Consider the following 72,089-nt stretch of genomic DNA (forward strand, 5'->3'; position numbering starts at 1 on the left):
GGAGAAATATTGATGATGGGGTTTATTATGGTGCAAGTTTAATTGATCCTTAGTGGGCAACAGTTTGTTCTGGCCAATATTTAATCATTTCATGAATAGACAACAATATCAGTGCTCATTCAACGGGGAAATACTTCAATTTTATATTTTTGGTGACTGGCCCTTGTGTGGATTTTAGTGTGGTGTTCATTGATTGACGCTGTTCATTGATTGATGATTAATTGCCCAAATGTGTCTAGGAATGCCCATTTAAGCAAATTATTGCAGACTCCCTTTTTGTGCATGTATATAGATCTAGCACATCAAATTGTTAATTTAGTGTTCACTGATTGATGACATGATCACAATGTTGTTAAGGGATGCCCATTCCTGGCCCCCTTTTTGTATAAATATTGAATTGTTACTTCAGTGTTCACTGATTGATGACGTGATCACATTTTGTCAAGGGATGCCCATTTAAGCAAAATTGTTGCTGGCTCCCTTTTTGTATATACTGTATATTAAATTGTTATTTTGGTGCTCACTGATTGATGATGTGATCACATTTTGTTAGGAATGCCCATTCCTGGCCCCTTTTTGTATATATACTGAATTGTTATTTCAGTGTTCCTTGATTGATGACGTGATCACATTTTGTCCCTTTTTATATATAGAATTGTTATTTCTGTGTTCACTGATTGATGACGTGATCACATTTTGATAGGAATGCCCATTTGCTGGCTCCCTTTTTATGCCCCCGACATTGAAGATCCGGGGGGGGGGGTTGGGTTGGGGGGGGGGGGGGTTATTGTTTTTGTCATTCTCTCTGAAACTTTAACCTTGCTTATAACTTTTGAACAGTAAGTGCTAGAGCTTTGATATTTATGCCTCCCTTCAAAGATGAGGGGCATATTGGTTTGCAACTGTCGGTCGGTAGACCACATGTTGTCCACTCAGTATCTTGAGAACCATTCACTTGATGATTACGATATTTCATATGTGGGTTGGTTATGAGTAGAAGAGGACCCCTATTCTTTTTAATGGCAAGGGTCAATCTACTCTGGACATAGGAATATAATGTCCGCTCAATATCTTGAGAACCCTGTGCTTGACAGACATCAAACTTGGCACACTGGTACATCCTAAGGAGTAGATGAACCCTATTGATTTTGAGGTCATATGGTCAAGGGTCAAACTGGGCATATGAATATACCGACCATTCAATATCTAGAGAACCCTTTGCTTGACATACATCAAACTTGGTACACCAGTACATCTTCAGAAGAAGATGACCCCTATTGGTTTTGGGGTCACATGGTCAAACTGGACATAGGAATAGACTGTCCATTCAATATCTTGAGAATCCTTTGCTTGACAGACATCAAACTTAATACACTGGTATATCTTCAGTAGAAGAGGACTCCTATTGATTTTGAGGTCAGCTGGTTAAAGGTCAAGGGTCAAACTAGACATAAGAATATACTGTCCATTCAATATCTTGAGAACCCTTTGCTTGACAGACATCAAACATGGTACAGTGGTACATCTTCAGGAGAAGAGGACCCATATTGATTTTGAGGTCACATGTTTAAAGGTCAAGGGTCAAACTGGACATTGGAATATACTGTCCGCTCAATATCTTGAGAACTCTTTTCTTGACAGACATCAAACTTGTACACTGGTACATCTTCAGGAGAAGATTACCCCTATTGATTTTGAGGTCACATGGTCAAGGGTCAAACTGGACATAGGAATATACTGTCCGTTCAATATCTTGAGAACCGTTTGCTTGTCAGACATCAAACTTGTACACTGGTACATCTTCAGGAAAAGATGACCCCTATTGATTTTGAGGTCACATGTTTAAAGGTCAAGGGTCAACCTGGACATTGGAATATACTGTCTGCTCAATATCTTGAGAACCCTTTGCTTGACAGACATCAAACTTAGAACACTGGTGTATATTCAGGAGATGACTCCTATTGATTTTGTGGTCAAGGGTCAAATTGGACATAGTAATATACTGTCCACTCAATATCTTGATAACCCTTTGTTTGACAGACATCAAACTTAGTACACTGGTACATCTTCAGGAGAAGATGACCCTATTGATTTTGAGGTCACAGGTCAATAGTTGAATTGGACATAGTAATATATTGTCTCCTATATTTTAAGAATTATTTGCTTGATTGACACCAAACTTGGTACACTGGTACAGCATAAGGAGTAGATGACCCCTATTGATTTTTAGGTCACATGGTCAATCCACTCCTGACAAAAGAAGATATTGTCTGCTCAATTTTTGAATTGATGACACTACTATCCATTAAATGATGTGGGGTGTATACCCCTTTTCAATTTTGCACCATGGGGGGATATGTGTTTTACAAACATCTCTTGTTCACATGAGTATTCCTTATGGCAATACCTTTCCGTGGGTACCAACATTTTTTACCCTGTGACCTCGACTTTGGAGTTTGACCTACTTTAACCTTATCAATAACTTGTGAGCAGTAAGAGCTAGAGCTTTAATATTTCACATGAGTATCCCTTGTGTCAAACTATTAAATTGGTTGGGTTTTTTCCCCAGTGTTAACTGATTACAATGTGATCATATTTTGTTTAGGGATGCCCAATTAAGCAAAATTGTTGCTGGCTCCCTTTGTAACATATTGAGCATTAAATCCTTATTTGTAGTGTTCACTGTATGATGACGTGATCACTTTTATTAGGGATACCCATTTAAACAAATCGTTGCTGGCTCGTTGTATTTACACGGTGCATGTAATCAGCTCGTACTTGCTGTTCTTCTGGTGTTCACTGATCTTGTTTTGCTTAGGGCCATCCACGTGAGGCAATTGCACTGTAATTCCTTATTGCTGATTTACCTGGGGTGTTTACAGAAAGATGAGATTTTCGACGATTCTACAGTTTTACTATTATTCTTTGTGTGTGTTTGGAGATGATAGTTCCAACCTATTATGATGGTTTACCTTTTTGTATATGACTACCACTACTTGGGGAGGGTCGGCTCTACTGGTGGCGCAGTCTATGCAGTGGCTGCATAGTCTAGTGGCGGAGATTTAACTTGCCAGTAGAGCTCACCTGGATTTTTCATTCATTTAATTGATATTTCAAATATAAATAAACATTATCTTATTTTTCCCCGGGTGTACATCTGGTCCCAGGGTTCACTTCGGGTTATGGTTTTTCTCCTTGCACTAGTTATGAGCAGCCGTGATCATTATCGCCAACAAATTTAATAAGCTATAAGTCTGTCTATTTTGTTTTGTGTGTACCAGTTTGCTTGCCCATGTGTATACCATATTTTGCCTTTGATAAACAAAATGAAGATTTCATAGCCCTTAGGGCTTGTGATACACTTAACTAATACTCAGGGGACCGTTTTTTAAAATCGTTTATATACGCTTTACTAAATCTGAGAAACGACTTTTTAAATCGTTTATACGATTTTCTTAATCGCAGAAATGATATTTATTAATCCAAGAAGCAGCTATATGTAACTAAATTCTATATACGACTTTCTGAATTGTTTCTACGATTTAATAAATCGTAGAGATGATTTTTATGAATCATAAAATTGATTTTCGAATCACAGAAGCGACTTTCTAAATTGTATCGTACAAATGATTTCTTTAAATCGTAGAAACAACTTTTTAAATTGTTTCTTCCATTTACTAAATGTAGAAACGATTTATTTTTATTTTTCTACAAGGTTAGAGTGGGATGATTACGCCGTCATATGCGTATTATTAACCCAGAAAAGACAATAGAAAATTCATATGAAATAATTGAGAGTTTCTATCTTTTTCTAGATGTCGAAGTCACGCGAAATTCTTTAATGATCCGTTACATACATTAACATAATAACAATGTTGTATATAGTGTCATTTTCGCCGACAATAGCATAAATAGTTTTGTGGCAGGACAAATATTAAGGTGATGAGGCATATCTCTTGAGCCACGGTTTCATGAATATCATTCCCTGATTTCATCATCACTACTGAAATTAGCCCTCTGCTTAGACATGTAGAGTAGAGGAAATTAAAACTTGTGTCGTGTTTACATGTCAATATCACCGTTATACAAGACGTTGTTTATTTCAATTATTGGCACATAAATTAATATCGGCGCCATTATTCAGTAACAGTTGCACCGTGCTGTCATGTCCATTTTGACAAGCTATATATAGAGTACTGGTTCCATCATTCAAACATAAATTAATATCGGCGCCATTGTTCAGTAATAGTTGTACCATGCTGTCATGTCCATTTTGACAAGCTATAAATAGAGGACTGGCTCCATTCTCCTTACATAAAATTAATATCGGCACCATTGTTCAGTAATAGTTGTACCGTGCTGTCATGTCCATTTTGACAAGCTATAAATAGAGGACTGGTTCCATCATTCGTACATAATTTAATATCGGCGCCATTGTTCAGTAATAGTTGTACCGTGCTGTCATGTCCATTTTGACAAGCTATAAATAGAGGACTGGTTCCATCATTCATACATAAATTAATATCGGCGCCATTGTTCAGTAATAGTTGTACCGTGCTGTCATGTCCATTTTGACAAGCTATATGTAGAGGACTGGCTCCATCATTCATACATAAATTAATATCGGCGCCATTGTTCAGTAATAGTTGTACCATGCTGTCATGTCCATTTTGACAAGCTATAAATAGAGGACTGGCTCCATTCTCCTTACATAAATTAATATCGGCATCATTGTTCAGTAATAGTTGTACCGTGCTGTCATGTCCATTTTGACAAGCTATAAATAGAGGACTGGTTCCATCATTCGTACATAAATTAATATCGGCGCCATTGTTCAGTAACAGTTGTACCGTGCTGTCATGTCCATTTTGACAAGCTATATATAGAGTACTGGCTCCATTCTCCTTACATGAATTAATATCGGCGCCATTGTTCAGTAATAGTTGTACCGTGCTGTCATGTCCATTTTGACAAGCTATATGTAGAGGACTGGCTCCATCATTCATACATAAATTAATATCGGCGCCATTGTTCAGTAATAGTTGTACCATGCTGTCATGTCCATTTTGACAAGCTATAAATAGAGGACTGGCTCCATTCTCCTTACATAAATTAATATCGGCATCATTGTTCAGTAATAGTTGTACCGTGCTGTCATGTCCATTTTGACAAGCTATAAATAGAGGACTGGTTCCATCATTCGTACATAATTTAATATCGGCGCCATTGTTCAGTAATAGTTGTACCGTGCTGTCATGTCCATTTTGACAAGCTATATATAGAGGACTGGTTCCATCATTCGTACATAAATTAATATCGGCGCCATTGTTCAGTAACAGTTGTACCGTGCTGTCATGTCCATTTTGACAAGCTATATATAGAGTACTGGCTCCATTCTCCTTACATGAATTAATATCGGCACCATTGTTCAGTAATAGTTGTACCGTGCTGTCATGTCCATTTTGACAAGCTATAAATAGAGGACTGGCTCTATCATTCATACATAAATTAATATCGGCGTCATTCTTCAGTAACAGTTGTACCGTGCTGTCATGTCCATTCTGACAAGCTATATATAGAGGACTGGTTCCATCATTCGTACATAATTTGATATCGGCGCCATTGTTCAGTAATAGTTGTACCGTGTTGTCATGTCCATTTTGACAAGCTATAAATAGAGGACTGGTTCCATCATTCGTACATAATTTAATATCGGCGCCATTGTTCAGTAATAGTTGTACCGTGCTGTCATGTCCATTTTGACAAGCTATAAATAGAGGACTGGCTCTATCATTCATACATAAATTAATATCGGCGCCATTGTTCAGTAATAGTTGTACCGTGCTGTCATGTCCATTTTGACAAGCTATAAATAGAGGACTGGTTCCATCATTCGTACATAAAATAATATCGGCGTCATTCTTCAATAATAGTTGTACCGTGCTGTCATGTCCATTTTGACAAGCTATAAATAGAGTACTGGCTCCATCATTCAAACATAAATTAATATCGGCGCCATTGTTCAGTAATAGTTGTACCGTGCTGTCATGTCCATTTTGACAAGCTATAAATAGAGGACTGGTTCCATCATTCATACATAAATTAGTATCGGCGCCATTGTTCAGTAACAGTTGTACCGTGCTGTCATGTCCATTTTGACAAGCTATAAATAGAGGACTGGCTCCATCGTTGATACATAATTTAATATCGGCGCCATTGTTCAGTAACAGTTGTACCGTGCTGTCATGTCCATTTTGACAAGCTATATATAGAGGACTGGTTCCATCATTCAAACATAAATTAATATCGGCGCCATTGTTCAGTAATAGTTGTACCGTGCTGTCATGTCCATTTTGACAAGCTATATGTAGAGGACTGGTTCCATCATTCATACATAAATTAGTATCGGCGCCATTGTTCAGTAACAGTTGTACCGTGCTGTCATGTCCATTTTGACAAGCTATAAATAGAGGACTGGCTCCATCGTTGATACATAATTTAATATCGGCGCCATTGTTCAGTAACAGTTGTACCGTGCTGTCATGTCCATTTTGACAAGCTATATGTAGAGGACTGGCTCCATCATTCATACATAAATTAATATCGGCGCCATTGTTCAGTAACAGTTGTACCGTGCTGTCATGTCCATTTTGACAAGCTATAAATAGAGGACTGGTTCCATCATTCGTACATAATTTAATATCGGCGCCATTGTTCAGTAATAGTTGTACCGTGCTGTCATGTCCATTTTGACAAGCTATAAATAGAGGACTGGCTCCATCATTCATACATAAATTAGTATCGGCGCCATTGTTCAGTAACAGTTGTACCGTGCTGTCATGTCCATTTTGACAAGCTATAAATAGAGGACTGGCTCCATCGTTGATACATAATTTAATATCGGCGCCATTGTTCAGTAACAGTTGTACCGTGCTGTCATGTCCATTTTGACAAGCTATATGTAGAGGACTGGCTCCATCATTCATACATAAATTAATATCGGCGCCATTGTTCAGTAACAGTTGTACCGTGCTGTCATGTCCATTTTGACAAGCTATAAATAGAGGACTGGTTCCATCATTCGTACATAATTTAATATCGGCGCCATTGTTCAGTAATAGTTGTACCGTGCTGTTATGTCCATTATCACAAGCTATGTGTAGAGGACTGATTCCTGATTTATAACATAAATTAATATCAGCGCCATGGTTCAGTAAACACTGGACTGTTTCTCGGGGATCTCTTACAGTAAATGAATGGGCTTCTTCACCATTCAATAGAGCACACATCAATGGTGTTAAACCGTGATCATCAAACATATTTATGTTCTCAGTATGACTGATAATTGTTTGAATAATTTCAACGTTATGGAACAATGATACTATGTGTAAGGCATAAAATCCTCCCCACATCACATTAGAGAATTTAATAGTATACTTTTGTGGATAAACATTATATAATGTTGTATTTCCATTGGCACATATGGAAGCAAATGTTGAAAATTCATCAGACAGTGCAAAATTATTTAAGTAGGATACGGCTATCTCGTCGTGACAAAATATAATCAGAGCACTTAGTGGAGTTACTTCGTCCTGAGCTAAAAAGAAGCGAAGTCTTGACATAGTGTGGATTTTCTTTGATTTTTCTAATTCATATTTATCGACTTTCATGCATGTCCGTTTCAAATCGAGGTAAATATCACTTTGCTTTGCTAAATTTTTCGTGAAGGAATTGATAACCCTCTTGTTTCGCAGACATGGATTGAGGACCACATCCAGAAGACGTTCACTCTGTATATCCAACAGTAACCTTTGCACAAGATCATCTATGTACCTGTCAGGCAAGTAAACAGTGAAAGGATCACGATCTTGTTTGTCATCTTCTATTTTCACTCTTCGTCGTAGGAAGCCACTATCTGCGTATCTGATCGTTTGTTTCGGAAATTGAACCCCAACAACGAATGTGGTTACTTCAAGGACAAAATCATGTATGAATTTGTAGGAATTACCCACACATTTAACAAAGGACCCTTTCAGTAATTCGAAACCTTTAGTCACGCTTGTGATTGGCGTATTGTCTGATATTCCACTCATTCTTAGAATGTCTTTGTATTTCTCAGATGGAAAATCTGAGTTAGGATACTCTTCTAAGTCGACTAATTTTACATTGTTGTTGAAAACCACAAGAAAAATCAGCGCACTGTACTTTAATTTATCGTTTTCTCTTTCACTGTTCTTATACATTTCAATTTCGTCTCTTACTAATTCAAACGGTTTCTTAAAGAAACTAACTCCTCTCTCCCTATATCTTGTTTCACTGGAAAACATTTTGCAAAGCAATGGAAAGTAAGCATCTGATTTTATTATTTCCTCCTTCTCTTCTTGTGTAAACTTAATATTATTTGTGTATTGCTGCAGCATCTCCCGTTTTTCGTCGTTGGAGAGCTTTAATGCATCATCATCTATTCTTATTGCATCATTGGTCTCCTTTATTATTCCTTTCAATCTTTCATCGTGAAAGACACACAATCTACACGACAAAAGAAGTTTCACTTCTTTTAAACATGTTTTTAACGTACTCTCATAACTTTTCCAATATTCATATCTGATATCACTGAGAGATTCTTTTCCAACCGGATCGTGGAACACAAACATTTTCTTAGAAAGTCCATTAGAACAGGCTTCTTTTATTTCCTTGGCGTCATCGACAGGAATAACGTCCCATCCCTGCTGCTTGTATTTCATGGCAATGTGTTGTATAATGGCTGACTTTCCGGATCCAGAATTTCCCACGACTGTGACGAAGTTTTGTTTTTTTATTTTATTTTCTACGGTTTCACTGGCTTTGGTGGGCACAAACAAGCTGTCGTCTGTATACCAATCCTCAAAAATGGAATCCTTCAGACTGTGATCTAAAAAATGTTTAAGATAGATAAATGTTCGTATTTTACAATCTCATTACGGTCAATTAATTTTCAAGGCCAGATATCATATACATGTGTACGTATTTAATGTAAATGCACATACTCTCTACAAAGTATGGACATTTTAATCAAAAAGCTTTCAGCTTTCCCAAAATTGCACCTTAACAAATATTCTTACGGTGTGAAACAGTTACCATGAATTGGTAACATCAGATAAAATTAATGCACTTGCATTGAGCTATTTCATAGTCATGCATGTATCTAAGTGGTAATTGACCAAGATACGACATTGCATCATTATTATTTTTTTGTAGTGCATCGCATATTTACATGTAGTATACCTTTTTTTTTTTCAAATGAAAAATTTCGCTTTATATTTCTTTTCATTGTTGTGTTTTAAATAATATATTTTTTGTTATTTGAATATATTTCATATAGACAATCCATTTATAGCTAATGTAGGAAGACGATAAAATATAGAAAAGGATAGCTACAAGTTGAAGTGATTGGTCGTTGTCATCACTTTTTCATGAAATTGGCATTTACTATCCGATAGACCCGGATGATCTGAATACTTACGATTATCATGCGATTCTCCACTACCCTTTACTTCTTCATTACCTACAAATATGGAGATAGAATACACGTATATGATACTAATAGAAACATCAACGTTGGTCAATAGACTATCACGTATTGAACATCAACACAACAGAAAATATTCCCCTCGATATCACAACACGTCACAGTGTCTACAGTAATGGTTCTGACAGTTTTTCCCCTTTCATCAAATAACCTAATTTTGTGGCTATTACTTTCTTTCTAAATGATGCATTTCTTGTGAATTGACAAGTAGCTCAGCGGTAGAGCGTTAGCTTGTTAACCGCAGGGTCGTGAGTTCGAGTTCCGCTCATGCCATGGCCGCACGAAATTTAAGGTTAACATATAAAAAGATTGGTCCTTTCCCAAACACGCCACATTTAGAAGGAAGAACCACGGATTTTTCAAAATGACCTTAAAAACGGAGGTCCCGTGCCGTGACAGGCGTTGGCACGTTAAATACCCCACACTGCTAGGGTCCAGAGCGTTAAGTATAGGTCTGATTTGTGATATCTCACCTACAGCTGGTGACGTCTCAATATGGGTGAAAAATTCTCGACGGGATGTAGAATAAGGAAAGAAAATACATGATACTGTAGTAAAATATGATCGACAATTCAATTTGTTGTATCATATTGTATAAGTTATAAGTGTAAATAAAATCATAAATGAATTTCCCCTTATGAAAAAGGACACTTTTTTCTACGTTACAGAAATAAAAATACTAATGAGATAGCAAAATCCTGGAATAAGAAAAGAAAATGCGTGATACTAGAGTAAAACTATGCATTTATATGATCGACAATCAATTTGTTGTACCATATTGATATGATATCGTATAATTTATAAGTGTAAATAAAGTCGTACATGAATTTCCCGTTAAGAAAAAGGACATTTTTTTCTAAGTTACAGAAATACCAATACTTAGATAGCAAAATCCTGTACATACAATGTATATATGAAAGTAAAGTTTGAACTCAGATTACTTTTATAAGTATGAGAAAACGCACATTCAAAACTTTAATACATTTCCACTAGTGTCTGGAACTTTTGAGTTTTAGGAAAACTGACTACTCTATAAAAACTCGCCTGCATGTGGTGGTCTGTTGCTGACAGGAATCAGACGGGTGCCCTCCATTTCATCTATAAAAAGGAATAGTGGAATATAACAAGAAATTGATATTACCTGTTAAACCGGGATGTTTGCTTGAATTGCAATTTTCGTTTAAAGTCAGCATTTCGTAAATTCCATGTTCGTGACAATGATCTAATTTGCAAATACAAACCGTCATTAGGATTATACATCACATTATCCGATCATAACCAGTTGAAATTTCTGTATGAATTGTTCAAATATGATAGTAGTTTTGTAAAAAGATTACATGAATCTGTGTCTAACAATGACTGTAAATAGCAAACAAGAAAATATATTGCAATTGTTTTCTTAGAAGAAATATCAATTTAACTGACATTTTCAAGATTGAATCCAAAAGAACCGGTATTTTGAAATACTTTTGAGAACGGTAATGGCGTGTTTTTTTTTCAAATTTTATTTTCAACTGTTTTATTAGCCTTCGTGCGCATAACAGGATGTCGTCCTCATTCCATTTCATACAATTTATTCAACTGGATAGGGTCCAGTAATATATGTGCAATGTGTTTGCATGAATGGGATCAGTACTAACCACTAAATACTTAGTACATAGCATCCTGCGCAGTTGTGCTTAAAAGTTCAGGAGCCAACTTCCTTAAATGTACATGTTTTATAATCTCATTACAGTCAATTGATTTTCAATGCCAGAATTCATGTATACGTATTCAAGCTCAATGAACTCCCTCTAAAATCTATGTACATTTCAATTTAAAATAGTGCTTTCCGAAAATAGTACCTTAACACATATTCTTACCATGTGAAACAAGTGATGTGAATTACTAACATAAGGCACATTTAACGCACATACAATTAACTATTGCATACCGATCTGCAGGTATTTAAGTAGTAATTGACCAAGTGACATTAATGAATCATTTTGTTTTGTTTCACCAATACACGGTGCATTTTATACACAGTATATCTTATTTCATATCAAAGAAATCGCTTTTTATGCGTTTGATCGTTGTTTTAAATAAAATATTTTTTGTTATTTGAATATATTTCGTATAGACTATAGCTAATACAGGAAGATGATAAAATATAGAAAAAAGATGGCTGCAAGTTGAAGTGATTGGTCGTTGTCATCACTTTTTCATGAAACTGACATTTACCATCCGATAGACCCGGATGATCTGAATGCTTACGATTATCATGCGATTCTCCTCTACCCTCTAATTCTTCATTACCTACAAATATGGAGATAGAATACACGTATACGATACTAATAGAAACATCAACGTTGGTCAATAGACTATCACGTATTGAACATCAACACAACAGAAAATATTCCCTTCGATATTACAACACGTCACAGTGTCTACAGTAATGGGTCTGGCAGAGTTTTTTCCCTTTTCATGAAATAAATTAATTTTGTGGCTATTGCTTTGTTTGTAAATGATGCATTTCTTGTAAATTGACAAGTAGCTCAGCGGTAGAGTGTTAGCTTGTTAATCGCAGGGTCGTGTGTTCGAGTCCCACTCGTGCCACTGCTGCACGAAACGAAACGTTAACATACAAAAAGGTTGCTTCTTCCCCAAAGACGCCACATTTAGAAGAAAGTGCCACGGATTTTTCAATATGACCTTAAAAACGGAGGTCCTGTGTCGTGACAGGCGTTGACACATTAAAGACCCCACCCTGCTACGGTCCTGAGCGCTAAACATAGGTCTGATTTCTGATATCTCACCTACAGCTGGTGACGTCTCGATACGGGTGAAAAATTCTAGACGGGATGTAGAATAAGGAAAGAAAATACATGATACTAGAGTAAATTATGTATTTATATGATCGACAACCAATTTCTTGTATCATATTGATATGATATCGTATAATTTATAAGTGTAAATAAAGTCGTACATGAATATTCTTTTATGAAAAAGAACACTTTTTTCTACGTTACAGAAATACCAATACTAATGAGATAGGAACATCCTGTACATACAATGTATACATGAAAGTAAAGTTTGAATTCAGATTACTTTTATAAGTACGAAATAACGCACATTTAAAACTTTGATATATTTACACTGGTGTCCCGAACTTTTGAGTTTTAGGAAAACTGACTACTCTATAAAAACTCGCCTGCATGTGGTGGTTTGTTGTTGACAGGAATCAGAGGGGTGATCTCCATTTCATCTATAAAAAGGAATGGTGGAATATAACAAGAAATTGATATTACCTGTTAAACCGGGATGTTTGCTTGAATTGCATTTCTCGTTTAAAGTCAGCATTTCGTAAATCCCATGATCGTTGTAATGATTTAATTTGCAAATACAATATGCCGTGAGGATTTTACATCACTTTATCCGATCATAATCAGTTGAAATTTCTGTATGAAGTGTTCAGTTATAATGGTAGTTTTGTAAACAGGTTACATGAATCTGTATCTGTCAATGACTTCATGAGTATCAATCAAAAGAATATATTGCAATTATTTTTCTAGAGGAAATATTATTTTGACTGAGATTTCGGAGGATGAAATTAACCGGTGTTTGAAAATATTTGGAGGATGTAGGAAGTGCTAGTTACTCCAATGAGTTCGTAGATGAAAATGTGAAAAGTTTTGGGAATGTTTTTGAAATTGTTTCTGAGCAGAGAATGCGCTAGCCACTCTTTCGGTTTTAAAATGGAGAATGACGGAGTTTGTGAGACTGTAATCTGATTGGCTGACACTGGGGCTACATAAGGGTAACTTTCCTAGTCAGTTATGCAATCAGCTTACGCAAAATATGTTAATTTAGATTATAAAACGACAATACGAGAGAGATAGAAATATCCAACTTTTCCACATTTAGAATTGATTTAGTGTATCGCTACATAGAAACAGCCAGCTATTTATAGTAACATTTCAGTGAAGGTAAATATCATCAAAATACTCACTGTTGCTTCGATCTTGTTCGGAGCTCCGATGTGATCTCGACATCCTTCGCCGATGTTCTTTGATGATGATGATGATGATGATCAATACTGCGAAACACAGCACAGCAATGGATGTCATCACTAGTGCAGCTATCCATCCCCACCCACCATCATCAGGAGTTGTTTCGGGTGTACTGTCAAAAGATTGTTTCCGTAATCAGATATATGTGTTTCTCAGTGTAGAGCAATTTCAATTGTAGGCCTTGTAAAACTGATTCATTCAATGCCGTCATTTAAGCCTAATTCAACAGATATAATTTTTCTACCATACTAATGATATTCTAGCCCACGCTCCAGGGGCCCGTTTTACAAAAGGTCGTAAGTCTTAAAATTAGTCGTAAGACATAACTTACGATGTGAGACCGTTTTACAAAGATTTAGGATTTACGAGTTACGATGAAATTCGGCCTTAAGTCTACGACCGCCCGGGGGCGACCCTATGCCCCAAGATTTCGGACCTGTCAATTAAAATTTCACATCAATTATACGCTACTTACTTCCTCATATTTTAATAATGTTCTTCGTGTAGACGTTACACGACTTATTTTTCCTCAGCAGCATCAACTGTTGACAAGAGCTGCCGTTTTAATGAATACACTAAATACCCGAAATGTCTAAAACTTTAAAGAAGGGGAAAATGGGTAATAATAATCTAAATGAAATAGAATAAACAAAAACAAAAAATTAAAAAAGCCAAGAAATAATGTTCAATTTCCTTCTCTAAGTGCAATATCACAAGAATAATGTTTTGATAAGTTTTAAGGTATTTGAGATTTTAAGTTTATCGGGTATTTAGTGCTTTCATTAAAACGGCAGCTCTTGTCAACAGTTGATGCTGCTGAGGAAAAATAAGTCGTGTAACGTCTACACGAAGAACATTATTAAAATATGAGGAAGTAAGTAGCGTATAATTGATGTGAAATTTTAATTGACAGGTCCGAAATCTTCCATACTAGTCTGAATTTCGTTGCTGTCATAGGCGAGAAACGACTCCGTGACCTGGACCGGTAAATGTACTAGTAAAAATATACAAGTGAAATCGAGAGAACGATGACGTATATCTTTGTTATTTTAAGAACCAGTGACTTGAAATTTGGCATGCAAGTAGTTAAAACATTAATCTATGCAAGGAAAACGACAATTTACGCATAGCTTACCTAGTTTAAGATTTTTTAGGCATTTGAAGCGAGTGGTTAGTTTTTTATCTGTGTCAGAGTTAGACCCCTTCCTATATTTATGGTATCACAGAGTTCGGGCCCAAAACGGGCTTAGCCCCTGTGAATGAGACTCATAAAAAACGTGCGTTGCGGGTGTTTCGCGATAGAAATAATCCGTTGGACTACCTCAATGATGTTGAGGTAGTCGAGAGGTATCATTTGCCCAGACGGTATCTCTACGAGTTAACAGATTTAGTGCGGGGAGACGTAGAGCAACCTACAAACCGAAGCAAGGCTGTACCAGCTGTTATTCAAGTACATACCATGATTCATTATTGTCTGCACACATAAAGGCCTCTCCTCCCTCCTTTGTTTACTTCCTCTGATGACTTCGTCACACAAAATGTGGTTACGTACTCGTATATTTCTGTCAGTGAGCGGATCAAACAAATGTAGCAAGTGTGTGCCATAGGACCCATTGCAATGTTTTTACAATGTTTGTATATTCCCGCATAGACCATACTTTTTCCAATGATCATGATGATGTTGACTACTTCAAGCATTTTTAAAAAGAATGTATGCATGTCATATCAGATCTTATTTCGACACAGTGACACCCATCCACACGTAGGCCTAGTTATGTACACCTATATTATACATGTATGCACGTACTAGTACATCATTTATATGCACAGTGTTATCCAATACCATGGTAGATTTATACCAATTATTAGTATGTATGAGAAAGACACTGTATTGGGGAAAAATTGTGAGTGAATTAATCCCTAGTTCCCTTTTCCACGTCCGCCCCCATCCATTAAATTATTAGTATGTTTGTAATGTATTTCAAATGGGAAAAGAAATTGTGAGTGAATTAATTAATTAATAACTACACCCCCCCCCCCATTATACCAGTTATTAGTATTTATGAAAAATAGACAGTGTTGCATTTTTTTTTTTAAAAATGTGATTGAATGCCCACCCCCACCCCCCACTCCCCACCCCCAACAAGTACCATATCATCCATCATATTGCTTGTTATATAGCCATTAACGAACTGCAAAGATTCACCTTTCCGTCCTATATTAGACCACTTGATACAGCCACGTACCTGTAAAATTATGATTTTATATCGCCTAGTATATCATGTATATTATAATACACAAGAATAACTCTTATTTAAAATCTAACTTTAAAAAAATCAAGTTAATTTCCTTGATATTGGAAATCTGTAATAATATGCATGTATTAGCACAGCTAACTTATAATTAGCAATCCGACCCCCCCCCCCCCCCCCCCCCCCCCACCCACACACACACCTTAGTCTTGTAACTCGAATATAAATGCATGTGCATTTGTATATACAATGTATGTACAAACAAAATGCTTGCTCATAACATACTATGCAGTAATTAAGAATTGTTTATATGTACATGTATTGATCAGCTTCAAATGGTTAACATTCAATCAGCAGGTTTTGGCTACAGTCAGGTGCCTAACTACACCCCCCCCCCTTGATTTATTTTGGCGATATTTTCTTCAAAATGTGTGGATTCCCTGTCTATCCCATGCCAATTTAGGTAATCGTTTCACGTTAGGGATTGGCCTTCTTCCGGTAAAATAAATCTAGCGTCCAAAAAAAAAAAAAAATCAGACAGAAGGGGGGGGGGAGTAGTAATTAATGTCCATACTTCAGGTGCCTGTGATTACAATGATGGATCATCAATATGTTTGTACATTTAATGGGTGAGAAGAAATGGTTCAACAATACTTATGTGAAGCTTCTTAATTTGGGAAGGGGGGGGGTACAGTATAGTATCAGAAAGGTAAACATAGACATTAAATTCTCGTATCTTTAATAATAGAAAGAACAATGAATATTACACAACTATTTGAAATTTCCAACTGCGAAAGTAGTACGCTCTAAATTAACAAAGCTAAAAATATCTGCCCACCCTTTATAAATTGAAACTGGCAGATATTCAAAACCATGTATTTCAAAATGAAATCGTATTTTGTCAGTTTTGTAAAACTACTTTTGCAAATTAGTTACATTTAGCTACTGTTATATGCAATACTAAATTGTATACATACAGTTTAATGTCACAGATACATGTCAAATATATATACTTGTATATGAACTGTTAGTATGAATTAGTAGTTTATTAATTAATGTATCAATTAAGATTGTATGCCAACATGTTTGGTAAATCAATAGATTTAATTGAATAAATTTACTTCACTTAATTAGCAATGAAAATATATAATTCAAAGTTAATTAAATTTGCTCCAATTTTCTTTCCTCCCCGGTGTCTGCGCGTCAAAGCGTCGGGTTTCGCGCGGTATCTATGTTCAATTCTACAACTTCATGCGCTGAAGAGTTCCATATACGACTTGCGACAAAAGAATTTACGATATACGATTACGATACGTTTTGTAAAACGGTCCTACGATCTGTCGTAAGTTCTTCAAATTTATGACTTAGGACTTAAGATTTACGACTTTTTGTAAAACGGGCCCCAGTTCTTTGGTTCATGAAAAGAAGATCACCTGTCATTCTGTCGGTATTTAATTAATGTTGTGGGTTTTATTTAACGGAAGTAATATTAAGGAAATGTTTTATAAATTTGAAAGTTTTCTTTACTTATTGAACGAAAGGATGCAAGACCATTTTTCTACCTGGTGCATACTTTTTATTTGCATTGTGTATAGTTTTAATTCAACAGGCAATAGTATGTTAAGTTTTACTTTTTCGTCATTTGTGATTTGGATCAATGACTTATCTGTTTTTACGGAGGAGTTATTCCATTTATTGGTTGGACGCAGACATAAAGGGGTATTACATGTATTTGACAATGAGAGAAAAATACTTTTTCACTTCAAAAACCGTAATTGCTGATCCAATCAAACAATCATGTCTATCATGACTTTCATTTCTATTCAAGTTATTGCAATATGCTTTTCGGTGTGACTTTAGACTTTCAATCCGTCTATTAATTTAACACGGGAAACATAACGCAGTTGACGTAAACAGTGCATTGCGACCTCATATTACCTGTAGCTGTAATGTTTTTTTCTTCTTTCAAGCCAAGCAATTATTATGTGTATCATAGATGATGAGAAAGGCGGTGACGCGATTCCACCCTATGCGGTACATGTATTCATGATTACATGCAACAAAATGAAATATAATTTACTAATATCTATATACATGTAACAATAAAGGATCCCCACTGCTACGAGCGCTATGCATGAATCAAAATTTGTGGCACTTCAGCTAACGACGTCTCTATTGGAAGTAAAACAACAGAGAAATAGTTATTTACTTACCTAGTAATCGATGTACAGTTGGGGTCCATTAGATAACATTTCTTTTGTCTGTCTATGTCAATGCAAGCCGGATCTATCAAATATAGAAAACGATTAATTCATTGATATGCATAGTTGTCCCTATGAGTTCTAACAAACTTTCTTCCCAAAGAGAGCATAAAAGTAAATCATATAAATATCAGGCATGACTTTGAATTGGAGAGATCAATGGAGTAGTCCATTCCTGTATTAACAGAATTAATCTTTTATATGTATGCAAGATCTCCCATGGTTTGTGATTTGATATGATGTACATGTATATTCAACGAGTTGTCTTTTTTATCCCCGGTCCTTGGCGAGGGGATAGAAAACACACAACGAGTTGGACATAAATCATATCAAATCACAAACCATGGGAGGTTATTTTTATCACATGTTAACACCCCTTCCCAGTTATTCATTTACGTTACAGTATTGTTAAGAATTTTGTTTCCTGACTTTTTGTAAACAAACTATGTAATATTGATATTTACATTTGTTTTTGACGCCACAAACGGCGTAGAAAAACCCACACACAGATATATATATATATATATATATATATATATATATATATAATTTAATTCTTATTGTATCCATGTCTCTGATTGGTCAAATTCCAATTGAGGAACGCAAGTTATTTTTGTATAACCTGGTTTGGTATGGGGACACACACCCTTGACAACCAGATGTCGGAACTATTTTTTTCTCTCTCTCTAAATTTACATCGCAGCACTGTTTTCAGCCTTCTATGGAATAGAAAGTCAACGTGCACAATAAGATACTTCGGTTTGATACACATGTTGTTTACTCGTTGTCAATATTAGCATCTACTTGTACGCAAATCACTGTTGTAAAACATCTTTCTCTGTATGTATGGTCAAATAATAGATTAAAAGAAAGATATTATATTCGAATTAATGATTTGCCAAGTAAGCATTACCCTGTTCATTTTGAAATACATTTCTCACTGGGGAAAAGGTGGGGTGCATTGTTTCATTGCCTGATCCGTCTTTCAACAAAGCAAACAAAAATTTATACGTCACATTTTATCACATGACGTCAGACACATTGACATGTGTATCGCGATTTGTTACTTGCTTACATATTTTCTTGTGTCGGATTTACTATTAGCGACAACATTGCATACAAGGGTAAGTTTTCATTTAGTAGAAGTTTTCACAGAGTTGAAAGCTGTAAATTATTCCATTTTCTGATATTTGAAGATTTATTTTGGGTAGGCCTAAACAATGCAATTTCCCGTATTTTCTCAATCTGTCGGAGATGAGCGACTTCAAAGTCGATCTCTATCTCTAAAAGGCAGCGAAATACGCATTGCATGGATAGTCTACACATGTTTTCTATCATGATAAACTTCACTTTCGATAGGTTACAATATTTTGATAAATGGCTAGACTCCGTAGAACTAAGATTAAAGATGGCGACCTTCGCCTTCACAGCTAGACGCTTCGTGTCGCTGTTCCTAAGTGAATCATTGCGCGGCTTAGTTGACTTGTATTTTTCCGAGTTTATGTATATTTTGATAAACGAAGGTTAGCATCTTTGTCAATTGTATTAAATTAAAAGGAATGCCTTTAATTCTGGGGCAAGTTATACGAGTATAACCTGCTTTGGGTCAGTTTACGCTTTTTTATAATCCGCTTCGCGGATTATAAAGCGTAAACTGACCCAAACCAGGTTATACTCGTATAACTTGCCCCAGAATTAAAGGCATTCCTTAAATATATAAAAGCACGAAAACCCAACAACACCCTACTTTCTTAAAGTGTCGGATCTGAGAAGATACAAGGCCAGCAAAGAAATTTATAAAAGCACTGAAAAGGTCACGACAATGTTGGTTGTTTAAAACCAAAATTTTCGACGCAACCCGCGTCTTTATCAAGAGACATATATTACATAAACAAATAACACACACCACGAAAAACGACAAGTATCAATAAACTACATGTAGTCGAAAATTTGAGTTTTAAATAACCAACAGTGTCGTGGCCTTTTCAGTATATATATATATATATATCACAGAAAATTTCCTTTTATTTGAATACCCACTTTCGCCCCTACCCGGGGTTGAACTCACGACCTGCCGCTGCGGAACCAAATCTCCTAGCAGCATGTTATCAGCGTGCTAGACCGCTCGACCATCTAGGCAAGTCTTGAAACTTTCTGTGCTTTTTCACTTAGGGCAGTTATGTTCATTGCTATTTCCGTGCTTTATATATATATATATATATATATATATATATATATATATATATAAAAGCACTGGCTTTTCAGTGCTTTTATAAATTTCTTTACTGGCCTTGTATCTTCTCAGATCCGACACTTTAAGAAAGTAGGGTGTTGTTGGGTTTTTGTGCTTTTATATATATATATATATATATATATATCATAAGCTTTGAAAAGGCCATGACCACCTCATTTAAACCGCAAATTTTCGACGCAACCCGCGTGTTTATCAAGAGACAAACTATGTAAAATTCACAAACGGTGTAGGAATATATATATATATATATATGTGTGTGTGTGTGTGTGTGTGTGTGTGTGTGTGTGTGTGTGATATGCACTGAAATGGCGCCGACCACGACATTCATTGATGTTTATTGACGTATGAATGGAACTCTCACATAGAATACACTACGGTAACGGATACTTACAGTTGTACATTTCCTTCGCTAGGTACGGTTTGTTGGGACAACCTTTTGTAAAGTACTTGCACGGGTGGTTGTTCAGAGTAAGGGTATGGAGTACCATACAATTCCCTGGAAATAATTAAACTTGTAGTAAGATTTTGCCATCTGTTGAGTTATATCGATCGCTCTCACTAAAGTTATTTGATAGCACAACAACTATACAACAACTATCTGAACATAATTTACGTCGACGTATCGAACGCTAAATGATATACAGAAGCCGCACGCCTTTGAATATCTGATGTAATCACAAAGTATAACATGCAATATGAGCTATATAGAAAAAAATAATATGACGAACAAAGATAAATCTCATAAATCCTAGAAAAAATACAAAATAGAGAGTTTGGCAAACACGAGTCCTGGAAACAACAAAGATGGGATCGGGTGCTTAGGAGGAGTAAGCATCCCCCGTCGACCGACCACACCTTACTGTGAGTCCTATATCCCGACCAGTCAAACGGTGTTTAAGAGGAGTGAGCATCCCCTTTCAGCATGGTACACATAGTTTGTTATTTAAGATAAGATTAGAAAACTACACAGAAATTACTGGAAACGATTGGAAATTGATTCAACTCCTTTTCATAAAGCTTTATCTTACATTGTTGAGTTAATTTTCAAAAATTCTTTAAAAGTGATCAGCCTCATAAATAAAATGGATCGAAAACTATTACGTATGCCCATGACCGTAATGCATGAAAGGTTAAGACATAGAACAGTGATCAATCTTATAACTCCTATAAGCAATACAAATAGAGAGTTGGGCAAACACGGACCTCTGGACACACCAGAGGTGGGATCAGGGGCCTAGGAGCAGCACGCATCCTCTGTCGACCGGCCACACCCGCTGTGAGCCCTATATCTTGATCAGGTAAACGGAGTTATCCGTGGTCAAAATCAGTGTTCCAAGAACGGTTTAACAAGTTGGGAACACTTCCCCTATAGCGAGATATTCTCGTTAAAACGAGAATAAATATATCGCGTACAACAGAGAAAAACACCCGCGGAGTACATCTTTTCGTGATTCACGTGAAAAGAAGAAAAAGTGCTAAAATGTTTGATACTTCTGCAAATATATGAATCAAAACAAAAACACTCACGATGTGTATTGAATTTCAGACTGTTTCCCTCTTACGCAGCAACTTTGATATGCAATTTCATTACTATGTTGTCAATTTCATAGACACAATTCGCATCATGTTGAGTGCGTGTCGCACTTATTCAGCGTTGCACGGGATTTGCCATTATTTTCAATAAAGACGCCAAAACTCCTGTTTATGGTAATGTTTATTTCTCGCTAAAGAGGAATAATCGCGTTTTAGCGAGAATATCTCGCTATAGGGGAAGTGTTCCCAACCTGTTTAACGGTATGAAACAAGTTGGACAGCATTTGACCCAACAATAGATTGTATTGACAAACTAGATCGTTATAACGACCATAGAATTTGAAATACTGACTTTAAACGAGACTGTTGAAAACCCTCCACCAACTTGTTTTTCAGTAACCTGCCTCGATATTTAAAAACTGATAATACGCAGAACAAGCTCTTGCGTATCGAATCCGTTGAGAGATATAAACACCATATGCGGGTGATTATGGAATATTGCTACATAAATATGGGAAACTGACGATGGAGAAGCTGAAATCATCCCGTTTGGCATAATGTTATACTTCTGTAATGTATACTGTTCTTGGCACGCTGATTTTGACTATGGATAACTCCGTTTATCTGATCAAGATATAGGGCTCACAACGGGTGTGACCGGTTGACAGGGGACATATCTATGCATAAATAAAACTAAAGGACTACCCTGTGATATAAACATATTGAGATAGTCATGCATAAATAAAACTGAAACGGGACAGTATACACTCCACAATATACTATTTTCTGTTGAATCCTTCGTGTTGCCATAGAAACAAAAACGACCAACACAAACAGCAGATTTATGACATTATAAGGAAAATTAGTTCCGATTAATATTCATATCAACCAGCAAATCATAATACATATAATTGTATCGGTGTGAAAATCTTACTTCGGACAAGAAAAAGACTACGCTTTTGTTTCCCTTTAAAGAGACACTACAGCTCATTTTCCACATTTTAATAAAGTCTTTTTAAAATCATGTATTGATAAAATGATAAATTTCATATCGATACTGACAATTTTGAACAATTGGGATGCATCAATTTACTCTCAACTGCGCTTTGAAGATCGTTCGGAATTCAAAGGTTTCTTCATGCTGACTCGGACTTTTGAATGCTTATTTACATCACGTGGTTTTGAATGACAGCAAAGGTGTTCTGTAGGAAATTATTTAAATTCCCCTTCAAGGGGGTCCACACTCACCTTTCAAGTATAAGATTATTCCCTGCTCCTTATAATAAGTAATTATAAATCATTATTTCAACAGAAACCTTCCATGTTCCCACTGACCGATGTTTTTACAACTAATACGTGTCGTGTTCAGATAAAAATAGCACTTACTTTTAAACGTGGTGTCTTCGCAGCTAGTCTCAATGGCAGATTTAGGGGGCCAGGATCCCCCTCCCTTTTTAGCCCACAGATTGTGAATGAAAATCCAAATTTTGCACCAGAATGGCCGATTACTTTGGCTAATCTTTGACTTTCACACCCCTCTTCGGAAATCCTAGATCCGCCACTGAGTTACATGTGTTTCTCCGAGCTCTTTGTTTTCCAACGGTCAAACTGATACCAAGGTAAATTTTATTTCACGTATGAGTTTTATCTCATTCTAATTTTACCTCCTTTCTCACAGAATCTGTCAAAATTCTATAGATCTATCAACTACACTTTCTCTCTCTGGACGACATGCTGCACTGTTTACTGTCTATGCGCATGCGTCTGAAGACTGAAAGGAGGAGACTCGGTATTTTGTGTATAGGCCATCAAAAAGTATTAATTTTTACGTTAAAACGATAATTTTTAACTTTAGATAAGTGTTATTTTCGCAAAGTTCATACTTTCAACAATGCAACAAAAATTGAGAAAGCGCTGGGAAAATTGTCATTTCATGATTTTTGCGCAAAATGAGCTGTAGTGTCTCTTTAATGATAGTGATATTGTGTCATATCAAAAAATAAGATGGTGTTCTTTGTCAGTATTTCTTACTTAAAAGTTCAGCTCGCGCATTCGTTTAGAATTATAAATATCAAACGACCTCACACAAAACTCTCATTATTGATTGGTATCGTGCTTTTCAGCACACTAAATTCCATCATTATGCTATTGGTAGATAATCCTAATATATAAAATATCGCATTTAAGTCTATTTCTATTTCCTTATAAAGTTAACATTGTTTGCACATATTTCTTGGAGATTTCAACACCATGCATTTTAATAAATTTCACATAAGTTTGATTACCCGGTTCGATCCACCCACTGATTGCATCGTAGCAGAATTCGACAAGATGAGAGAGATCAAAGCGCGGGAGACAATGGTAGACATATTCGAACTCCTCAATCCCAGAACAATTGAGTCTGCGAGAGGCTGCCTCGACTTCAGACAGGTTTCTAGGACAGGTATCAACCGGGAAAACATGCAATCCGGACCGTGGTAATCTCATCTGTAAAAACATGGAAAGATATAAATTATTACTTAGAACCTTTCTTGTTTCACAATACCATGGTGTACTGTATAAATAATAATTACCGTAACAGAATATTATGTTTTCTTTTCTATTTCTGTGAATGTGTTTATGTCAATATATTTATATGTAAACAAGAATAGAAAATATTGTACACAGTCTCAATTTAATTTAATGGTAGGTTGGATTATGTTTTAATAAACATAGTTACAAAGAGGGATTTGTTAGCAGTAGTGAAGGTTTACAAGCTCCGAACGCCATTATCGCAATTCACCTTTGAATTAGAACGCTTTACCCGATATAGTATTGCGTTGTGTGACGACACAATTGAACGAGACGATTGAACAATTTGAATGACATGTTTGATGTAATACAGCAAGAGTTTTCATTGGCCGATTACAGCCCGCCCACTTTCTCGAGCAGATTCAGTGTAGCTGGAGAACTGTACATAAATAGCTCTCTGAAAAGATCCACCTCTTATAAAAACCTTTGATTTACTGGTCACAAAAAGCTGCGGACGGTTGAGGCCTGAAATCGGTGTATTCTTGTGTTGCTGTCTCATAAACTCAATATAAAAAAATCTTATTTAACATATTTTCCTACTATATACTTGCGTTCAAACATACCTTCAAATATTCATTAAAGCCACACACCACCCGAAAATGATTTCGTTTGTTGACGTAGCCATGTTAGGTAGCCGGTCAATTCGAACTCTTGCTATTGGTATCTATTCATAAAATCGGTTGTAAGTTATGTATTCGCTCTTCATTTATTATCAACACGAATAATTAATAGAAATTAAAACATTTTTGTACCAGTTTTTGTAAAGGTAAAATAAGCTCTAGGTGAACGAAAATGCTACATAAGGACATTAGACTGTTGGATGGAGACCGGCCGGCGCGGCCGCCCATGACTAATGAAAGCCGCACTGCCGTGAGTTTAGCTATTTGAATTTTATCATTTAATAGGACTGGGGTTGTATATTATTTAAACAATTTAGCTAAAATATTTGTGGGGTATTAGTACACATCTAGACGTTAAATATGTGCCAATATGGAAATGAACCGGGATTCGAATTGACTGGCTACCTAACATGGCTACGTCTACGAACGAAATCATCAAAAGCTGTGATCGAGTTTTTGGGTCGTATGGGGCTTTAATAAATATTTGAAGGTATGTTTGGACACAAGTATAGTAGGAAAATATGTTACAGTAGGATTTTTTTTATATTAAATTTATGAGACAACAACACAAGAATACAACTTTTTCTCTTTCTTCCTTTGAAGTTTTTTTTTTTCATTTAGCATCTGGCCGTCATGTTTTCAAATGCTGACTACTCCCGTATAAGGGAATTGGGGCGGACTTATACATATGGACCAATGAGAGTTTCTGTTGCATTTCGCAATTGTATTACAAACAGATTCAATTGTGTTGTCACGCAATACTATATCGGCCAAAGCGTTCTAATTCAAAGGTGAATTGCGATAATATAAATCTATGAATAACAAAGTTATATGCTTAAGTTTGATCAAGTAACAAATATTGAAAACTAACAGTGGCACAATCCATAGCAACACAGCTTTACAATCCATAGCAACAGAGGTGCAAACGATACCAAAGGTACGCCGACGGATTTTAAATTTAAAACAATAAATGCATTGTTCAGGAAGTTATGGAATTCATTGATTTAAGTTAAGATGGGATTTTAAATCTTTCATTAACCAAACCATGCATGTCATGCAACACAATAGAAATTTTAGAAATATTTATGTCAATGATAATAACGTAGCTTCTGGATACGATCAGCTACCAGTAGATTTGTTTGCCGTCGACCCAACATATTTTGAAAATTGCATTATGCAAAATATGCCATAGTACTGAGATTCCAAGAAAACGGCCTGACGGTAATATTTATTATTGAACTACAATGGACAATATATAAGTTGATTTTACCATAGAGAGAAATAACTCCAACATCTTAATGAAAGGTGAAGATAACGAATAGTGATCAATCTCATAACTCCTATAAGCAATACAAAATAGATAGTTGTGCAAACATGGACCCCTGGACACACCAGAGGTGGGATCAGGTGCCTAGGAGAAGTAAGCATCCCCTGTCGACCGGTCACACCCGCCGTGAGCCCTATATCCTGATCGGGTAAACGGAGTTATACGTAGTCAAAATCAGTGTGCCAAGAACGGCCTAACTATCGGTATGAAACATGTCAGACAGCATTTGACCCAACTTTGTATTGACGAACTAGATCGTTATAACGACCATAGAATTTGCGAAATGCTGACTTCAATCTAGGGAAGATGACGATGGAGAAGCTGAAATCATCCCGTTTGTCATACAGTTGATTTGTCAGTTCACTGTTACTGTCTATTTTCAATAAAATATCTAAGCATGAAGCCGAAGTGCACGACTCTGTGGTGTCTTTTATTTCGAGCTACAATCGACATATGAATAAAAGTTATTATTGTTAATAGACAAAACATCGTCGACATATCGAAATGTCGAATTGAAGGCCACAACAAGAGATTTTTTCTTCTCACGGAGAAGTTTTTGAATAAATTCTGCTTCATATGGATATAGAAACAGGTCACCTAACAAAGGAACACAATTCGTGCCCATGGGAATCCCAACAGACTGTTGGAAGACCTGATCACCAAAGACCACGAAGATATTGTCAATGAGATACTCTAGCATATTTTTTTTATTTCAACTTCAGAGTACTTGTGCGTGGAATCAGAGTGGTGTTTAACAAAGTAAGATTTTGGATGACTGATCACTAGATATGAATATTTCCTTTTTCCATTTTTGTTGTAGAAGCAACTGTCTATGATGTCAAATAGTCTAGTCGTTAATTTATCGTGAGGAATAGTCGTGTATAGTGTTGAAAAGTCATAGGTTTTGATGTTATTGATTTAGGAAAAGTTTTGCGATTTCAAGTTTACTAAAACTTCTTTAGAATTTTTTAGAATCCACATCTGATTAACACCACTTCTGGCATATGTAGTCGCAAGGTAAGTTAGAAGTTTTTCCTTCACAGTTGTTGATATTTTCGTGAGGAGCAAAGATAAGGGTTAAAAAACAAGACACTTACACAATTGTGTTGTATCGGTAAATGAAACACCATCCAAATAATTGTATAAACTGCAAGATGATAGACAAATGAATCCATTGTTCTTGACATCATCGAACTTATAAGAAAAATCACAGATGATAACTATTCCTCAAACATGTTAATATGTTATAATTTCAAAATATCTCTCGAAAAGACGGTATAATAAGATTTCCATAACTACGCTATAAAAGGAACAGCATTCCTAAAGTGGACAAAACCTGACAGTAATTACTGCTTTACGGTCTGTTCAATGCTTTCAAACGAAGCTCTTTAAATGTATTTCGATTACAAAAATTATGGCATGTCAGCCAAGGTAGAGACGACATGTAATTCAACAGAAAAATCATTAATACACATAACTCATCGAAACGACCAGCTACCTATAGAATTCTTAACAACAGATCCCAGCCTTCCAGCAGACATTTAAAAATTTAATTTTCCAACGTATGCCAGATATAAAGAATGGTCTGAACGTTGCATTGTCAATGTTCCGATAAAGTGACCTTTTGCAACAATTAGAGAAATATGGTCAAGTCATACCTGTGCAAAGCACTATAATAAACAAGAATTTGATCAATAGAATCACCTCTAGAACAGAAGTTGATGCAGATTGATAAAAAAAAAAAAAAAAAAAAAACAAGCAGTGCAAAAACAAACTAACGACTGAATTCAGCTTTGCATAAATGACACCAAAACGACAGAATTGATGACGTAGTCTTGCTATGTGATGAAAATTGACCCTTATGATATACTTACGAGCGATACCGCGGATAATTCAAGTTATGAAATAGATAGGTAAATGCTCTTATTACACATGCTCATTTAAGTACAATTCATATTTATATATTTTATGACTGAATTCAGTGATGACCCATGACAAGCGATTTTGTCACAAAAACATTAAATGTTCATTACCCACAGTAATGAACATTATAAGAACACTCAAGAAAAATTGTATTGCATTACATATTAATTAAAAGCACCACAATTTTGTTTTACGTACCAATATATATAATTTAAAGGTATACACCCATTTTATCGCAATTTGAAAAGGATTCAACGATTTCAAAGATACCCTTTTGCAATAATAATGAATTTTTGTTGTTGTTGTATTTTTCACGCCTGATAGTGAAAACTACCATTCTATATTGATGAATTACTGGAAAAATAGCTATATATCAGTGTTTTTACAGAAGTGATACATAGTATTTAATTTTGTTGGTATGTACACGTATATCCCCTATAAAACAATAGTAATGAATATTTGAAATAATGGTAACGGACATTTATTTTCAGAATGGAACCATTTAACAGAAAAGCCTGGGAAAATCCCTATCTGAGATTCAAAAGTCATCCATAGAAGGATTAAAGGGAAAAGACAGTGAGGCATATCTTGCAAAATTGATATCGGGTCCAAAATACTGAAATGTCCGTGACCATTGGCCTTTGTTGTAATATCTCAATGTAGATAAATTTGATACTCTTCTTGGGACTTGAAATTATTATTTTCTGGTTCAAGAAGTTCTACAGTATCGAAATAAACATTGACATATGATTTCATGAGTAACATCAAAGTTGATTTTTCGATATTTCATTATGCCATTTGGACCTACTTACTGAGACAGACTGAGTGCTCTTTGTCTCTTCCCAAGTTTTGTCAATTTTTCTCAAATTTGTTGTTAACCCTCTCCGCCAGGTTTTTTTCCTTTGGCCTTCCATGCTTTTAATGTCTTTGGTGATTCCACCCCAGAGCTTGCTTCGTGATGTTGGAATTCACTCTCCTCAGTGTGTGACCTATCCAGTTCCATCTGCGTATTCCGATGCTCCCTACAAGTTGTTGTTAAGTTCTTCTCCATAAGTCTGGATTACTGATTATATCTGGTCACTTTATCCCCAAGATGTTTGTCAGGCACTTGTTAACCTGTTTCAAGGATGGTGTTGTTTTCCTTCAGATCCATAGAGAAGTACTGACATTGAGTTTGGTATTTGTTCTTAGTGTTTTGCTCCTCCAGATTGGTCTTAACATGGCAAATGTTTGCTGTACTTTCCTGTTCCTTGACATGATACATTCGTATGTGCCCCTATATGATGTGCTAACTATGCTTCCCAACTATAGGTGTACATATACGTGTACTTCCATTTTGATTATTTTAATGCTGTCTGCTTGATTGGCGTTGAGCCTTATCACTTTAGTCTTCTATGTATTGGTGTAGAGGACAGTATGATTCGCTGTTGTTTCGCGTCTGGTGGTTTGATGTTGAGAATCTTGCAGATGATGAGATGGAGTGCAGATGTCATCGACGAAGTCTCGGTCTACACGTGATGTCATTGTTCACTGTATGGTAGTTGAGATGTTGTACGCCGTTCTGCTGACACACTCTATCACAAGAAGAAACAGGTGCAGAGAAAGTAAAATATATTCGTTACTGTTCATGTATTCTTGACGCGTGAATCCGTCATATAGTTGCTGTATGATGGATATAATTGTGTGAGGAACCTCATAACGTCTAACATCTATGTCATCTGATGGTTTACACTGTCAAATGCCTTTTGAAAGTCTATACAATTTAAGTATAGTGATGTCTGCCACTGTATTGTATGTTCAATGATAACTCTTAAGTTGGTAATCTGGTCAACACAGGAGCACCCTTGTCTAAATCCCGCTTATTCAGTTTGCAGTCTTTTGCCAAACTCCCTATTTATCCTCAACAGTATTGGGGATCGATAACAGCGTAATTCCTCTCCATTTTTTACACAGGGAAATATCTACTTTTTGGTATTTTTGATAATGATTCCTTTGTGCCAGTCTTTTGATATGCATTCTTCCTTCCATATCCTGTTTAGTATATGATGTAAATAGGATACCGAGACGTTGTCCATGAACTTTAAGACTTCCAGAGGTATGTTGTCAATCCCTCCACCCTACCCATTTTAGGTGTTTTATTGCTTTTGATGACTTCTGTTTCTGTAATGTCTCCAATGTCGATATTCAATGTTGGCTGTCTTCTAAGTTTGGTGGATCTATTGGAATGAGTCGATATAACACCTCCTCAAAGTGTTCTTTCCATCTTCTGACTTAGTCTTCTGATTGTGATAAAAGTCACACCAGTTTTGTCTTTTACGGAAGTGTTGTTTGATGGTTTGCCTCCGAGTTGTCTTGTGGTATTATATAGGGGTTTGATATAATCTTTTCCACGTGCACTTTCTGTTTCTTGTGCCATCTGTTCAACGTAATTTCTTGTGTCCTGTTTGCGTCTCTTCTTTGTCTCTTTTCACATACCGCTCTGTTATCTGTCTGTTAAGTATTCTTTCTTTATCTTGTCGCATATTGTTTCCCATGTCGTTCCTCATAATCAGATACACTGCTTTCGATGTTGTTCGATAATTTCAAAAGGTTTCCTCACATGTTTCTAGAATCCCATCTCTTGTTTATGTCATCTTCATCTCCATTTAGATGTTGTATTGCACTGAATCTGTCCTGAAGTGATAGCTGGAATTCATCCACAGTGTTTGAGTCTTTGAGTCCTCCTCCATTGAATTTTTTTCTCCTCTTTGCCTCAGTTCTTCTTTGCGCCAAGAGTTTAAAATCTTTGCCACAAGCAGATGGTGATCTGGGGGCTATATCGGCTCCTCTCTTTGTTCTTACGTCTTGAAAGCCGCGTCAAACCTAAGACGTTAAAATGGGTAGTGATTGCTCCTTCGTCAAACGCTCGGCATTTAGAAGTGAGAATCACGGGTCTTTCGGATATAACCTTAGAAATGGAAGTCCCGTGTCGCGGCATGCGTTGTTACGTTAAAGAACCCTCACTGCTACGATCCTGAGCGCTAAGCATATAGGTCTAAATTGGTAGTACTTTGCCTACATGTACAATTGGTGACGTCTCATTATGAGTGAACATTTTCGGCTTGACGTAAAACAAGCATTGAGCCGTTCTTTACACTCTGATGATAATTACGGATTACTCCGTTTATCTGATCAAGATACAGGTTTCTCAACAGATGTGACTGGTCAACAGGGGATCTTTACTCCTCCTGGGCACCTTGTCTCACTTGCAACTCTTGTGTTTCTAAGGGTTCATGTTTGCCCTACTCTCAATTTTGTGATCCATATTTATGACATTGATCATTGAAATGTCGAATTAAGTCTTCTAAGCCATAGATGAAAGGTGAAAATAACGAACTGTGATCAATGTTATAACTCCTATAAGCAATACAAAATAGAGAGTTGGGCAAACACGGTGGGATCAGGTGTCTAGGAGGAGTAAGCATCCCCTGTCCACCGGTCACACCCACCGTGAGTCCTATATCTTGATCGGGTAAATGGAGTTATCCATAGTCAAAATCAGTGTGCCAAGAACGGCCTGACAATCAATATGAAACAAGTCAGACAACATTTGACTCAGTGGTAGGTTGGCGCCCAGGTCGTGACACTTGGTGGATTACTGGAAGCACATAACATACTACATGGTAGCTGCAGATCCGTAGCTCTCTGGGAGAAAATCGGGACATACCAGGGAGCTATAGATCTACCCCTTATGAAAACTTTACATACCAGCGAGCTACAGATCCACCCCTTATGAATATCTTACATTCCAGTGATCCATAGCCTTCGTAACGTAGTGTAGTAGGCTGTGACGTCATAGCTAAATCATCGACGAGACGTAAAACAAACAAAATCTTTATCGATCGCTATGACACGGTTACGGTGGGTAGCGCATTCTTTATCGATCGCTATGGCACGGTTACGGTGGGTAGCGCATTCGCTTGTTAACCGAGAGGTCGTGAATGGGGGTCGTGGGGAGATGGATAATCATTAAATAAAAAAGGTTGAGGTTAATTTTATTTCAAAAGCAATTACATATGTTACATGTATATGGGGTGTCCTATACAACCTGAGAAAAAGCAAGTGAGGAAGATCCGATTAAATTTCAAAACCCATATATATTAAATATAATTTTGATAATTATTTCACCCCCACCCCAGTAAACAACTGGTAAATGGAATTCCTGTTCACTGCGATTTAACTACGAAAAGTCAACGCACTTTGTAATCTCTTCAAAAACGTCTGATAGATTTCTTATTATTAATTTTTTTTAATTTATTTATTTTTGTTTATGGTGAAGTGACATACATTTCACAATCCAATGTTTCCACGGTCGTCCGCGTTAGATCGTATCCTCCCTTTTCATTTGGGACGCCCAGTACACGTGTATTCTGACTGTCTCACTCCAATCGGATCACGCGCTCGTCTTTTCGCGTTAGGTTCAGCCACCCATGGATGGATGTCATTGCATACATTGATTACATGTTGCACCTTATTCAATTAAAAACATTTCATAGAGGGCGAAGCCCTCTCACGGCCCGAAGGGCCGTAAGAGCGGAGCTCTCCCTATAGGCAACACGTATATACATGTTTAAAAGAAAAATAATGAAAAATTAAACCATACCTATGGAACTTGAAAAGTTTGGTACCAATGGCGTCGATTCGAATATTAACGCGTGGACATGTATTCCTCCATTTTAAATCTCGTCTACCCTAGTTCACGTCGTTCTGAGATGTTACATAAAATCCGTAAAAACCTGTAAATCTGATTTTCTTAATCATATAAAATCACTCCACGATTAACGCCATGTTTTTTGTTGTGGTTCAAACGCTGTTTGTAAATTTGCTAAATAACGACGCTGAATATGACGTCACAATATACTGTTTACATCGATTGCGTTATATTTCCCGCGTTCAATATATAGGCGGATCAAATGTCCAAAATTGGGATGCTTTGATACAACTCAGTCCTCGTGCTAACTTCGAGTTATTTTTGTCCTGTTTTGGATATAGATACTAATGCCAAAACTTTTTTGCTTCGCCCTCAAACACGGTCACGCCGTAAAACATATTATTGTTTTTAATTTCAATCACAATTACGCATCAATAAGTAATCTTCATTTTATGAAGTCTTGTTGAACATTGAAGAAATAAAAATTTATAGCGAGCACAGCGAGCCAGTGCGGAGCGCTTGCTCGTACTGCGAGCTCTAATGACTAGAGCGCGGGAAATAATCCGAGCTAAATCTCAACCTCTAACAAGATTTTTTTTTTTTTACGCCAATCCCAGAAGTCCCTCGTACAAAATGGCGGAAGGTTCGATACGTAAAATAATAATTTTAAAAAAAATTTGAAGTATTACAAACCTTTCTTATTTGAAAGGAAAGGATGAAAATCATATTCTTCCCCCTTTCTTTTTCTTTTTAAAATATTGTCTAAAGAAATGTAAACAGTCACGTCACAACTACCAGGCTACGTCAAAACACGCTCGCTGCATTTCCCGCTAAACTGGTTCCTACATTGGCGAGAAGAGCAAAACAGTAATCCTACGTATTGACAGTGAACCAGATCAGTTTTCCTTGTTTTCAATATACATTTTTTGAAAATGTATTCAGATATGCTGCGCTCGCCCCAACGGTCACACCGTAATCATAATATGATTACGGTGTGACCGTTGGGGCGAGCGCAGCATATCTGAATACATTTTCAAAAAAATTATATTGAAAACGAATCTCACTATTCGCAACTTTAGGACTAGGCTATTGCGCATGCGCTATTTCTGACCTTCACCTTCTACATCCAACATGGCGCAAAGTTTGACAGTGTTTTTCGTAAGTAATGTTTATCTTTTAGTTACTGGTGTTTTTTTCACTGAAAGTGCATTTTTGAACAAACGGATCATGAACGTCCCTTTAGTGATGGATATTCTACAACACATGTTACGTAAAACACTGCTTTTAAATGCTGTTTCATAGAACAAGCATAAGAATGGTTTTAATGAATGCTGGAATTTTATAAGCCGGTTAGTTCAAAACATAAATTGGTGGTATTAATAGGTTAAATGTGTCAGAATAATTTAATTTCCATGTAATTTATTCAGATGCCTTATTACAAGTACTCAATATATGTATTGCATTCATCGCATAAACATACGTGTGTATTAGCATTTATCAGGTTGGGAACACTTCCCCTATAGCGAGATATTCTCGCTAAAACGCGATATTTCCCTCTTTAGCGAGAAATAAACATTACCATAAACAGGAGTTTTGGCGTCTTTATTGAAAATAATGGCAAATCCCGTGCAACGCTGAATAAGTGCGACACACACTCAACATGATGCGAATTGTTTCTATGAAATTGACAACATAGTAATGAAATTGCATATCAAAGTTGCTGCGTAAGAGGGAAGCAGTCTGAAATCCAATACACATCATGAGTGTTTTTATTTTGATTCATATATTTGCAGAAGTATCAAACATTTCAGCACTTTTTCTTCTTTTCACGTGAATCACGAAAAGATGTACTCCGCGGGTGTTTTTCTCTGTTGTACGCGATATATTTATTCTCGCTAGAGAGGGATAATCGCGTTTTAGCGAGAATATCTCGCTATAGGGGAAGTGTTCCCAACCTGTTTATATATATGCATTTCCATGCAACCCAACTGTAATTTATCTAAGCTATATAACTTTATTAATGAGTCAGTGATGATCATGAAAATAATGGAATGCTTCAATGCACACAGGATAGGCTAAGTGGACAGTTCACAACACGAAAGGAGGTCTCTCATCTTGAAAATTCATATAACAGTATTGTTATGAACTCTAATGTTAGAATAGTATTGTGGTTATGTAGTTCAACTTAGTATTTAAATTTAATACATGTTAAAAATTATTACGCAACTTTTTAGCTATGCCATTACACTAAGAAATCCAATCTAATTTAGTCTAAATTAGCTTAAAGTTGTCTATTGTCATAAATTACTTTAAAAAATGATGGAACACTGATCATTTATTATGTTGAATCTTATAGAAAGATATCTCAGTCAGTTCATGAATGTGTCTATTTTTTGTAGGTTGTAGTGCTCTTTACTATAGTCTTTGGGATGAAAGATGGCAGTGCCCAGTTCTCAGTTCCTGTAAGAATATATACAATATGGATGTTACTTTAAAATTAGAATGCTGGAGTTGGTTGGCTGAAATACAGTTTGTATACAAGTATATGTACGCACATACATATACAACAAGCCACTCCACACAAAAATTACAGAGTTTGATATTTTCAATGATACCAGTTAGAATTCAAAATGATGGCCTATTACAAAGAGTAAATTCTCTCTCTCTCTCTCTCTCTCTCTCTCTCTCTCTCTCTCTCTGTATTTTTTTTAAATTTGTTTCGTCACCAATCAAGGGCCCTCGAGGGGCATATACATGTACATACAATTTTAACAATATATGTATTTTCGTGTCTGTATTTTATATTTTTGTATGTTTGAATATGGTATTGCATGTGTACATGTATTACATTCTTTTGTCACTGTGGTTCATAATTTTTAATTTAGATGACTGGAGATATTCCGTTATTGGAGTTGCTTCCTGAGATACCAGTAAGTTATATATATACTAAGAAATATCACAAAGCCGATAGAATATATACTCAACTGATTTCTTCAGGAGTAAACTGTATTATATGAATACCCATATGTGTGTGCAAGACATCTAGTTTCAATTTCCATTGAATATATTTACATTAGGAGTATTCTGTCAAAGATATGCAAGTGGAAAAATTTAAATTTATTATGGTCTTATCATGCTTATTGTAGAGAACAGTGGATGCCTACCCTCAACAGTTTTCTTTGGATTCAACTGATGTAAGTATAAGTAAATCCTACATCTGAGCCATGGTTTCAAGTAAGTTGTTGAATAAGAAATTTGTATCACATATATTTACAGTCATCATTTCTTAGCTTGCATTATTTAATCTGAGATTCCTCTGACCATTTACTTCCACTTTTATATATACATGACTGAATCTATCACTTGTTTATATATATATATAAAACTACAAGTAAGAGTTAGAGGAATGTCAGATTAGCCTGAGCTGAAGACTTATGAAAATCATTTATCATTGACTGCTTTTTGAATTTCTACTTCCTCTCCAAAATCAAGAAGCCAAGTTGAAAACCAAACTTACCATATTAAAATAAAAGTACATAAAGGGGATGAAAGGTCTACACAAAAAAGGAGTATTAAGAAGAAATATTGAACATTATATTATCAGCATTGAATAAATGGCCATGACCATTAGTCATTCCAATGTTCATTAACTGTGGTGGATACTGATAATTTACACAAATTTGTTAGATTTCTAACACAATAGATTTTACACTAGTGTCAGTCTATTGTCTAATATTAATGCATGGTCTTTAACATGAATACTACATTTTTGTAGATTTCAGAGACTGTCTTAGTAATTGATAGAGTCATAAATAATGAGGTCCATTTACAAATGTTAGATGATTCTGAACTTGAACGTACCCGTCAGGATCAATATTTGACATTATATGGACTTCACAGACAACCAATAGTAGGGGATGGGAATTGTCTCTTTAGGTCTGTTAGTCTTGCCCTCTATGGAAACCAAAATCATCACCAAGAGCTACGAAATGCAGCATTACATGAAATTGAACAAAATTTGGATATTTTTCATATGTTTTTCTATCATTCTAATGGTAACCAAATGACTTATCCAGAAATTCAACAAGAACTGAATAATCTTAGGCAGTTAGGCACTTTTGCAGGGCAGGAATCAATTTTGGCAATGTCTAGGTATTTTGGAATCAACTTATTAGTAACTGTTGGTGGTGATCAGGATAATCCAGAAGTTGTGACGCTTGAACATGACTTTGGAAATTCAAATTCTAGAATTCATTTGATTTGGACAAGGGCAGGGGGTGGACATTATGAAACAGTGACTGAAACATCACCGCCAGACAATCAGAGAGAACCAATATCATTAGCATTCAAAAGTAATTATTGCTGGAATTTTGATCATTCTGCATGTAGGAAATTTAACTTGGATACATTGAACTCATTGAAGACTACAAACAGACGAGAGACAATTGATATACTAGAAAATCCTCCCATGACAAAATCTACAGACTACATACAGACAATACATTCATATGATCAAGTTACAAATGTAGAACGTGGTATCTATCAGAAAAATCAGTGTTCAGTTTGCATGAAAATTTTCCATGATAAAGCAAATTTGAATAGGCACAAGAAATCTGTACATGAGAAAGAAAATGGTAAAAGAATGTCATGTATTGTTCCATCATGCGACTTAGATTTTTATCATGTTGAAATTCTTGTGAGTCATTTGATAAATAATCATGATACAGACATTAGGGTGGAAGATTTGAACTTTGAAAATCTTGATTCTTTTGAGAAATATTTGACAGAAGAGTCTATAAACAAAAACACAAGATATGTTTTGCATAGACCAAAAACTGTAAACAAGGATGGTTCTGAGAGATACACACTGGTTTGTCATAGGGATGGGGAGAAGCGAATTGCATGTGATACAAAAGAGAGAAAGAGGAGGGAGGAAAAAAAAGGGTTCATGTAAATTAGATGGTTTATGCTTATCAAGATTTTCAGTTTTGGTAGAGAAGGATGGAACAGTTAAAGCAAAATACATACAATCACACACACACTCAACAACTTTTGAAGATAGTAAATTTTTACCTATTCCAGATCATTTGAAGTCAGACATAAAAACTATGTTAGCATCAAAAATTCCTATAAATACAATTTTAGACAAAGTTAGAGACAAATTTAGTGACAGAAACAATCGAGATGACTTGACAGACCTGAAACATTATCATTTGATTGACAGAAAGACAATACACAATCTAAAGCAAAAGATTATTGACTCATCTGTTATTAGACACAGTGATGATGCAACATCGACATTTCTTCGAGTAGATGCTTTAAGGAAAGAAATATTTGATCCCATTCTGATTTTTAAACAACAAAATGTAGATGACAGCAAGATTGGACTGGCTAAGGAAGACTTTATGTTGGCAATAATGACGAAACAACAGCTAGACATGTATGAAAAATATGCACCCATAATTCTTTGCATGGATTCCACCCACAAAACAAACTTATATTCATTTAAGTTGATAACCCTTCTAGTTCCAGATGAATTTAGACGTGGTTATCCTGTTGCATTTTGTATTTCCAATAAAGAAAATGAACAAGCTATTTCTGTTTTTTTAAATGCTGTTAAAAGCAAATCTCCACAAACAAAAGTAAATATTTTAATGACAGATGATGACAATGCTGGTTGGAATGCAGCAAAGAATGTATATGGATCAAACTTAGAACATTTCCTATGTATTTGGCATGTACACAAAAACTGGCGATTAAAAATTCAGCAGCATGTTAAAGACACAGAGCAGCAAGCCGAAATTTATTGTTTATTATGTGCTGCAATGGATGCTAAGACTGAAACATTATTGAATACATATTGTGATATTCTGGTTCAAAGATTGTCTGACATTAATCCAAATTTACTGACATACTTCAATAATTATTACTTGTTGAGAAAAGAGAAGTGGGCAATGTGTTTCAGGAAAGGTGAATATTCCAATGTTAATACAAATATGTTTTTGGAAAGCTTTCACAATCAATTAAAAACAATTTACTTTGAAGGAAAAAGAAATCGTAGAATAGACATTCTGCTGGAAACCCTGCTACAGATTGAAAATAATTTGTATTTCAAACATTTGGCTGCTAAAAAGTTCAATATTCCTTCAGGGGAAATTATGAAGACTTTGGATCGACATCAGAGTAGTTTCGAGATTCAAAATTCCTCAGTCTGTCAGGTTAATGAAAACACATTCACCCTTAAATCACAGAAAAATTTATATACAGTAGTGACGCATTGTCAGAAATGTCCTGAAACACATTGTTACATGAAATGTAAAAAAGTACCCTGTATAGATCTGTGTAGACATCTCCTTACTTGCAACTGTAAAACTTGTAAAAACATACATGTAGTGAAAATGTATATTTGAAACCAGGAAGGTATCAGGGAATTTCCTTGACAATTTTGGTGTCTCAGTTTGATCTCTTCTCTGACTGATGAGGCCCAGGGAGACAAACTGACATACATAGTCATCAGATTCATTTACCAGGAAACTTGGTAGGGATGTATAACATTGTGATTTTCATACAGACTCACTTCTCAATTATGATAGACAGTAGAAAACCACAAGATTTTATAACATAACTTGTATACATTGCAGAGTTGATCAATTCTGTAGGCCAACAATAGCTATTTAAGATGACTCACTACACCCAGAAATAGTTTCTCAAATCAGTACGAATTGATTTAATTATAAAATATATGATGATATACAATAAGTATATATTCCAAAGAGGCAAAAAATATACAAATTTGGATAAAAACATGATTTTCAAAAAAAAATATTTCACATGAATATTCATATGAATAAAAGACTGGGGGATTTGAACTCAAGATCTGCGTTCACTAGCCCAATACTTTAACCACTGAGCTACAATGATAGACAAACAAATAGATCGATGCAAATAATTTGACAAAACATTTAAATTGCCATCTTGTGACGTGGTGTCATACAGAGTATAAGCTTTAGTGTAGTGAGCTACCTTAAACAACTTGAAAAGGTAATTTACTTAAAACACCTTATTAAAATGTAATTAAATTTATTTATGCCAATGAAGTTCTCATAAAGATTAGCTCTACCATGCACTTGGATTTTACACTATTTGCAGATTTACTTTTATTGTTATGATGAACTATGAATTTGTAAAAATGAAATTTGTACACAAAATTAGCATTATCAAATTTCCTTTACAGGGGTAAAGTACCTGAAAAGACGATATGTGTACCAAATTGATGCATCAACTCCTGCAAGGAAATTTGTTGGTTTTTGTGAAATAAAAGAGTTTATATTTTCTCAAGATTAATGGATGTTTTGAGAAGACTTAAAACATGTATTGATTATACAGATTTAATAAACAGTTGTTATCATTGCATACCAGTCAGCATGGACAGGGTTAAAGGGACGGGTTCACGATTGTTGAATGAAATATTTTTCATTTTTTATGTTAACCATTAAAAACATAACTCATTTAATGTTGACATCCAAAATTTTGACCTTCTGAATGCAAGAATAAAAGAAATATTTTAGCCTTAGATATGTGTTATGTAAACAAAGACTTGAGTCTTTTAATGAATACAAACAAACCTATGAATTATTAATTTTGTAAGAATGCTTAAAATGTGAAAGATATAATAAACTTATATCTATATCCATTTCTTTTGAAAATTTCATAAACTGTTAACAGCAACATACCACCAACTTTTTTTTTACAAAAAAAAAAAAAAAATAATAGACTCTCTAAAATGAGCTTCTTTTATAATGTATTAAACTTTAATTTCTAAGTAAAATCTTTTAAACACATTAGACAGTAGATTTTGATCATTGAAAGTGAGAAACAAAATTTTGGAGAAAGTAATGAATCACTCCCTTTAAAGGTTACACATCTTCAGTAGAAAATACATCAAGGAGAATACATTTGGCAGAAATGACTTCTTTAAATAATATTATATAACATAAACTATTTATTTTCATGCATATTTATCGGTATAGAAATCAAAGTAATTTATAGGTCCCCATCATATGGCAGGTGCCCTAGAGTAATCATTCTGTCTGCACGTCCATCCATCAATACTGTCTTTCTGCCTTCGTCGTTGCGGAGTTAAGGGACTTTAAACTTTTTAGGTCACCTGAATCATTCAGGAGACCTATTGCTATCTGTTTTTATCAGTCAGTTATAAACAATAGAACATTTGAAGCTTCTTTTGAACAGCTGAACCAGTTCTAACAAAATTTGGTATAAAGTATCTATGGGTTAAGGGGAACAAAAAATGTGAATTTCATTGACCCTACCTCCCTTGGGCAAGATTAAAATAAGCAATGAGCCCTCTACTAAAACTGTGAAATTTATAAACCCTGGGTTTAGGACCCAGAGTGGAGTTAAATTAGTCATATATTGAAAATATGTTTTATCACCGAAAACCTTTTTCACTTCTAGAGAGCAAGGAGGCAAACTGTTTGCATTATTATAATGAGTCATATGCTATAGTTGTGAAATTTATGACTTTTGGGTTCAGGCTCCATTATGTTTACATGTCGGAGTAAGTAAGCATGGAGTTTTCTACTGCATATAGATTAGACGTTTTAAACCCTATGGCTAATTACTTGCAAACAATGTTGGTGTATTAATGATTTTTAATATATAGATGTGTGTGTATACACCTTTATGTATAGGTGTGTATGTTTGTGTGTTATTTAGCTTGAAGATCAGCTCCAATCGTTTACTTGAAATATAACCATAAGAGGTGCAGTGACTCCTCCTTCCTTCTTGTCCAATGTAATTTTTGTCCTGTTTCAATTCTGTCTTTTGGTGTGCCCCCCCCCCCCCCTTATGTATGTAACATCTCCTTATGCCCTGTTGGGGCTCTGAATTAGAAATAAATCTATTGCATTCTATGGCATCTTAGAACTTGTAATAGTAAGAAACATAATTTTTAAAAATTTACTCAGAAGGTTTGCTTTAAATCCATAGAATACTGAAACAGAATATGCGAGATGTGGCTCACTATAAAGAAATCATAAATACGTCTATAAATAAGCGGTCTCGAATTCTTGGGGTACAAGACTGCCAGTCTAATGGACTTGGCACAGGCACCATCCCTGGGTACCCTCTGTGTTCATGACAACATTTTATAATATTGTTTTACTTTACTACCCATATAGCACACTTGTTGTACAGTGCATTTTCAATCAGCATTATGATGAGCCAATTCAAGACTAATGTCAATTGTAGAAACTCTAGCATGTGTATATGGTATACATGTGTATATTGTATCATGTAGTTATATTGTTCAATTGTTAAAATTGTATATGCTCCCACCCCCTGGAGGGCTCTTGATTGGTGAATAAATAAAAATATTGAAATATTTATTATGCGTGATTGTGCAGTAACTCATTGTTGAACAGGTAAGTATAAAACTGTAGGTAAAGTTTACAGGCTATTGAGATCTCTATAAAGAATGGTGTATGTACGAGTAGTGTGTCATTGTGATGCACTTTTCTCTATACACTTGTTACACATGTAGACTCCTGTAGTATTGAGATTCGGGTACCACATAATAACTGAAATAGGAGGGGGGGGGGGGTAGTAGTGCCCCCCTTGGCACTGCACCGAACCTCCCTATCACTATTTAAACGTTGTAAAATATTTGTACTAGCATCTTTAATGGTTTTTATCCATATATAAACATTATGTGTGTCCGTAATACATCAAGAAATTATATGCTTATCATTAGGTGTTGGTGTAAATTTATTCTCAATAACCTTACGAGTGTTGTAAGTTGTAATGTATTTATAAAGCAAATCGTTTTTTGTGTGTAATACGTACTGATACTGTGACACATGTCGATTGGTCTTTTGTTTACAAAAACTGAACAAATTCGAGCTAGATTTGTTGTCAATATTTAGCGCATGCGCAATAGCCTAGTCCTAAAGTTGCGAATAGTGAGATTCATTGAAAACAAGGAAAACTGATCTGGTTCACTGTCATCTCGCCAATGTAGGAACCAGTTTAGCGGGAAATGCAACGAGCGTGTTGTGACGTAGCCTGGTAGTTGTGACGTGACTGTTTACATTTCTTTAGACAATATTTTAAAAAGAAAGGGGGAAGAATATGATTTTCATCCTTTCCTTTCAAATAAGAAAGGTTTGTAATACTTCAAAGATTTTTTTTTTTATTATCATTTTACGAATCGAACCATCCGCCATTTTGTACGAGGGACTTCTGGGATTGGCGTCAAAAAAAAATTCTTGTTAGAGATTGAGATTTAGCTCGGATTATTTCCCGCGCTCTAGTCATTAGAGCTCGCAGTACGAGCCAGCGCGAAGCGCTGGCTCGCTGCGCTCGCTATTATAGCGAGCCAGCGCGAAGCGCTGGCTCGTACTGCGAGCTCTAATGACTAGAGCGCGGGAAATGATCCGAGCTAAATCCAAACCTCTAACAAGAAAATTTTTTTGACGCCAATCCCAGAAGTCCCTTGTCAAAAATGGCTGAGATCTCGCAAAGTCACACCTTGGAATAGGGGCTGTAAGCTCGCAAACGAGATGACGCGAGATTTGAGTATTTCCGGTGACAAACAAACCTTTACGGTTTGCATGAAATCATACAAGTTGGAAATATCCTGCAGTTTTTATCGTTGTTTTGGACGATGGAAAGAATTGGACGTTATGGGGAAAGTTTTGCAGGTCAGTATAAATGCATTCTAATAGCGGTAGTAAACTTGATTTCCATTAGATAAATATAAATATCTTGGTTTTGTTTGTTACCACATCTAGGGCCTTCATACCGATCATCAGCCTTTAGTTACATATACGCTCAAGTAAATATAAACAGATTTACATGTATTTATTTACAATCCACAAATCAAAATGTATACAGTTATACGTCACATGCAGTCACGCTTGAAATTGTATAAATGAAATGTTTATAGGGGGAGGGAGCATGATTTTACGATCTATAGAGAGAATTTTTACAAAAAACATTCCTAGACACAGCAGCTGTAGCACTACTAAATAGTACTCTTTCCATGACATATACAACAAAACTTCATCACTGATTTCTTATCGGCGTCGTGCGTGCATGACCTTGATTAGCTGCAATAATATATCCCTCTCCTTTAAAAAAAAAAAGGGGGGGGGGTCAGACTAATAAACTCGGAGAGGGCTACATTATTGCAACTAAACCTTGATAAATGTAATATTTACACAATTTTCAAAAAGAAGTGATAGTATTTAATATTATAAAACAATAAATTATTGTTTTTAGAAAGTGGATTCATTGAGATTCGGTTGGTACTTGTGGAAAAGGAGGGGGGGGGGGGGAGTGTTATAATTTGATAACATTCATGTAATATGTTATGTTTTAAGGTTCGTACAACTGTATTCACTGTTTACTGGGAATATTATTATTAAACAAACTTTCTCCATCTGCATTGAATTTTTCTATCCTCTCTCCCTAAACCAGTTTCAAATTGTATAAACACAGTTTTATGTATAGAAAAATATTAGTTTAAACTAAATTCAAGAATGTGGCTTTGATTTAAGGCTTACAATAACTTCCTTGAGATAAAGAGAAACGTATTGCATGAAAATGATTTCTATTTCATTTTTTTATTTAGGTTAGATGCCATTGAAACCAGTATCTTGAAATATTCCCGGACACCTTGATAACCACGCCATGACATATAGTTCCTGTAAGTGCTGACTTACCGTCAAAGCAGTGACTTGTGTAACACCTAATGGTGCAATCACTTATTTTTCAACTTTGAATACAGGATCAACATGTGCTCCACAGCAGAATCCCCGCAAAACCCACGACTGGAATTAAGCAGTTTTTTTTTTTTTTAAATTTGATATAATTTTCTTCATTTATTATTTTTTGCAAATCCTTTATGAATAAAATAAAACGTGTGTGTCAAATAGTTTAGTATAAATAAAAATGCACTACTGATTGTTATTGTTTTATTAAGTATATTTTATCATACATGTTGATTTTAAATCCATCCAGGAATGAAAATATTGAAAGTATAATTCTGTTAATGGTATGTGTCCATTCAGAGTCCTTTATGATCCCAGATAATTCTGCAGTCAGCTGTTCTCCAAATAATCAAGTTCCAGCAATAAAATTCTATCACTTTGCAATGTTCTTTGTCCACTAAGAGTCCTTCATGATCCGGAGAATTTGCATGCAGTCGGCTGTAGTCCAAACAATCGAAACACAATAATGCATATTGCACAAAAGCTAGTCCTGTATCAGGTGATAGTAAGGATGGCTGGACTTGAGGGAGAAAATTCTCTTCCTGAATTATAAATGTAAGAAAAAGTTTATATATAATGTACAATGAAGACTATAAAAAGAGAATCCACAATAAAGAGGCGTCAATTATTCTCGTACAGAAGATACACATTCTACAAATTCTCTACCACTGAAATTACTCTCTCCGGCATTTGCCTCCTTATATCTTTATACAAGAATTGCCCCCCCCCCCTTCCCCTGTAATTTCTTGCTAAATATTTACAAACATAATCAAGTTATCTTAATATTACTATTTTTTCCAAATTGCTTAAATAATAATAATAAAAACCAGTGAAGTAAATGGCAATAATATAACCATACCCCCCCCCCCCTCAATTTTAGCCACATCATAAAATTATCTACTTGAGATACATTGTACATTTGTATGTCTAATTATTAACGATAATAGGCCTAGTTGTTTGAATTAAAAGAGAAGAAGTAAGTTGAATTAAAAGTACAAATGAATTGCGTAATTATCGAATAATCATTCATGAAGATGGAAATGAACGTATACTTGCAGTTACCTGGTTGTTCTCCATCGATACTTGAACCACTGCATTGACAATATACGTCAACTTGTTAAACAGGAACATAACAAATCGTTGTGGTACACAGCGTTCTCTGATTTACGCATAAGCATTGGTTTTTCGGACGTGTAGTTGGTCCAATTCTATACTCGTATATACTGAATCGGATTTGTTTGTCACCGGAAACGCTTCACCGGAAGTGACGAGAAACGAGACTTACAGCCCCTATATGATTCAAACTCCTCGTCGAGGCCTCATTACGTCACAGTGCCTACGAATAGACCTAAGTGCCTAAGTGGAAGAGTTTGGTTTGTGAGCAAACGAACTCTGGTGGAAGTTTGCTATATGATTGTGAACTTATGTGGATTTCCATCCTAATCTTGTGCAATCTCTCACCAGAGGGCGTATTACGCTGCGCTACAACACCTCTGTCAACGTCTAAATGACAAGATTCTTGGCAAAACTTACCTATACCTATAGTATCATGGATAATAATTTGATAAGTTTAAGTTTTATGCTTTAAATCTTAAAGTAGGTTCACAAAAACAACGAATTCCATGATTATACTAGTATTATTGAATGAATGAATATTTATATAAACCTTCTAATTCGCTCAGGTGTCTCATATTTACCATCTTCTGATTTTAAAAAATTCAGAGAAGTGTTTGATTTGATCAGATATTATCATTACAGTTCGATATGCCAAGTTAGTTGTACATTTTGATACGTTGACAGAGGTATTAGTGAAGCGTAGCGGGAACGATAACTCTGGGTAGAGATTGAATTTTGTGGTCTCCTAGGCGAAATAGGCAGGCTAAGATGATATGTGACGTCATGTCTACGTTTCGACGTACGTCATAATAAGACGGACAGTGGCGGATCTAAATACGTACTTGTTTAAAAGTCATACTACCGGGACAATATTGAATATACGTAAACAATAGGTATACGTAATATGGCATCGAATACAAATGGTTTATAATCTATTGCAAACCACAAATCTGATTAAAATACTAAATTCTCAATAGGAATTCATTATTCTAACAAGACAAAAGGAAGACTAACTTTTTAAAAAGTGTTAAAATATGTGAGATCACAGATACTGAATTAGTGCTATTAAAAATATATACAAAAAATCGATGAAAACATCTTTTAAAAAATCTTTGGGCTTTTTTTTCGCGACTAAAAATAGTAAGTGCTTGAGTCCATTTCCTTTTTAAAACATGTCCAGTAATGCAAATCACGATGACCTCTCGGTCGATTCTGACAGCCTAACCACTAGGCCACCGACGCCACTATCATTGTGTTGCAACTAGGATTATGTACAATATTATAAAAAAAAATGTTTTAATTTTCTCATTTGGAACATACCATTCCTCATTGCTACAAGGGGATTATCATATGAATTTTTTTGAAAATTAGATAGGAGCGCATTGTACTTACCTAGTGGTGTGTGTGGGGGGGGGGGTGGGGGTGGGGGGGGGGTAGGGGTGGGGGTGGGGGGTCTGCGCATATACATGCTCAATAGTTGAATTTATCGATTTATCTAAAATTATCATTATATTGAAATGCGTTTTATGTTCCAAGGCAGTGCTGTTTCCACAGTTTTACAAACTTGAAAGGTTTAATGTTTGGGCATTTTTATCATAAATTAGTAACTTGAAAAGGTTGAGAGTAGAAAAAAGGAAAGTACAGGCAGTCGACTGCTGAGAGCATACAGTTCAGAACAAGTCGTGCATCAAAGGTTAAGGAAGTCACAGTGAAGGCAGCAGAAATAAAATGTATATTCACTGTATAGCATAAAAATATAATATAAAACCATGGGAGAAAACTAAAACGGCCTAGCTGTTTCAGCTACCTAATTTCATTCATGTTATGATAATTATGTACATGTACATGAAGCTGCTCTCGCTCAAACAGTAGCACCGTCAACATATTAAATTTATAAAGGTCAATTCCGGAAAAATGTAGTTTGTGCGAGATATTCTTTTACTTACACTTATTGCGTTAATGATTTTTTTTAGAAATGATAATGCATCGGTAACATTTATCCAAAATTGTTAAGAAATATTTCATCAAGCCTAATCTTTTCAAAAATTTATTGAATGAAAACAAACAAACTAATGTTTTGTCCGAGTGACCGGAAGCGAGTGATTCGCACATGCCACTTCCTGTTGCATGCATCCATAGCCAGGCAAAATTGAAAAAATGGAAAGTAAACGCCTTGAAATATCTGAACCTGAGGTAAGTAATATTTAAGACAAATAGATTTGTACACAATTATCATGTTCCTAACCAAATATTATTTGTAATGCGTAAATTCGGGTACGGAAATATGTTACGATTGGGGGGGGGGGGGGGTGTAAACTTTTAAAGAATCACTATATAAAGATTTATAATAATGGATGTTTGCTCTGTAACTTTCCAACTCCAAGTGAAGCTTTCAAATGATCACTAAATGCCCATTCTGTTATTGGTAAATGTTGTGCTTAGTTATAAATCATGAAGGAATTAAAGATCATGGATACACTTTATTTTAAATTAGTTTACAAACAGAACTTGGTAAATTATTTACTACACTGCTAGCTACTATTTCAGGTACAGAAGGCAGTTGCAGGCCTACTGAAGCTGTCCAAAGTTTCCGATAAGAAATCGGACATACTTCAAGACAGGCAAAAGATTCAATTAGTAATTATCATGAAGAAAATCCCAAACCTGCCAGAACTGACCATCAAAATGTAAGATGTAACATTATTTCAGTTGAAAATAAGAATCTTTTGTATAGCCTACTTAGGTCTTGGGAAGTATGAAGTTTACTTTTGCTCACTTTATTTATTCAAAGCATTTTATAGCTCAATTGGTATGTTGAATATTTTGTATAATATTTTATCAAATTAATCAATATGACAATCAAGAAATTAAAATTTTACAGGAATCTACCACATGGCCTTTTCACACCTGACACTGACGTTTGTCTGTTTGTTAAAGACATTGACAAAACGAGTCGTGAGTTTGAATTAACAGAGGACCATTTTAGAGACCTGCTGATGGACAAAGGAGTAAACTGTGTCAGAAAGGTAAGTGTGTAGGTGATCAGAGATTCCTCAGAATCTTACCCCCTGTTTTTCTGTGTTGACAGACACATGGATGGAGTCCCCTGTATGTGTCAATATCTATTGCAGGAGGAAGGGTTGGTCATTTCTTCTTGCCAGGTCAAGGATTTCTGATCTGCTCCACTGCATGTTTATATGAAGTGGAGCGTATCAGAAACCCTTGACTCAGGAAGATGGAGTTATGAGTAAACTTGTATTAGCATGATTAGTGCATATAGAGAAAGTGATGATAATGTCCTTTTTTTATACATAGGATTGTACAATAATTTCGTAAACTATAGTTTTGCATTGTGATTCTGTGGGCAGTGATTGGGAAGGCCAAAATGGCCTATGGGACTATGGCCCCTCGGTTCAAGTTTTCAATGGGCCATTTTCATATTTAATGGGCCATCAACATATTTTGAATGACCATTTTCAATGAATAGCAAATGTGCATTGGAACATTATTGTTTTAATTGAAACTCTGAACCATAACCACAATCTTTTCCACTGCTCTTGAAAATGTTTCTATTTTGTTTCAATGTCCCCTTCTCAACAGTATCATTGCTTTTACCAGCATTGGTATTTGAAGACGGTCTCTTGTTGTTGGGGGTTTTTTTTCATTGTTTTTTTCCCACTTTCTGTCATTTCTATATCTGTCCTTGGACTTCCGAAACTTATAAGCTAAAGTATAAGCATGAGAAGACGTGATGAGATGTGATGTAAGAGGAAATAGTTTATTGGTTATCTAGTTTGATTTGTATTGCTTCAACCAATGAGATTTGGTGTATCAGAATACATAGGAATTAAAAATGAAAGTACAAAAATAAGTAAGTCGTACCCAATTCATTCTAGAGAAAAAAAACGTAAGTTACAATCGATAATGAATGCGCACTTTGGCGCATGGATTAGATAATTTAATGCGCCAATTTCACCTGAATGGGACTATGGCGCAGGGCGCATGGTCTTCCCAATCACTGTGTGGGTGATATATATTTATAGACAGATTTAATGCACAGAAATGGATAGATAATTTAAGTGACTCTTGTTAATTATTCCATTAAAAATCAAATGATACATTAAAACACCTTTTGATTGTATCTTGTTAACGTCTCTTTTGAGAATTTTTCATTCATATGGAGACGTCACCAAGACCGGTGAAGGGCTTCAAATTTTAGGCCTTTGCTCGATGCTTACGTCCATTGAGCAGTGAGGTTTCATTAGCATGCCACACCTTCTGTGACATGGGACATTTGTTTTTTAGGTCATCTCCGAGGACCTGTGACATTCACACCTGATGCCGAGCATTAAACACCTTTTGAAGTACTTGTTTTTGCATTTGGTTCTACTACAATACTGAGAATTATTTCAGTGACTGCAATACTGAGAATTACTACTACAATTACTGAGAATTACTACTTACTGAGAATTACTGGTGTTCAGTCTTGTACATTTTGAATTGACTTGATGTACTTATTTGATAGTTTTAATAGCCTGGGGCCAGTTGCACAAAATTTAGTTAAGTTTAACTGAAAGTTAACATATAATAGTTCAAGTTAATGGCAAGTTAATTGTCAGTTAAAGTTAACTAACCTTTATGCAAGTGGGTCCTGGTGTTAAGTTTTGAAAGATTTTAGAAATTAAAACAAGTTTTTTATCATTGTAATAGTCAGACAACAACATCCATTGAAGTTCTGAAAACAATTCAGAAGTCTTTTGTATTTAAGATCATGCATATTTCCTCATATGCATGATATAGTGCTTGAATGGATGAAAAAACACAACAGAAACTTAGAAGAGTTTTGTCCCTTTAATAACACTTATCACCTTGTACAGAGAAAATGATTGCATTTGAGGAAGATGACTATGTGTATATCCTGTTATAAAACAAGGAATGGAATGGTTTCTCTATGTATCATCATTTGGACATTGTGCACCATATCTTCATTACGTAAAAGGCTGTACACTGATCCGCTAATGGCCACTGACTTCAGCTGTAGACTGACAAGTCAAATTGCGTTCAGATCTAATGTTTATTTTCTCCAATAAAAGCCAAGATTTTAGGTACTCTGAGACTGTTCTTGGATTTAAGATGACAATTGTCTGAAAATTAGCATTTTTTAAAAGATTTTTCATGGAATTTGTTTTTTGGAAAATTCATCACTTTTGATTTTTTTTTTTTCCATTGAAATTGCTGAATATCAGATTAATCTAAGAATGTATTCAAGACCAGAAAACAGGTTCAAATTTTGTCAGTCATAAAACTGCTTCTTTGTATGACATCAACAAAAAATTCAATGAACCTTTTACAAGATTAGAAAATTTTTGCCATGCTATCATCAATGTACAATGGAAGTTTTAGTTGCATGTGGACCATGAAATTTATGGATGTATATCTATAATCAGTCTCTGAAGGAAAGTTATTATGTCTTACCCATCTCAGAAAGGGGGCATATTCTTTTAGTGTAAAGTCTTCTTCATACAATTTAAGTTTGTCTGGGTCATAACTTTTTTGTCTTTTGACATAGGCAGGCCTTTGATATTTGGTATGTAGGTATACCATGATAAGACAGTGTGGTGCATATCATTTTCCATGAAATATATTGATGTATATAAAGGATATCTATAATCTGTTCATATCTCTGAACGAAAGTTATTTTTCTCTCTGTTTAGGTTATACCAGTGAAAGCGTTGAAGTTGGAATACAAACCGTACGAAGCCAAGCGTAACCTGTCCAACGAGTTTGACATATTTTTAGCAGATGAGCGCATCGCGAGACTATTACCATCTCTTCTTGGAAAGAATTTTTATGGGCGAAAAAGGTAACATGTTTAAGCAATGACTGTCACTGATGACTCAGATGGCATAGTAAATTGTAGTTAGATGGGAATGTGTACAGGCAAATGTGCCTCACGTCAAATTCACAGGAAATTCACATGGATTTCTGTTCACTTGAAATTCATTTGAATATTCTAACGTAAATTTCATATGCATCACTTCATATGAGATTTACGTGAAATTCACTTGAGGAATTACAATTATAAATATGATGACATGTGTTATAACTTATGTGCTGAACAGGAGCACATCTAAATGCCTTCTTCATGACAGCATTCACTTTATGGTGTCTGGAATTTAATGATACATTAAATAAATGTATTTATTACTACGGTAGCTTGATCTGAAGAGTCGGGTCACGGTGAGTTGACAGACGCGCACCATCAGATCACATGAGGCGCGAAGCATCGAGTTTGATCTGATGATCCGCACCTGTCAACTCGACATGTTCCAACTCTTCAGATCAAGTTACCGTAGTAATGATAAATCTATTATATACCCATTTATGTACTTTCAAAACCACATTTATAAAATATCAAATGTAATGCAAATTATCAAAAACACAGACATACACTAAAATTATGTTTGGTGTATGCAGTTTTGTTTGTGACGCAGTAAATATTTTCCACAAAATAAAAGTTGTGCTGATGCACTGTGATGTCATCAGTTTCAGAGGATAATGATACGGAATCAGAAAACCACAGTGTGGTGATCCGGAAAATCGGATCACACTCTGTGAAATCAACAGTATCAAAAAACGAAACATTGATGGGTATATAATAAATGTGTACAGGTAACTCTCAATATCTCGAAGTTCAAGGGACCTTGATAAAACTTCGAGAAATTGAGAGATCGAAAAGTCGGAAATTGAAGGTCTGTCGGTATGGTTAAGATTTTACAGTAACCGGAAATGTATACCAACAAGATCATATGATATATCGTTTTGACATGTTTTCCTTCATATTTGTCAGGTACTTTGATATGAAAATAAAAAACCTTATTTTGCATTAATAAAAACATTTCAAAGTTTATGTATTTATTTGTTCTTTAATCATGCTTAGATAGGCATACATAACCATGTTCCGATGACGCTTTACTATCGCAAACTAAACAGAGCACAATGTTATATCGCTTTACCCAAAACAAAAATTCTAACGAATTAGTAAAACGATGTTTTAGAGTAACTTTACACAAAGAACAAACTCGAGAAATTTAACAATCTGTAGATCTCTAAACTATGTATAAAACTTACTCTCTCATTGTCACCTCAAAACAAATTATAGATTTTATTCATAGTAGGATTATATATAATTTTAATCATCACAATCCGAAACCCCAGTGCTAGGTGTAAACAGACCAATTAGCCAATTATATACTCAAGTGTGTCACCTCCACAAAGAAGCACCAGTGATGTTTCAACTATGTAAACACCTAATTACACCTCCAGCATTCAACAAAATCCAGGTAAGGCCCAAGCTGAAATTATTACACGCTTGGGTAAAGGTTGGTATACGCTACCACCACTTCGAGAGATCGAGAGTGAAAAACAATGAAATGTGTTTTCGGAACCCAAATTCACTTTGAGAGATCGACAACTTTGAGAGATCGAACGTTCGAGAGATCGATAGTAAATTTGCTTTGTTGTATAGAGAAAAAAATCAGGACCATGATTTCACTTCGAGAGACCGAGAACTTCGAGAGATCGAAGTTCGAGCCATCGAGAGTCACCTGTGTACTTAAACTTCTGAAATAACAATTATACAGTATCGATAATAGTAAAGAAGAATGTTCTAAATTTGCAGCAAGTTTGGGGTTTCTCTAAGTGTAGGGTTTCTTAACAGGATGAATGTAATATGTTGCATGTAAATTATATGCCAAATTTAGTTTATTTCCCATTTCCTTTTGATGAACTTGTCAAAGATCCTTTCTAAAACTATTGAATAAGAGGTCAGTAATTGGGCACAAACACATGCATCTAATGTTATCTATGTTTTAATCATTTTCATTTTAGAAATCCCATTCAAGTGAATTTAGAGGTTAAAAATTTGAAAGAAGAAATTTCAAAGGCAGTCAACAATACCAGATGTGTCCTAAAGAACAAAGGATCTTCAAGGTGTGTGGATAAGTATTTTCATTGTTAGTGTAAACAAGCTCGTGCTTTATTAATCTACATATTTAGTTTCCTTCTGCATGTGAATTGATTTTATTCGCTATGTTTTTGTATGTTAGCATGGTGACAATTGGTCATTCAGAACAGACGAAGGACCAGATTGTGGAAAACATCCTCAAGGCTGTTGATCAACTGGCACAGAAATTCCCCGGTGGACCAGACAACATCCGAAGTCTTCATATTAAAACTGAAAGCTCTATGTCCATTCCTTTCTACATGACAGTTGGTAATTACAAGCTTTAAAGTACCCTGATTTTCGGTAAAAGGGATGCTTTTTTTTCTGATTTGTTAAGGGGCCAATTCATGATTTTCCCCAAAATCTCTTTTTTCACTTATAATGATCAAAATCAACTGTCTAATGTGTTTTAAAAGATTTCACATAAAAATTAAAGTTATATATTATCACAGAAGCTCATTTTAGAGAGTTTATTGTTTGTTTTGTAAACAGAGATTGTGGTATGTTATTGTTTACGAAATTTTCAAAATAAATGGAAATCGATCTAGATTTATTACATTTTTCACATTTCAAGCATTTTGGGGGTAAATGTGTTGTCTAAAAGTTAAAATTTGTGACTATACAAAATCAAGATGCTGTATATAACGAATTTGATACTTCACTTCTTTGTCTACATAAAAAGACTCAAGTCTTTGTTTACATATTTAAACACAGATTTAAGTCTAAAAAGTATTGCTTTTATTTTTGCATCCAGAAGGTAAAACTTTTGGCTGTCAACATTAAACGAGTTATTTTTTTCAATGTTTACCATCAAAAATGAAAAATATTTTTATAAAAAATCGTGAACCAGTCCCTTTAAGGTATTCAATGTATAATGACCATATTTCATATCTAATAAATGGATGGTGGAATATTTGTAATCATGGTATCATTTTGAAGGGTTCATCAAATAAAAATAATCCACCATAGGAATTTTCAAAATTTTGTTTACTGCTTGATTTATTTCACCTAGAATTTAACATTGAAGTATATGGGAAAAGCATGTTTTATTATAATATTTTAAAAACAAACTATATTTTCATACTAATCTCTTGGTAGAAAGTTGCATACACTTCTTTTTATGAAAATATGAAATAAAATTAATCATTGACCACAGATTTTTAGAAAATTAGATTTTTCTTATTTTTATAAAGGGCAGAGAACTCTTCCAAAAAGTCTTAAATGCAAAAGGTCAGCTTCTAATCGTTTACCAGTAATGTGAATTTCATCTGCTTTGCTTTCATCATTATTTAACAATAAACTTTTATGTTGATCTAAATCCTTCAAAATTGTTCATTATCCTTTCATTATATTTGGAATACCTTAATTTGCTAGCCTTACCCATTATACTGAATCGTTCCATCCAAGGCCTAAGAATAAAGCAAGGGCAAAGAAAGATAACTCTGATATAAAACGCGTTTTTAGGAATGAGCAGGTTCTAAATCTTGGACTGGTACACACTTCATTATTTTAGATATTTCATATGAATAAATGAGATAATTAATGTATATGTTACATACAATTTTTTATTTAAAACAGATGAAACACAACAAACTATATAATTACTTTCAATCAATTTTACTGGGCTAATGCTGAAAATTAGCAGATGGATGTAAAGTCATACATGATAAACAATAAAGCAAATCTGAATGTACAATGCTTCAAGTTGAATTGGCAAGTAGAAATTTCATTTACCATATCTTCATAATGAATGGTCAGTATCAATGCTTTCTGAAACATCTGCTAGATTTATACCAACTTGCACTTGCGACAATATCCATGCCCTATTGACCTCATCATAGCACTAGAAATAGCTGGGAAAGTCTTCACCCCATTTGCCGAATCCACCAATTTAAGGATTTTTCTCAGAAAATGTCTTAAAATTACCTTTTTGCCTTCTACTCCACCTTGACTTTATTTCTGAATAATACCAGTACTTATTTTTTTGTATTTTGAAATCACCTGAGTACACTCGGGCCACCTATTACAACCCAGGACTGTGTGTTGATAGGGAATAACTCTCTCCTCATTTCTTATTCGTAACCATTGATGCTTTTTTAACAGTCGCAAACTGAGTTTTACCGGCAACACATTAGCAGAACAGGTAAAATGGATGTTCGTGATCATTAAATCAGCATTAACAGTCACCAATAACAAATGAGAAGATAATCATTCCCATTTTAGTGCAATTTATGCATTTTGTTTGATGCAGGCTGTCCATCAGCCCTAAAGTTCCTAAAAAATCATAATTTGTTTTTAGTTTTTCTAAAATTTCTTTAAAAATGTTAAATGGGAAGTCCTAAAAAAAAAAAAAAAAAAAAAACCCTAATTTTCTCTGTCAGTTCCTTTTTTTTAAAAATATATTTCTATTCTAGCAATTTTGAATAATGCAATCAAACTGAATTTGACCTGTGAATCCATGTGTCACACTGTTCATTGGTTGTGACTTTGTGACAAAGATATGACTATTAAGGTTATAACCAATAATAGCTGCATGGAGAGTATTTTTTGTGAGTTTCTTTATTGTCAAAATTGCAAAAGTAAGACCATTTAAATGTCTGATACTGTCCTAATTTAGTTATGAAATTCCTAAGTTTTGCCCTAAATTTTCGTGATTTTAGTCCTAAAATTGGCCGATATTTTTTTGGTCAGAGTTGATATTTAGTTCTTGTTTTGTTGAGTTTGCTTCTTGCTTCTTTATGATATGAAATACGACACGTAATGATGTTATGTTTTTGCGTATTCATCATTTTCAACTTCTACTTGAATCCTACTGGACCAATTTTGTGAAAATTGATGCATAGCACCTAGAGTGTAATCACCACAAAACTAGTGTATTGTCCCTGGTCCCCAAATGAATGGAGAGAAAACCTTAACTTAAAAGTGTTTTTCATGTCTCCTATTTGGGAATGGGTACTGGACCCTTCTGATTGGAAATGTTATGACGTTGGACCAAAAATTGGGAAATTTGTATTGTGAGTTGAATGTTATACATTGTAGATACTAATTTCATGATCAAGATTATTAATGAAAAATGTTACTTCACCATCATCACACATAACATTTCTAATTTAGGCTTTTCATTGTGCGGTACTCAGATAAACATTAAGGCCAAGGGCCTTTTATATATATATATATATAGATAGATAGATAGATAGATAGATAATAGTTACTTTTCGCAATGATCGGTAAAAGTATAGGTAAAAAAATAAAAATGAAACACGAAGATTTGAAATGAAAGCGCTAAAGCTTTACTAAACGTCTTCGTGTTTCATTTTTATTTTTTACCTATATATATATATATTTATTATAGAAATTAAGTGAGATATGCATGAATTCCTTTGAATACCACTTCAATGTTTAAATAAGTTACTTTATTTTCCTGTAACAGGAGAGTAGGAATAACGAAAATGCTTTGCTTTTTCATAGATGCTGGAGACTCTGTTGTGTTCCCTGAGAGGCAGAAAAAGAAAAATACATCTATCACAGAAGAAATCACCACAGTAATGAATGCTAAGGTCAGGGTCACAGCAGATGGTCAGGTCAAGATCGTGAAGAGTGGTGTTCAGAAAAATAAGAGGAGGAAGAGGAAATCTTCAGGAAATAAAGATACAAAAAGTGGGGCAAAGAAAGACGGTACTGCTGATGGTGAGGAAGTGAAAATCAAAGTGGAGTACGATTCCCAAGAAGAAGAACCGATTGTGAAGAAAGCCAAGACACCGAAAAAGGAGATGGTTGTCACTCCAGGTGGGAGCAAATCACAGAAAAAAACTCCCAAATCTGGAATTCGGAGAGGTATTGATTCAGTCAAAAGAGAGACTGATACTCCTAAAATTAGTCAAGCTCCTAATGAAAATGTTCAGACAATGCAGACACCAGCAAGTGTAATGAAATCAAAATCAAAAACACCCAAATCTCTGAAAATGGACAAAACCCCAAAAAGTGTAAACAAGGAGAAGAGGTTGCAGGGTAAAACCCCCAAAAGTGCTACTATGGAAAAAGCCGCCAAGAAGCTGAAGGAGATAACTCCCCCTAAAGTGAAACGGCTGCAGTCCAACGTCAAAGTACTGACCCCAGATACCCCGGCAAGGAAACAGAAGAAAAACTGAACAGCTCTCCAAAAACTGTCATTGTTTCAGTAAAATCCCTTTCATTATCTCATTTTTGTTTTGTATGGCACACAGCCAATGGTTTCCAGATTTCATTTCTACAGTGAATGAGGGCGCTGGAACAGCTTCAGTTTGATTCGATGATATACCCCAAGATGTAACTCCTGAAAAGGAATCGGAGAAAAAGATGATAAAAAACAAAATCTATCAATGAAAAAGATGATAAAAAACAAAATCTATCAATGAAAATGGGGAATTGCCTTTTTATTTTAGCTTGATGTAAAATTATCTTTACTTGCATCACAGATGACTTGTGAATATTCTAAAACCCAGATTGTGGGCCTGTTTTCAATATCTAGTGTACCGAAGAAGTTCAACACAATAATGTCATAAATTATGATGTTTATTAAAAGTATCTAATAAAAAAGAGATAATCTGAGATTTAAACATTGTTAGAAGGGCAAGATTGGCTGTATGAAAGAATTTTAAAGATCTGATAATATTGTTATAAACGTGCATCGGATTGCTGAATATATTATAAGTATTGAGAGGTTGTTTACCCTTCATAGCTTCAGTAAGATAAACACAAGTCTAACCGAATACTCCCTACTAAACAAGGACTGTGTGTTATTTGATATGTCATGGTTCCTGATGCCACGTCCATTTTGCAGTGCCCTTGACGTTGTTCATGGTTTTAGAATGGCAAAAGATAATTTGTTTATTTACGTATTACAGATTGAATTAATCTTTCACCACTTCTTATAGAAATGAAAACTATCAGCTCTTCATTTTTGTTGATTTTTCTTGTTAAATTGAATTCGACAGACATCTTTTTTGCGAGAAGGGTGGGGTACTTTCTTTATTCAAGCGCAGTTGTGCAAAGCATTTTTTTTTGTCAACACCACGTGGATAACAGAGGTTCACGAAGCGCATGAAATCAGTCAGTTGTTACAGATACTAAAGGATACTAGCAAATACAGTTATCTGTAAACAACTCTTATCTCAAGATGTCATTTTTGTGTTTCCGGATTAGATTTCCAGATTATTTACACGCTGTGTATCCGATTACTGTTTACAAAATTGTCAGTCTGTTCGGAATAGCTGCCAGCTTTATATTCTCCAAGTCATTCTTCCTGGAACTTTATGTTCAACCAACATTAAAGTGGAAATTACTTTTAAAGAATAGTTAATTAAAATCAGAATAAATAGTGAAATACGTAGGGAATCTCTTTGATAAAGATAAACGATAAACAAAAGCTTGGTATATCAAAAACATAACCCACGTCTGAGTTTTCCAGAATGAAAGCGAAATTGATAGTTTTTGCATATTGAGATATCGTCAATACTTTGATTGTATTTTCCAAGCAGTACTAACTGAATAGTGTGTTTTCTTTATATCGCTGTAGCTCTGGGAAAACATTGCGACATGGACCAGTGGTACAGATCTGCAGCTAATCTTTTTAACGATTTCCTTTGCAAAATATTATAGAATGTGCCTTCTTTCAGACAACATCAGCCAGTATACTGTAAAGTTAAAAAAATAAAAATGGTACTTGTCATGATGTAATACTGGAGTTGTGTCCTAAGTTTGACTGAGAGTAGACGTATGTAATAGAATTCCTCCACGGTAAAGCATTTCGAGTGTACTTTGTAGTTCCAGAGTTCTGAATAATCGTGTTTCGACAAATTAATTGGCTTGTTTACTTTATGGGTCATCAATAGAATACAACCAATAAATTGCTGGATTACTAATATCCAACATTGTAGGTTCAAATACAAATTTCAGAGTGCAGGAATCCGGACTTTGGGCGCATTACGTAATATCCACATGTCCCGCGGTTTAAAAGCTCTCACAGAATAGATAGCTTAAACAAAAGCTGACTTCAAACAACGTGATGATACCGTGTTGTACGATCTTCGATCAATTTGTATTGGCGTAGCGTTCCCCGGCGACAATATGCCTTCTGTCCTTGTCGCGAGTGCATGCTGTGTGCATTCTTACAGGCAGTAGATACAGAAATTTGAATTATTGGCGAGGTGCTTAAAGCGGGCGGTGCCGGACTTATGCACTTAAATGCCTGTATTCGATAGAAGTGAACAAAACTCGGCATCCAACTGATTACCTGCAGTGCTCGGAGTACCCTATGTGTCTCGAACGAGCTAATATCTAAAGCACTTCCTTGTCCAGATTCGGTCTATATTCATACAGCATGTACCCCACCCCCAAATAACCAGCACAAGTTGTTTAAAAAAAACCCTCTAATGCATGTCAACAATCCCCCCTTCCTCCCCCGAACGATCTACACGAGTTGATTTACAAAACATTGCTGATATGCATTAGAGATCTCGACTAAACTTGGAATTGGGTTATCGGGGGGGGGGGGGGGGGGGGGGGGGGGTCTGAATCCAAGTACCTGTGTGTCGTTTTTACATAAAGAATGCCATTAAAATCCGATCGCTTTTAATTTACATTTCAGGCTCATAAAACATTTGAAATACATAATTGTTACATATTAGGCCTATTGAATCTTTCAAAACATTTCGTCTTACGTGTATGAAAGCAAGCTGCATATTCAATAATTAGTAGCTCGTCCTTTGTTTCTGAATCTGATACACCCGAGTCTTGTATATTTAACCAAAATAAGATATGTCTGAAGAAGAAGAAAAAAAGATAAATACCAGCAATGGTTCTTGCGATGATATCTTTAAAAAGATAAATGACGTGCACAAATTAAAAAAAAAAACCCACACCAATAATCAACGTTGACACATTACATTTAGATTGTACGTTCATCCAAAATATATTGCTTTATAAGCATGCAAGGTATGCTCATCAATAAGTACTATCTCCGTAATCTGTCAATCTGGTGTTCAACATTCTCTTAGTTATGTGTTGATTGGATTATTTATTGAAACCCGTAGTCACAATTAACATGGGATGGGGCTCTCAGTTTAAAAACGTGTAGGACTTGTATCATACTATCAATGCGCATATTGAATTATTCGTTCCTATATATATGTATTTCAAATTCGCACGGCGAGAGATGTGCATATATATTGGAGTAAAATTTAAAAACAACTCTATAAACACTTTCTTGAATTATTTCGACCGTGTTATCGGTCTTCTTCAGTCGTGTTTCCACAGAAATTTCACAGAAACACGACTGAAGAAGACCGGTAACACGGTGAACATATTTCAAGAAAGTGTATATATTTATATCTTCCAGGTTATCATTTCTGGATTAGCGTGTGATAATAAGGTTGTTATAAGATATATATGATCTCGGACGCACGGGTACATCGAAATTATAGAAGCGAACAGTGATTGATAAGTCGGTCAGGTTTTAGATGTCGGTCAACTTTATTAAGAGTAATTGAAGATTGGAAACAAGCATTGGATAAAAACAAGTACACAGCAGCAATTTTAATGGACCTTTCTAAAGCCTTTGACTGCCTTCCTCATGAACTACTTCTTCTTAAACTAAAAGCATATGGTCTCTCAAAAGCAGCGCGAGAGATGTTAAGTAGCTATCTCTCATGTAGAAAACAGTGTGTTAAAGTAGGGGAGCACACCAACATCATGTCAAATATAATCAAAGGTGTGCCACAAGGGTCTATCCTCGGCCCCTTACTCTTTAACATCTTTATCAATGACCTCTTTCACTTTGTAAATAAATGTAATCTCTACAACTATGCAGATGACAATACTTTATCAAAATCAGATAAATCTTTAAATCATGTAATAGCAGCACTTCAAGATGACAGTAGATCTCTGATTAAATGGTTTAAATCAAACAAAATGCAGGCAAATCCAGAAAAATTCCAAGCTATCTCTGTTGGAAACAAAACACACAATGAAAACATAGTTTTTGATTTAGATGGGATAAAAATTTCATGTGATGAAGAAATAAAATTGTTGGGTATTACAATTGATTTTAAACTTTCTTTCAACACACATATTACCAATATTTGTAGAAAGGCAGCAAGGCAATTAAATGTTCTTAAACGAATAGGCAAACATCTTAGCAAATTAGGTAAATTAACCATATATCATTCATTTATTATGTCAAATGTTAGTTATTGCCCTTTGACATGGCACTTCTGCACTGAACAAAACACCCGCAAAATTGAAAAGATTCAGGAAAGAGCTCTGAGGTTTATCTATGGTGACTATAAAAGTACTTACGAAAACCTATTAAAACAATCTAAATTGCCTTCACTAAAAACCAGAAGAATGCGAACAATAGCCTTAGAAACTTTAAAATTATCAACAAACTGTCCCCACTTTTTTTTACAAGATCTAGTTGTTATAAAAAACCATTCATACAATTTTAGATATACAAATACAGCGGAAGTACCAAGACCTAGAACAACCAGGTACGGGATTAAATCTTTCAGATATGAGGCAGCAAAGCTCTGGAACTCTTTGCCAAACGAAGCAAGAAATATTACATCATATAATCTATTCTCAAATTATATTCAAAATTGGTGTGGGGAATTAAATTGTAAATGCAGCTCATGCAAATTCCAGCCTCTCCTGCCTAAATCTTAAAGTTTTGATCTAACTTCTAACTATGCTTCTAAGCTTACATGTACAAATTTAACTGTTTTATCTTTACTCCGCTCTGTCTCTTAGATATGCATATTTATTTATTCTATGTATATATCCATATTTTTATGTTTGTGTTACAAACTGTTTTCAGTGCTGCATGCTCATCTTAATATAGCTAGTCCCTGTGTATATATATGCATGACTTGTGATGTCTGTATACATGTATGCGTCCTGTTTTATTTCAAATTTCTGTTTTTATGTCTATGCATGCAATTATATATCATTAGTGCTTTGTGGGTTTTTTTAATGCTATATAGTCGGTTAAAGAGCTCTTAGCTCATGTTTATTGTTTACCTGTATATAGTTTCCGACTTTAAATAAAAATTACTTACTTACTTACTTACAATACAAGATGCATATATTGTTTTAATCAGTATCGCGAGATTCGATCTTCCCAAACCTGCCTCTGAGAATGGAGTATATACAATGTATAAATTGATCATGTAGAACTTTGCACAGTTCAGTTTTCTAGCTTGTTAGAAGAAATCAAATTAATGCGAAGTAATATTGATGGAGCAAAATTATTAGTACGTTCATTTTTTATGCGTTAAGTAAAGAAATGTTAATTATTTACAATATACTTAGAATCAAATAATTTAGATCAGCTGTAGAACATTCATATTTTAATAATAATAAAAAAAAAATAATATCTTTATGTTAAACATGCATTCATATATTGCTCTCTCTACACGAATTCTTGCGCGCATCAAATGATATCAAAATTTATAATATTATACAAGCCATATGCCATTGACGGGAGTCCATCGTATTGAATATTATTTGAATGTAAAGGGGTGCACATCCCCCCGACTCCTTCATCCTTTCCGTCTCCCCTTTCTTTCTATTTTTTTTCTGTAATTCCTCCCCTCCCTTTAACCCTGCCCCCGTCCCCACAGACAAGAGGGCGATCTAAAGTATTTAGGAGTCATGCTTGTTCCCATTGTTATTGTATTACAGAAATATATTCAAACCGATTCTTTTCCGAACATACCATGTCCTAGTATGTATGAGAAAAAGGACACACGTGTTCTGTCATTCGAATATATTCTGATAGCTTTACAATAGGTTTTGGTCTTATGTAGTGTCAAAAAAGAAAGGAATATTCAAACGGTTTCATGCTCCCGCCGGAAACTTAGTGACTAGGCCGGAAGTGTGCGTTTCTTCGTCTCGCTTGTGTACACGTGATCCTTTTTAACCGAACTGATTTCGTCAGCGCTATTGGCTACTCTACTACCCCCTACGTCTTAAACTTAGTTTTCTCAAGACGGAAATTTCTTAATTATTCTCAAGGTGAAATGAAACGTAAAGTACAAAGAAAGACCGACTATTTTGTATTGTCGTGTAAGACTAAGCTTAAGGGGAGAAAGATCGTCACGGAGATAACATGAAATACAATAATGCTATCAAAATAGCAATTAATATGCAACAACAGCTGATCTTAAGTAATTCTCAAAAGGGAATCGAGTACAACCTGAAAATCATTGTACCGTAAGACATGGTTAATATGGCGAAGAACCTCCACGGGTAAAATCTAGGGGTGGGTTCTATATCGTCCGTGCTTGGAGTATTTACTCTTGATTCTTTGCCACCACCGGAAGCATCTCAATGAATGAACTATGAATATATTGCAAATCATCGCTTGATAATGCATTATAAAAATAATATTAATTCCGATTTTTAAGATAAACGGATCAGGTGTGGAGCATAACGAGGTATTCAACGCGTGTGCAGGAGATTAATTAGAGATATAATTAACGGCAAGTGACGAATCAAGATAAGGCGCTTTGTTAGCTATTAACACACGAAGTCTTCCTTCTATGCAGGAGTTTGATGGCCTTTTTTTCGCTTTATGAACAGGCGTGGCAGGAGAGGTGCCCCTCATAGATATCTTAGGTTTTATTGTTTTATTTTTCAAAAGACTTGTTGGTTAACTTCAACATTTAAAATTTCTTTTATTAGTGAAGTTTCGGTGCTATAAGAGGTATTTCAATGTTACAAATACTAAGTATGCGCTATTAAAAAAATGAATAAATATATATATTATATTCATTTTTTAAAATATATATATCAGCATGCAGTGCTTTACAATTATCTGAAGAACCTTTTTTAAAGAAAATAAAATTTTATATCTAATGAAGCTATTGAAATATCAAATGCAATGCTGAGAGAGAGAGAGGGGGGGGGGGTGTGTTTATCAAATCTCATAGTGTTGAGCATGTATCTTATCTTAGAGATATATGTCTCTGGTTTTATTGAAGAATTTCAATGTAATTGATCAGTCTATCTTCAAGAAGTTGAGTCAATTTCAAACCCTTATCAATAACACTTGTAAAACAAAAAAGGTAAATAAAAGGTAACGCAAGCTGGTATCATTTGTCGTAGATTATTCCGCTCCTCAGCGTGCTTCTATACAGATTTGTTTGCGAGATACCTGTATCCATGGTTACGATAAATCATAGCGAAAATGGGTCAGTGTGATTATTGGTGAGCTAAAGGCGATAATATTTTACCTTTGCTGCTCTCATATCAAAGTTTAACCTACGGATTTTTTTCTATCAATTTTGTTACAAATACCACAAATTAATTAAAAATCTACACAGAGGCATGCAAAGTAAAAAGTAATGATTTCTCTTTTTGAAATATCGGACTTAAACATGCTTTTATGTTAATATGTAGTACAATGTACTTTGTAGTAACCCAAATTAAAAAATTCTAAAACATGGAGGTCGCTGAAGTATCTTTTGAAAATGACCATTAATTTTCAAATTGCAATTTTGAGTCAAAATTTAAAGCTTACAACCCTAGGTTTTTAGAATAAAATTTGTTTAGCATAATTTTTTAAGATAGTTCAATCAAATTTAATAATAATATAATATAATCATTTTTCAATAATATGATAAAACGATTAGCTGCTTTATGTCCACTAATATTGAGATGTCACCAGCTGTAGGTGAAGTGTCACAAAATTTGATCTTTATCGTCCCAATACCTACCATGACATGGGATCTCTGTTTATAATAAAGTCTAATCCGGAAGACTATGAGTTTCGCTCCTAATAGTCACTACCTATTTCAAGCGTCTCAGATTTGTACGACGCGGTCATTTACAAAGCGAATATCTTAACCACTGTGGAAATTTTATTTCATTTAACAATGATGAAAATAACGAATTTTCTGTACATATCTTAAAATAGCCCTTCGATAAAATATAGCCCCTCCGAAAATCGTGTACATTTTACAATGGTGAATTGTATTGTTTTGAAATTGGTCACTGAATTAATGTGAATAAGGCGAATCTGAAATGTACCAAGTTTGAGAAACAGGGTCCTTTGTGCATTATAAAAGATGTAGTCAATATTCACTAAATGTACGGAGTGTATTTATACATGTACCATCTAAGTAAACTGATATTTTTAAAATGCTAGTACCTGAATAGATTTTTGAAAACATGTCTGAAATGTTACACCAGAAGTATAAGGAATGAGACATAATATTACCATAAAGTATTGTATGCATAATAAACGGGACTGATTTCATACTGACAAAGTTTTCAGTCTTACATTGGAGAATCGATATGACTATTCATACGGGATTTATTTTTCTAATAAGACCAACATAGATCGAGAATTTCTGTAGTTGTGAGTTGAGAGCTATATTTTGATGTCTTGACCATATCTTCTTCATTATGCATTTGAAGTGTTAATATATATATATTTTTTTTATAACAGTCTATATATTTCTAATTCATATTTAAACATCGCTCTTCAACCTTAGGTTGGTACAATTGGATTCATTAATGTATCGAAGTTTCGACATGCGTCTTTGATTTTTGAACTTATTTCATTGTCCAGATGTTATAACAAAAGGATTGGGCACAAGTCCTTAACACTTAGATCGCCCTCTCCTGTGATAATCTATGACACAAAACAATGTTCAAGAAATTAAACAATGGTATCATGTGTAAATAGGCCAAGCAATATTTACGCCTTGTAGATGATATGTAAGGATGAACAAAAATTCGTGGGGGTCCTGGTTAGAACAGGGTGCGTTTTACAAAAGAACTTACGACCAACTTTTCATACTGAAATTTTTTCGTTGATTGTAAGATCATTCACTCCCATGTAAAATAATGAAACAATAATGCTGAAAATTAAGTCTCAGAAACGTTTTAATTCATTCATTTAAACTAATGACTGTTTAATTACAATTCAAGTCTTGCGACTTTGCCATAAGTTGTTTTGTAAAACGGCCTCAGTATACCACTTGCATCTCGTAAGAGGCGACTAAATGGGGCGGACAGCAAAACCGAGGCCCCGTGTCACAGCTGTTGTTGTACGATAAAGATCCCTCCCTGCTCAAAGGCCGTAGGCTCCGAGCATAAGCCTAGATTTTACAGCCCTTCGCTTGTAAGAATTATGAGATTGATCACTGTTCGTTATCTTTCATACATTAACCAACCGACAGAAATTGAAGTCCCATAAGTACTTTCGGTACTTTGATTGTATACAGTTGGACGTTGCATTGGAATTCCTAACAACATATTTCTGTCATACGCACCCTGTTACTACTTCACATCCGAAGTCAAGTGCGTCTTTTAGGGTATGGTGAGAAACTTGAAACCCGTTTTAATGTCAAATTAACCTCAAATACAAGTATCATCCTTATTTGAATTCATTTTTGCAATGTTGAATCATGGTCAATATCATAAAACATGCTAACCAAATTTACATATCATCGAGAGTTCGTGGTCTTTATACACAAGCGTGGTCCCCGAACGTGTGTCCTATAGCGCACCTTATTCCCACTAGGACATATAATATATTTGTACCAGAAAATTTTTATGGGTTTACAACATACTTATTCACCTTGAGAATCTCCTTCAAATAACAGGAGAGAGAGAGAGAGAGAGAGAGAGAGAGAGAGAGAGAGAGAGAGAGAGAGAAACACTGCATGAAAACAATTTTCTAGTACTGACTAGTGTGGGTGATGTACCATGAAGCATGCCTGTGTATCTAACAATGTAGATTCAAATAAAAATGACCCGCTTAAATTTCATCTCTTTCTAAAGAAGGTTCAATTCTACTCCAACTTTGTCCTGATTTTGCTCTTTTATAAAAAGGCGGATTTTATAATAAATACATGTCCAATGTTTCTACCTTTGATATCTCAACAAATTGTGATGATAGCCGTTCCATTTCCTCATTAATGCGACACAGTTGTGAACAATGTGCGTATAAATCTTGATATATATATATATATATATATATATATATATATATATATATATAGTACGACTATTTTAACGACTGGGAATTCCGACAGAAATGGAAGTAGAATGTAAATATAAGAAATAAATTTCATTTTTCAAAATGCCTGAGGGTATGAACTGAAACGCTTCACGCCGGCGTACTTTTTGGATGAAGCGCTGACGCTTCATATCCTTATGTATTTTCAGTCTTAAAATGGAGTACTGTAACAGCATAATCTTAAACCGAATCGGTATCAAATCAATTATGACGTTTTAGATACATGGATTTTCTCGCAATTAGAAGAGGACAATTGTTTCAAATAATTTTTAAAACGTGCCAATTACAGCAGAGCACGAATATGCATCACCTACACCAACAATTTAGTCATTTTTATTATTTTGTCATGCATATTTGGTAAAGTTTAAAGATATTTAATTCTATGATTAACTTAAAAAAAATATAGGACTGATAATTGGTAAACATGCACCTTGTATGAATTCTAAATGCAAACACCAGATAAAAAGTAATTCCACATTTATTTCAAAATTTACAGTTCCAAATACAATAAATGTTTCAATTTTTTGTCACATATTTTTGCTAAATTCAAATTTTAAAACATTTTAATTTGTATACACAGCCATTCTTCCTTGTTTTACGAATACATTTGACGAAATCCACAAGGAAGAACTCTGTCTTGTAACCCCCCCTCCCTCCCCTAGCCAGAAAATCAAAACCTCTCCCCATAGCCAGAAAATTAAAGCCAAAAGTTGCGATCTGATTTACCTCCGCACATTTCGTCCACACAATATCCCCCGAAACAGACACTGACTGGCGTCGTTGAGAGACTACACTAATTGTGTTCCGCCTTTCAGGTCTTTTCGAGGGACACAGCATTGAAGAAATGTGCCTGATAAATTATATTGAATACCATACATATACCCCCCCCCCCTTCCGATTTAAATCCCCCCTTATTTTTTTCAAACTTCATAAAAATTCTTTTTGACTTGCGAAAGGGATGCAAAAAATAAACATGACATTCGAATATGCCTTAAAAGGAATAAATATCCAATAATTATACACATTGTCCAAATTAGTCAAAGTCCACTCAGGAACCATCAGACACAGTGTCCTGAAAGCACCGGAAACCGAATGTTACTGGGAGTCCGGTAGTTTTTCATTAATAGACGTCAACCTCTGTCGGCATGAAACAGGTGCACGATTTTTTCAATGAAATTAAGAGATCCTACACAGTGTGTATTCGTTGTAAAAATCGCTTCACGTGTATAACGTTAAACATCCTGATCGCGTAGTCCATGCTAAAATGTCCTGAGATCGTAAACTTCAGTGGCCTCGGAAATCCTCTTGGATTGTAAAAGTTTTCGAAGAACACAAGTTTTGACAACCGTTCATATTGCAATTGTTAGTTTGAAATGGAGGGGCCCTTCAGGGACCTTCCACCAGAAAGGAGTCACAGATTCCGGAGTCACATGAACTTTGATCTTCTTCACTAGTTTGTTTGTAAATTGCATTTTCTATTTTGATTTTAGAAATTTTCTCGGATTTCTGCTCGGATTTCTTCGTCGAACTGCGAGTGTCTTGTGTGGTACATTTGTGTTTGATTGCGTTTGACAATGATGTTACTTCCGGAATCTCGGTTTCTGGTTGTTGGCCTTTTCTGGATAGATCATCGCAGGATTCGAACAAATCGCTGTCTGATACTGACCAATCAGAAACGTTTAGTTCGGTGGAGCTATCGGGCATAGAATCATAGCTGCAACTCCTTTTCCATTTCAGGTCTTCAATTGTCTCGTTTAAGATCAACAGCTGTTTCATCAGGGAAAGGTCTTGATCCATTAAAGAATTCTGAAATATGGAATAAAGATAAATTAATACATGTATTCTGAAGGAATAATTGAATGAAAGAATAAGATCCTCTTTTTTTCCAATATGAGTTATGGGTTCGGTTTAAGGTAGTACTCTACATCGTCATAATGGCTTACTTCCTTTAAAAACATGGATGAAAAAATCGATATCAGCAATATTGGACTTTTCCTTTTCAATTTAAATACGTAGCCGAGTAGCTCAGTAGGTTAGAATACCGACTGATGAACTGTAGGTCGCAGGTTCGAGTCCAGCAGGGGTTTTAAATTTTTTTCAGATTACCTTCTACTAAAACTGTAGTTTTTGACAAAATAAAGTAAATTTGAAAATTTTCAACTTCAAAATATTGTTGTACACATCCTCCACTTTTCATCTACATCAAATTTCTCTGGTGTAGCGTACCTCCTTAAGTTATGATTCTGCTTGTTTTGCTTTGAAATTGCACAAGTATTATTCTGTTTTGATTTTTTTTTCCAGTTTCATTTTTTAATCCTTTCCTATTTTAAACCGTTTTTTCTTCCAGGCGTCGTGTCTAGGCTGCGACTTCTAGTTTTTATTTACTCTGTGCTGCCACACGCAGAGGATTTCTGTACTTTTTTAAACATCTCACGTCAAACAGACCTTTTCTTAAGCCACCTCTCAACCCCGCGTCTACTTGTCAAGGATGATAAGGTAAACGAAAAGCCCGTATGAAAAGCAATTCTACGTTAGTTTTGACCCATGTCTCCTGATCATATCGATTTTGTTGAAATTACCCAGTCTTCTTTGTTAAATTCTGATTTAATATCTTTTATCGTAAAAATGTATCCATTTCTCCCGTTGCTGGGTTAAGTGTAAAATTCTGGGCTTTGGGACTTCAATTTTGACGATTTTGGCACGACAGGGGATTCGATTGAAGAATTCCCCTCTTACCAGACAATGTGGTTAACGATAAGATTTGAAGTGAAGTTAATTCTTTATTGATGAATAAAAATCTTGACCATAGTTCTAAGGAACTTCTGGTGGTTTTAGAAATTTTCTAACATATTCTACATCCATTAAATTTTATAGATTGGTTTTGACATTTCCCATTAGCTGTTTAGAAATGACTAATCCAAGAACTCTCGCAATTGAGGAAATCCTATTTTCATATTTCCTATTATGATTAGAAGATGATTTTGGTATTCTATTTATGGGGAAAACATTTGATATCATCAAAGGCAAACGAGGTCCTTTATTTGTTACTAAATAGTGAAGAGTTGTCTGTTAAAATCGCTTCCAACTCTTCGCCTTTTTATTTTGGTATGTTCGGAGGAGTAGAGTTACGTGTACCTTTAAAAAGCATAAAGGAATCATTTATGATATCAATCCAACCCTTTACCACAAGAGAATGATCAGGCAATATTTAAAAAATCATCGGATAAAATGTGTCCAAATTAAATTGTTATCGCGATACCACTAACACGGTTCATGCTCGCGATGCTTTTCAATGCTTGGTGGGCGGTAATCGCATGCAATTAAGTGGGGTATTATTAATTAGCCCGTGTTAACCGTTGTAAATGACGTGAGAGCTAGCTAATGTAAATCTATCAACTAAGGTCTATGAATGTCTAGATATCAAAATTCATTGTCTGATTGCTTTGCGATAACCATTCGATGCCATCGCTTCAGGACCTCGCCCTTCTTCAATGGCGCCTTACACTCGGCATGGAACGAAACCCAAGACTGCAATAAATCACCCTTTTCGAATTTAATTATGCTCTTTCTTTTAATAACGTTTAATTTGATCCCTTCTTTAGATGGAACTTCGATGCATTTAATCACAGACGACAGTGTACAACTTTATTCGAGTACTTTCCAGACTTGGTGATGAATCGGCAAGTTGCACGGCAATGTTTGTGTACCGGTTGCTAGTTTTTAAATCGGTATCACTTTCCGTTATTGTTTTGACAACGTTTTACTCAACATATGATTTTTAAAACTGTGCTAATATTTAGATTAAACAAAACTAGAGAAATAAACTTTGTCCCATATCAATCCTTTATGAAAAAATCTAATATCAATATATACTTTATTAAAAAGACAAATACATTTGCATTGATCGTCGATATTTTTAAATTTTGATCTTTAAATTTCATTTAGAAAATCTATTCATTTGTTTGTTGTCCTAAAATGGTATCTTGATCAGAAATACAATATGTACATAGTATAAACATATATGAATCATAAAAAACCCTTGAGTCAGAGAAAATGGAGACAT

At 35.1% G+C, this 72,089-nt stretch overlaps 4 protein-coding genes and 2 long non-coding RNA genes across 6 annotated transcripts in view; 3 read left to right on the forward strand and 3 right to left on the reverse strand.

The window, feature by feature from the left end:
• Positions 1–3,824: 3,824 nt before the first annotated feature.
• On the reverse strand, positions 3,825–9,478 carry LOC130053728 (serine/threonine-protein phosphatase 6 regulatory ankyrin repeat subunit B-like). The gene is given in 2 exon segments (XM_056161180.1): positions 3,825–4,312; positions 4,314–9,478. Coding segments are annotated over 2 exon segments (4,641 nt in total). The 5' UTR covers positions 8,745–9,478; the 3' UTR covers positions 3,825–4,102.
• Positions 9,479–9,751: 273 nt separating this feature from the next.
• Positions 9,752–27,784, reverse strand: LOC125671737 (uncharacterized). Its single transcript, XM_056161181.1, has 6 exons — positions 27,533–27,784; positions 24,203–24,404; positions 20,776–20,880; positions 18,083–18,155; positions 13,557–13,729; positions 9,752–12,812 (listed from the first exon to the last, which is right to left on the reverse strand). Exons 1-6 carry the CDS (start codon positions 27,623–27,625, stop codon positions 12,745–12,747), a joined length of 714 nt encoding a protein of 237 aa, XP_056017156.1. The 5' UTR covers positions 27,626–27,784; the 3' UTR covers positions 9,752–12,744.
• Positions 27,785–43,512: 15,728 nt separating this feature from the next.
• LOC125655423 (uncharacterized) lies at positions 43,513–45,034 on the forward strand. Its single transcript, XR_007362743.2, has 2 exons — positions 43,513–43,769; positions 44,702–45,034. It is a non-coding gene; the product is annotated as an uncharacterized LOC125655423 (long non-coding RNA).
• A 2,882-nt stretch (positions 45,035–47,916) lies between these two features.
• On the forward strand, positions 47,917–58,156 carry LOC125671740 (ribosomal L1 domain-containing protein 1-like). Its single transcript, XM_048907615.2, has 7 exons — positions 47,917–48,149; positions 48,504–48,643; positions 48,838–48,982; positions 51,671–51,819; positions 53,847–53,948; positions 54,065–54,231; positions 57,430–58,156. The coding sequence occupies exons 1-7, from the start codon at positions 48,114–48,116 to the stop codon at positions 58,107–58,109; spliced, it is 1,419 nt and encodes a 472-aa protein (XP_048763572.2). The 5' UTR covers positions 47,917–48,113; the 3' UTR covers positions 58,110–58,156.
• A 10,332-nt stretch (positions 58,157–68,488) lies between these two features.
• The window catches only part of LOC125671742 (uncharacterized), a 6,198-nt gene continuing 2,597 nt past the window's right edge, over positions 68,489–72,089 (reverse strand). The window contains exon 2 of the mRNA XM_048907620.2: positions 68,489–69,832. Coding sequence (XP_048763577.1) covers positions 69,413–69,832 — 420 coding nt within the window. The 3' untranslated portion in view covers positions 68,489–69,412. The remainder of the gene's footprint in view (positions 69,833–72,089) is intronic.
• LOC130053729 (uncharacterized) overlaps positions 69,802–72,089 on the forward strand; it is a 4,412-nt gene continuing 2,124 nt past the window's right edge. The window contains exons 1-2 of the long non-coding RNA XR_008802082.1: positions 69,802–69,939; positions 70,262–72,089. The exon at positions 70,262–72,089 is cut by the window's right edge and continues 2,124 nt beyond it. This is a non-coding gene — a long non-coding RNA (uncharacterized LOC130053729). The remainder of the gene's footprint in view (positions 69,940–70,261) is intronic.

This window comes from Ostrea edulis, chromosome 4 (assembly GCF_947568905.1).
Source record: "Ostrea edulis chromosome 4, xbOstEdul1.1, whole genome shotgun sequence".
Taxonomy (NCBI): Eukaryota; Metazoa; Mollusca; class Bivalvia; order Ostreida; family Ostreidae; genus Ostrea; species Ostrea edulis.

Excerpts from the sequence above, each read along its gene's own strand:
- LOC125671737 (XM_056161181.1), bottom strand. The coding sequence starts at position 27,625 with ATGATGTCAAGAACAATGGATTCATTTGTCTATCATCTTGCAGTTTAT. Across the intron at positions 18,156-20,775 it reads AGCGAAGGAAATGTACAACT|ATCCGGCTTGCATTGACATA; the intron begins GTAAGTATCCGT and ends TATATTTGATAG. Across the intron at positions 12,813-13,556 it reads CGAACAAGATCGAAGCAACA|ATGAAATGGAGATCACCCCT; the intron begins GTGAGTATTTTG and ends TCCTTTTTATAG.
- LOC125671740 (XM_048907615.2), top strand. The coding sequence starts at position 48,114 with ATGGAAAGTAAACGCCTTGAAATATCTGAACCTGAG. Across the intron at positions 48,983-51,670 it reads GAGTAAACTGTGTCAGAAAG|GTTATACCAGTGAAAGCGTT; the intron begins GTAAGTGTGTAG and ends CTCTCTGTTTAG. Across the intron at positions 54,232-57,429 it reads TCCTTTCTACATGACAGTTG|ATGCTGGAGACTCTGTTGTG; the intron begins GTAATTACAAGC and ends GCTTTTTCATAG.